The 72089-nt window shown below is 46.7% G+C and overlaps 1 protein-coding gene across 1 annotated transcript; it reads left to right on the forward strand.

Moving 5' to 3' along the window:
• The first annotated feature begins 24099 nt into the window (after nt 1–24099).
• On the forward strand, nt 24100–40110 carry LOC134957243 (vitellogenin-A2-like). The gene is made up of 35 exons (XM_063938956.1): nt 24100–24185; nt 25750–25770; nt 26599–26750; nt 27246–27497; nt 27600–27761; nt 27843–27991; nt 28350–28500; nt 29465–29622; nt 30597–30762; nt 30981–31106; nt 31711–31929; nt 32009–32232; nt 32380–32477; nt 32561–32685; nt 33223–33324; nt 33404–33523; nt 33617–33806; nt 33896–33989; nt 34123–34308; nt 34728–34875; nt 34966–35185; nt 35273–35442; nt 35533–36054; nt 36163–36213; nt 36495–36575; nt 36660–36872; nt 36969–37111; nt 37186–37324; nt 37425–37560; nt 37650–37836; nt 38544–38638; nt 38722–38819; nt 38959–39118; nt 39352–39507; nt 39847–40110. The coding sequence occupies exons 1-35, from the start codon at nt 24146–24148 to the stop codon at nt 39960–39962; spliced, it is 5370 nt and encodes a 1789-aa protein (XP_063795026.1). The 5' UTR covers nt 24100–24145; the 3' UTR covers nt 39963–40110.
• Nucleotides 40111–72089: the final 31979 nt, after the last annotated feature.

Consider the following 72089-nt stretch of genomic DNA (forward strand, 5'->3'; position numbering starts at 1 on the left):
GGAGAACTTCCGTGAGAAGAAACTGCAAGGATGTAAATGGCCATCTTTAGCCCTCTGAGATAACACCGCTCCTACTCCAACGGAGGAGGCATCCACCTCTAAGATGAAAGGAGAGTCGATGTCAGGCTGTTTCAGGACAGGCGCAGAGATGAACCTCTGTTTTAAAAGATGAAAAGCTTGCATGGCTTCTTCAGACCACTTGGACGGGTTAGCACCCTTCTTGGTGAAAGCAGTAATAGGCGCCACAATGGTGGAAAAGTCTCGTATAAAACTTTCGGTAATAATTGGCGAACCCTAAGAACCTCTGGACCCCTTTGAGGGTTAAGGGTACCGGCCAATTCTGGATTGCTTGTAGTTTCTCAGGATCCATCTCTAGTCCGGAACCGGACACAATGTACCCTAGAAACGGAATGGACTTGACTTCAAAGACGCATTTCTCTAATTTGCAATAGAGATGATTGACACGGAGACGGGACAGAACCTCCTTTACCCAAAAACGATGTTCCTCTAAATTGTTGGCAAAAATGAGGATATCATCTAGATAGACCACGACATGACGGTATAGAATGTCTCTGAAGATCTCATTGACGAAATGCTGGAAGACAGCTGGAGCATTGCTCAATCCGAAGGGCATGACGAGGTACTCATAATGTCCGTCACGGGTGTTAAATGCGGTCTTCCACTCGTCACCCTCACGGATCCGGATGAGATTGTATGCACCTCTCAAGTCCAGCTTTGTAAAGATGGTAGCTCCGCTAACTCTGTCAAAGAGCTCAGTAATCAGGGGTAAAGGATAGCGGTTCTTGATGGTAATGTCGTTCAAACCTCTGTAGTCTATGCACGGCCGCAGACCACCATCTTTCTTTTTTACAAAAAAGAAGCCTGCGCCGGCTGGAGAAGAAGAAGGTCGAATGAACCCCTTTGCTAGGTTCTCTTTAATGTATTCCTCCATAGAATGCGTCTCGGGCAGAGACAACGGATAAGTTCGGCCTCGAGGTGGAACCTTCCCTGGAACGAGATCAATCGGGCAGTCCCATTCTCTATGAGGAGGAAGGATATCAGCAGAAGCCTTACTGAACACATCCGTGAAATCTTGATATGGAGGAGGTGGAACATCAGACGACCTGGGGGAGGAAGAACAGACAGGCAACACTTTAAACAAACATGTCTCAGCACAGGAGGGACCCCATGCCAGGATTTGCGTAGTCGTCCAATCAATTGTAGGATTGTGAAGACGGAGCCATGGAAGGCCCAGGACCACAGGATGTGTGGCTCTTGGAATCACTAAAAGTGAAATAAGTTCGGAATGAAGAACTCCCACTCTCAGACGAACTGGTAGAGTCCTTAGAGCAATAACTGTATCAAAAATTTTACTGCCATCCACGGCAGTTAAGGAAAAGGAGGAAGGAAGTCTCTCGGTGGGTAGGGACCACCGTTTAACATAGGCTTCGGTAATAAAGTTCCCAGCTGCTCCGGAATCAAGGAGGGCAATGACGTTCTGATAACGTTGAGCAACTTGAAGCGAGACTGGGAGATTACAATCTTGAGGGGATGGAGAGGAGATCATTACTCCTAGCCGGCCCTCTCCTTGGCGAGCTAGGGTCTGGAGTCCCGGACGTTTGGGACAAGCATTAATGGTGTGAGACGGAGCTGCACAATAAAGACAGAGAGACTCTGAGAGACGTCTTCGGCGCTCAGCAGGAGTTAAACGGGAACGGCCAATTTGCATGGGCTCATCTTTAGTTGGTGACAGTTGGCGAGGAGGAGGAGCAGAAGATTTTGGAGCAGATGATCTTCCACGCTCAGTTGCTCTCTCTCTGAAACGTAAGTCAACTTTTGTACAAAGTGAGATTAGCTCATCTAACTTGGAGGGTAAGTCTCTGGTAGCTAACTCGTCTTTAATACACTCAGATAAACCATGCCAGAATGCAGCATACAGGGCCTCGTCGTTCCATGCCAGTTCGGATGCCAGGATCTGGAACTGTATAAGATATTGTCCTACAGTACGTGATCCCTGGCGTAAACGGAGAATCTCAGACGAAGCTGAAGTTACCCGGCCTGGCTCGTCGAAGATGCGCCTGAATGTTGACACGAATGCAGTGTAAGAAGATAGCAGGGTGTCGGACCTCTCCCATAACGGTGATGCCCAATCAAGGGCTGAGCCACTGAGAAGAGAGATGATGTAGGCAATTTTTGTACGGTCACTGGGAACATTGCCAGGTTGTAGCTCAAACTAAATCTCACACTGGTTGAGAAATCCCCTGCAGAATCTTGGAGAACCGTCAAATTTTGCTGGCGTTGGAAGATGAAGACGTGGAGCAGAAACGGGTAAGGTGGATGGGGTTATAGCTGGAGTCACTGTGGTTGACGCACCGGACGCGTCTGATCCACGGAGAGTTGTCTGAATCCCATCCAGCCGAGTAGAGAGATCCTGGAGACAGCGGATGATGTGGCCCTGTGCAGCCTCCTGATGTTCAAGTCGGGCTGCCAGTTCTTGCATCGGCCTGGCCGCTTGATCCTGGTCTCCGGCTGGATTCATTTGGTCAGTGCTTACTGTCACAACTGAGGGCCTGAGCTGACGGAAGGCAGCCTCAGTTGTAGGGGCTGAGATGTACCGGAACCTGGGAGGTTGTATCAGACCCCTGGACATGTAAGTAACATGAAGAGAAACCGCCCGAAGGCGTGACCACGACAACTTGAGTAAAAGTCAATGATATTTATTTATGACAAACTCCATGCATCACAGTAGCAGTAAAAAGAAACATAAAAATCAGCAGAGAAATAATAATACAGTTCCTGGGTACTACAGGGTGGCAGGGGCCACAGAGCTCTGGTGGTATGAGACAGTTCTTATTATCTGCAAGTTGGAAAGTCCTTACCAGGCTCAACTGTAGCAATGAGGAAAGCCCAGGGTCGTACCAGCTGGTGTTCCAGGGAAAGCTGGACTGCTGTAGATAAAATGCTGCTGTGGGTACTGGTTAGAACCAGACAGGTGTTGGCACGGAGTGGATACTGGCTGGAACCAGTTAAATAATAGATAAAGCTTGAGAGCGATGCAATATAGATGAAATGTAGAATTTGAGAGCAGAGAAATAATAATACCGGTGGAGAGTGGTAAACTGCAGAAAGGACACCGGCCCTTTAAGAGAAGCTGTACACTGCTGGAAGCTGAGCTGGAAGCAGGTGATGTTGTAGCTGGAAACAGGTGAGTCCAGAATGGATCGGAGAGTCAGGCTACACCGCAGATGGAATGCTGGTGCGGGTCTCTATAGCAGAAGTCTGGAGACAGGAGCTGGAACCTGGAAGACATTCACAGGAGAGAGACAAACTGGAACTAGGTTTGACAACCAAAGCACTGACGCCTTCCTTGCTCAGGCACAACCTATTTATACCTGCAGCAAGGAAGGCATTGGCTAGGCAATTATGCAAATTAATAATACAGACAGCAGATTGGTGAATATGATCAGATGACAGAATCCAAGATGGCTGCGCCCATGCAGACACTTGGAGGGAAGTTTGGTTTGTAATCCATGTGGTCTGGAAAACAGTAATGGCGGCGCCGGCCACCGGAGACAGGAGACGCCAGGCTGACAGGTGCACATCCAACCACGCGGACACAGCGGAGGCCGCGGCTGACGTAATCGCCACTCTGAATGCAGAAGCTCAGGAATGGCGGCGGAGGCCGCGGGAGACGCCATGCCAGATGTATAAGGCGTTACTGTGACAGCGTCCAGAGAGACAGGAGAGGATGCGGGAATATGCACATCAGGATAACAGATGGGATCCGGTCCTGGAGCGCTGAGCCAGCCTTAGGAGGCATCTGATGGGTAAGAAATGGCGTCCAGATACCCGGATCGTGACAGCACCTATGTCATACCGCCCAACATGACCTCTCCAGGAGGACACAATGCTCTGCTCCTGCTCTTCCCTCTTACCGTATGATTACCATCACCTGTGCTGTACCCTAATACTGACCCAGTGCTCATACCTATGTCATACCTCCCAACATGACCTCTCCAGGAGGACACAATGGTCTGCTCCTGCACTTCCCTCTTACTGTATGATTACCATCACCTGTGCTGTACCCTAATACTGACCCAGTGCTCATACCTATGTCATACCTCCCAACATCACCCTCTCCAGGAGGGACACAATGCTCTGCTCCTGCTCTTCCCTCTTACTGTATGATTACCATCACCTGTGCTGTACCCTAATACTGACTCAGTGCTCATACCTATGTCATATCTCCCAACATGACCTCTCCAGGAGGACACAATGCTCTGCTCTTCCCTCTTACTGTATGATTACCATCACCTGTGCTGTACCCTAATACTGACCCAGTGCTCATACCTATGTCATATCTCCCAACATGACCTCTCCAGGAGGACACAATGCTCTGCTCTTCCCTCTTACTGTATGATTACCATCACCTGTGCTGTACCCTAATACTGACCCAGTGCTCATACCTATGTCATACCTCCCAACATGACCTCTCCAGGAGGACACAATGGTCTGCTCCTGCACTTCCCTCTTACTGTATGATTACCATCACCTGTGCTGTACCCTAATACTGACCCAGTGCTCATACCTATGTCATACCTCCCAACATCACCCTCTCCAGGAGGGACACAATGCTCTGCTCCTGCTCTTCCCTCTTACTGTATGATTACCATCACCTGTGCTGTACCCTAATACTGACTCAGTGCTCATACCTATGTCATATCTCCCAACATGACCTCTCCAGGAGGACACAATGCTCTGCTCTTCCCTCTTACTGTATGATTACCATCACCTGTGCTGTACCCTAATACTGACCCAGTGCTCATACCTATGTCATATCTCCCAACATGACCTCTCCAGGAGGACACAATGCTCTGCTCTTCCCTCTTACTGTATGATTACCATCACCTGTGCTGTACCCTAATACTGACCCAGTGCTCATACCTATGTCATACCTCCCAACATGACCTCTTCAGGAGGACACAATGCTCTGCTCCTGCACTTCCCTCTTACTGTATGATTACCATCACCTGTGCTGTACCCTAATACTGACCCAGTGCTCATACCTATGTCATACCCCCCAATATCACCCTATCCAGGAGGGACACAAATACTCTGCTTCTGGACTTTCCTCTTAATGTATGATTACCATCACCTGTGCTGTACCCTAATACTGACCCAGTGCTCATACCTATGTCATACCGCCCAACATGACCTCTCCAGGAGGACACAATGGTCTGCTCCTGCACTTCCCTCTTACTGTATGATTACCATCACCTGTGCTGTACCCTAATACTGACCCAGTGCTCATACCTGTGTCATACCTCCCAACATCACCCTCTCCAGGAGGGACACAATGCTCTGCTCCTGCTCTTCCCTCTTACTGTATGATTACCATCACCTGTGCTGTACCCTAATACTGACCCAGTGCTCATACCTATGTCATACCTCCCAACATGACCTCTCCAGGAGGACACAATGCTCTGCTCCTGCTCTTCCCTCTTACTGTATGATTACCATCACCTGTGCTGTACCCTAATACTGACCCAGTGCTCATACCTATGTCATATCTCCCAACATTACCTCTCCAGGAGGACACAATGCTCTGCTCCTGCTCTTCCCTCTTACTGTATGATTACCATCACCTGTGCTGTACCCCATTACTGACCCAGTGCTCATACCTATGTCATACCTCCCAACATGACCTCTCCAGGAGGACACAACGCTCTGCTCCTGCTCTTCCCTCTTACTGTATGATTACTGTGAGGATACCGGGTGACCTGGGTATCCTGGGGTTCAGGGATCACACTGTGGAGCCGGTTATAATGAAAATCAAGGTGATCTTTATTCAGGGAGACCCAGAAATCCAGTGAACAGCAAGCAGGGTTATACTAATAATGTCCACTCAGAGTTCAGCAAAGTCCTTACCAGCTGCTCTATATCTCCTCCAGTCCTGGGCAGTAATGACAGCTGTAGCAGGGCACACAGAGTGGCTGGTCACTGATGACACTGAGAGGGGACAACACCCCAACCTCCAGTGAGTCTAGCTGTGCACCATCACCTCCACACACACACAGTCTCCTTCTCCCAGCCACTTCCTCCCCCCACAATTCCCCCTTGCTGGTTCCTTCTCTCTACTCCTTTCTAATTGGTGGATCATGCTGTCAGTCTTTCCAGAGGGGAAGGAGGAGGGCTTTTCTAAAAGAAACACTCCCCTGCTGTATGCTTCTGGGATACTTCCTGTGTGTGACTTCTGCAGACTGAGGGCTTCAATTTAAGAACTCAGAACTTGGGCCATAGGATTAACTCTATCCTTTTTAACATGAAAGCATGTCCTAGACATCCCTTTCCCTGATCTCCTCATATACCTCCCCCTTCTTAAATCGAGGAGACAGGCATGATGCCAATGTTGGAGTCCTGACTGTTGTCTCGGCCCGAAGGTCTGCGAAGTCTGGCATTTGTTTCCTCACGTCTGGATAACCCGTCAGCATTGTGATGGTCTCGCCCCTTTTTGTGAGAAATAGAAAAGTTGAAACCTTGTAACGCCAAACTCCACCTCAACAACCTCCCATTTTCCCCTGAGGTTCTGTTTAGCCAATTTAACGGGTTATGGTCAGTAATAACAGTGAATTCTTTACCATAGAGATAAGGTTGTAGTTTCGTTAAGGCCCAGACTATGGCTAGACACTCCTTCTCAATAGTGGCATAGGCTATCTCTCGGTCAGCTAGCTTACGAGATAGATACACAATTGGGTGTTCCCTACCATCTTCTCCCACCTGGCACAACACTGCCCCAAGTCCACACCCCGAAGCGTCTGTCTGCACAATAAACTTTTTATTGTAGTCAGGGGCAGCCAACACTGGGGCTCGAGTCAGCGTGTCTTTTAAGATGGTGAAGGCTTGCTCACACTCAACAGTCCATTCGATCTTCCGAGCATATCTCTTTTTGGTCAAGTCCGTTAGGGCCTTGGCCACGGTGCTGTAATGTGGTATACATTTTCTGTAATAGCCAGCAACCCCAAGGAAGGCCCGCACTTGCTTCTGGTTGACAGGTCGGGGCCAGTTGACAATAGCCTCCACCTTTGCCGGTTCTGGTCTAATAGATCCTCCTCCAACCCGATGTCCTAGGTACTGAACCTCAGCCATCCCCATCTGACATTTATCTGGGCGTATGGTGAGCCCGGCCTGTCTGATCCTTTTGAGCACTTCTGCCACATGAGTTAAATGGTCTGCCCAGGTATGGCTGAAGATGGCGATATCATCGAGGTAGGCTTGTGCAAAGTCTTGACATCCCTCCAGTAGGTCATTCACCATTCGCTGGAATGTGGCAGGGGCGTTCTTCATCCCGAAAGGCATGGTAGTACACTCAAAGAGTCCTATGGGTGTGATGAAGGCAGAACGCTCCTGGGCTTCTTTGGTAAGTGGGATTTGCCAGTAACCCTTGCTTAAGTCCAGCGTTGAGACGGACTTGGCCCCTCCAATCCGGTCCAGTAGCTCGTCAATACGGGGCATAGGGTAAGCATCAGTTATGGTTACTTCATTCAATTTGCGATAGTCCACGCAGAACCGTGTAGTCCCATCTTTCTTGGGAACCAACACGACCCCAGCGGCCCATGGGCTTTTAGATGGCACAATGACCCCCAAAGCTAGCATCTCTTTGATCTCAGTCTTCACCTGTCTCATAACATCTGGGGTCATTCGGTAAGCGACTTGTCGGATGGGCTTACTGTTCCCAGTGTCCACATGGTGAGTGGTCAGGTGAGTTCGATTAGGTTGACATGAAAACTGGGCTTGTTCAGCCTCTAAGATCCTCTGCATCTCTTGCTGCTGTGCTGTATTCAATTGTAGTCCCACCTGGACTGATTCCACTCCCTTATTCTCTTTAGCAGCTCCCAAAAGGTCAGGCAATGGATCAGTTTCTGGTGTCTCCATCGGAGGGCAACATACCATCATGGCCGCTACTTGACGATCTCTATAAGCTTTAATTCTATTTATATGGAAGGTGCGTAGGCGCTTCCCTCCCTTATCCAGGGCGATCACATAATTGACCGGTCCGGTACGCCTTACCACTGTATACGGTCCATCCCAGGTGGCTTGCAGTTTGTTTCTACGCACTGGGATAAGCACCATGACCTTTTGCCCTGGATTCAACTCACGGTCTTGAGCGTGGGCATCGTACCATTCCCTTTGTTTCTCTTGTGATTCCCGGAGATGCTCTTGGGTTAACTGTAGCAATCTTCTCATCCGATTCCGCATGTTCTCTACATATTGTAAAATGGGCTGCTGGTGTTCTTGGAAAGTTCCCTCCCAACTCTCTTTGACCAGGTCTAGGGGCCCCCGCACTTTCCGGCCGTACAGAAGTTCAAACGGGGAATATCCGGTAGATGCTTGTGGAACTTCCCGATAAGCAAATAGAAGCTGTTGCAGGGCTCTCTCCCAGTCCCTCCCCTCGGACTGTACGTAAGCTTGTAGGAGTCTTTTCAGCGTTCCATTGAATCTTTCACATAGTCCATTGTCTGAGGATGATAAGGGGTGGTCCGAAGAGGCCGAACCCCCCACTTTTCCCACAGGGTTTGCATTAGTTCACCTTGGAATTGAGGCCCTTGGTCTGTGACGACTTCCTGTGGATATCCGACCCGACTGAATATGTCCGTCAGTGCTTGCGCAACATGTTCCGTGTCAATGGATGACAGGGCCACGGCTTCAGGGTAACGTGTCGTAAAGTCCACCAGTGTTAAGATGTACTTCTTGCCCGTGTGACTGGGAATAGCTAATGGTCCAACTAGGTCTATGGCAACACGGGCAAATGGCTCCCCTATAATAGGTAATGGGTGCAGAAAAGCTTTCTGTTGGGGCTTTCCCAGTCTCTGACAGGTATCACAGGTGTCCCGATACTGCTTAACGTCTCTAGAAATCCGTGGCCAGAAGAAATTCCGCAACAGTCGGGCCAATGTTTTCCGGGTGCCAAAATGGCCAGCTGCAGGGATGTCGTGGGCAAGAGCTAGTAATTGTGCTCTGTATTGTGTAGGTACCACCAACTGTTTAGTAGGCATGACTGCTTCCTGTCCGGGCCGAGGGATGACCACTCGGTACAGTAATTCCTCTTCCCACACTATCTTACTTCCATCAGCTGTTTCCAACCCCAGTTCGGCTGCACTCCTCAATTTGCTCAGGGAGGGGTCAGTCCGTTGGGCCTGTCGGAACTCACTCCGGTCCACCTCCCCCAAGTCTACCTCTAAAGTACTGGACAATGAACTAGAGTCACTCACCATTGTCTGGGTAGGCTGATTCTGGTCCATATCTGTAGCCTGGGTCACCTCTCTTCGTGTTTGGCTTCTGGTTACCACCTGGACGAAGTGTGTCACTAGTCCTTGTCCCAGATCATTCCCGAGGATTACCTTGGCTGGTAGCCCCTTGAGTACTCCGACTTCCACGATTCCTTGGTCAGCTCCCCAGTCCAGATGTATCTTGGCAACAGGGATATCGGCCTGTTGATCCCCGGCAGTGGCAATTCGCACATACTGTCCAGGTATCACCTGGGAGGCAGGAATCAGGTCTGGCTCAATCAACGTAAGTGAGGCCCCAGAGTCTCGTAGGCCCTGTACCTGCTGGTTCTCCACTATCACAGTCTGTAGGTGCCCTCGCATATTCCAGGGAGTCGCCTTCTCCTCCCCCAGAACCAAGTCCACAATATACACCCCACCCATCATCCCATCCATATCTGACTGGACGACCTCCTCACCATACTCCTCCGTGGGGTAACATACCACAGAGACTGGAGCCGGTCTAGCCCCAGGAAATGGCCCTCTTGTGCGTGGACAGTCCCTAAGCACGTGTCCTGGTTGATTGCAGCGATAACACTTCCGAGGTTCTGGGTTAGCCACTCTGAATCTGGGTGGCTGATAAGTGATGTTTTTGATAGGGCCTCCTTTATTACTATCTTTGACTTGCGGTTCTTTATCAGAGAGCTTCTCCACTCGTGGGGTTCTTGTACCGCCTGCTGCACTGAAGATTCTCCATTGCGGACGATTGGCTATATATTCATCAGCCCATTCCGCAGCTTGTTCAGGTGTACTGGGCTTCCTGTCTGCGACCCACTCCCGTACCTCTGGTGCCATCTTAATCATTAGCTGTTCTACCACAATTAAGTTGACAATCTGCTCCACAGTGGAGGCCTGTCTTCCTTCAAGCCATTTCCCACAGGCTTGCCGTAGCCGACTAGCAAACTCTTGGTAGGAATCAGTTCCACCTTTATTCAGTGTCCTGAATTTAAGACGATAAGATTCTGCAGTTATCTGGAACTTAGCAAGCAATGCTTTCTTTATAAAGGCATAGACTCCACATTCCTGTGGGGTTAGGGCCCGATAGGCTTCCAGAGCCCTGCCAGTGAGACTTGGCCCCAAGTACTTTGGCCAGTCAGCTGGCTCTATTCCATGCACCCCCATGAGATTTTCAAAGATCTGGAGGTGAGTGTCAATGTCTGTTTCATTTTCCCGAAATGTGGGAACATCCTTAAATCCCAAGCGTCGCTTCTCTTGTTCAAAACTTCGGGGGGACTCCGGAATTCCACTGCCAGCAGGAATTTGTACTCCTAGTATAGCTTGGATCACTCCAGCTCTCTCCTGTGGGGTCGCACCTTCGCCTAGCGCCCCCAGCAAGCTCTGCAGTATGGCAGGAGTGGCATCGGTCAACTCTGGTAACTTATTGGATGAATTACTACCAATGCCTGTTGGTCCCTCTTCATCATCACTCAGGTGGTCAGGATCCTCTGGGTGCCCCCGATCCCACTCCAACAACCGAAGTACCAGAGTTTCCCTGGTCTCAGTCCCATCATAAGTAATTCCCTTCATCCTGCAAAATCCTTGTAGGTGAGGTTTCCGAGCTGTACGGTAAAACTTCTCCTGCTCTCTCATTGCATTCTCCCCTTGACTGCTGGCCACAACTGCTGGCTGACTCTCCATGCTGATACTTTGTGTATTAGCTCCCTGGAAACTCTCTCCCTGGAAACACTACAGGAACTGTGTGATATCCCACCGCTGCCGCCAAATGTGAGGATACCGGGTGACCTGGGTATCCTGGGGTTCAGGGATCACACTGTGGAGCCGGTTATAATGAAAATCAAGGTGATCTTTATTCAGGGAGACCCAGAAATCCAGTGAACAGCAAGCAGGGTTATACTAATAATGTCCACTCAGAGTTCAGCAAAGTCCTTACCAGCTGCTCTATATCTCCTCCAGTCCTGGGCAGTAATGACAGCTGTAGCAGGGCACACAGAGTGGCTGGTCACTGATGACACTGAGAGGGGACAACACCCCAACCTCCAGTGAGTCTAGCTGTGCACCATCACCTCCACACACACACAGTCTCCTTCTCCCAGCCACTTCCTCCCCCCACAATTCCCCCTTGCTGGTTCCTTCTCTCTCCTCCTTTCTGATTGGTGGATCATGCTGTCAGTCTTTCCAGAGGGGAAGGAGGAGGGCTTTTCTAAAAGAAACACTCCCCTGCTGTATGCTTCTGGGATACTTCCTGTGTGTGACTTCTGCAGACTGAGGGCTTCAATTTAAGAACTCAGAACTTGGGTCATAGGATTAACTCTATCCTTTTTAACATGAAAGCATGTCCTAGACCTCCCTTTCCCTGGTCTCCTCACAATTACCATCACCTGTGCTGTACCCTAATACTGACCCAGTGCTCATACCTATGTCATACCTCCCAACATGACCTCTCCAGGAGGACACAATGCTCTGCTCCTGCTCTCCCCTCTTACTGTATGATTACCATCACCTGTGCTGTACCCTAATACTGACCCAGTGCTCATACCTATGTCATACCTCCCAACATGACCCTCTCCAGGAGGACACAATGCTCTACTCCTGCTCTTCCCTCTTACTGTATGATTACCATCACCTGTGCTGTACCCTAATACTGACCCAGTGCTCATACCTATGTCATACCTCCCAACATGATCTCTCCAGGAGGACACAATGCTCTGCTCCTGCACTTCCCTCTTACTGTATGATTACCATCACCTGTGCTGTATCCTAATACTGACCCAGTGCTCATACCTATGTCATACCTCCCAACATGACCTCTCCAGGAGGACACAATGCTCTGCTCCTGCTCTTCCCTCTTACTGTATGATTACCATCACCTGTGCTGTACCCTAATACTGACCCAGTACTCATACCTATGTCATACCTCCCAACATGACCTCTCCAGGAGGAACACAATGCTCTGCTCCTTCACTTCCCTCTTACTGTATGATTACCATCACATGTGCTGTACCCTAATACTGACCCAGTGCTCATACCTATGTCATACCTCCCAACATCACCCTCTCCCGGAGGGACACAATGCTCTGCTTCTGGTCTTTCCTCTTAATGTATGATTGCCGACACCTGTGGTGAACAGGTTAATGGATAAGAAAGGTGTTTTAGCACAGGTGCCGGCAATCATACAGTAAGAGGGAAGTCCAGGAGCAGAGTAGTCTGTTCCTCCTGGAGAGGGTCATGTTGGGAGGTATGTGTGCGGAGTATGTTCTGACTCGGGCCTGGTCACACAGGTACAAACAGGAAAATAAAAACACATACATAAAAGCTCCTAGCAAGTATTTAGAGCTACAAAAGTTGGAACAATTAAATCTTGCTTAAAAATTGAAAGTCACAGAGATCCAAGGTGTGCTTTGGGGCAGTACGGATGGTGTAATGGTTAGCATTACTGCCTCACAGCACTGAGGTCATGGGTTCGATTCCCACCGTGGCCCTGTGCGGAGTTTGTATATTCTCCCCGTACTTGCGTGGGTTTCCTCTGGGTACTCCGGTTTCCTCCCACAATCCAAAAATATACTGGTAGGTTAATTGGCTCCCCCAAAAAAATAACGCTAGCGTGAATGTGTCTGTGTGTACATGTGATAGGGAATATAGATTGTAAGCTCCACTGGGGTAGGGACTGATGTGAATGGGCAAATATTCTCTGTACAGCGCTGCAGAATATGTGTGCGCTATATAAATAACTGGTAATAGTAAATAAATAAATGTACCAGAGATTGGAACAAATCTTGTAGCCATCAGTGTCCTAGAACATAGAGGACGCAGAGTTAATTTCACTAAAGGAAAGTGCATTGTGAGAAACAGAAAATGGACTGCAATAGCTACAGGCACAAGATGTCATCAGAGTCCTTGATACACAACACTTACGCAAAAAAATGACAAGTGACATACACAGTCACTGGAACTCTGGCATAGAAGATTTGGTCACCTTGGATACAACAACAGTGTTCAAAAGGTAGAGAACGGGTGTTCATAGGAATGTCAATGACTAACACAGAGAAACCCATACGTGAGCGCTACAACACCACTTGAGATAGTACATACAGATGTGTGTGGTGCAATAAAGGTAAAGTCTGTAAGAGGACACAGCTACTTTGTGACATTTATAGATAACTTCACAAGGATGACACATGTACCTCATCAAAGAGAAATCTGAAGTGGAGAAAAAGATTGCAAATTACAAGAGGCTTGTAGAAAATCAAACAGGTCACAGACTCAAGACACTGAGATCTGATAATGGTGGAGAATATCTCAGCAGAGAGGTGGAAGAATTCTTAAGAAAATATGGAATAGAGCATCACTTGACCATTGCCTATACTCCTGAGCAAAACGGTATCAGTAAACGGGCAACTAGTGGAGAGAACAAGATGCATGCTAAAGGACGCAGGCCTAGACAAGCAGTTTTGGCCAGAAGCCGTGTCCACAGCGGTTCATCTCAAGAACTGTTCTCCTACAGTTGCCCTAAAGGAAATAACACCTACTGAAGCGTGGTCAAATAGAAAACCCAGTTTAAAGCATCTCAAAGTTTTTGTAAGTATTGCCTATGTCCCCACCGAGTCCATCCCCAGAGACGTCCAGCATATTTCTAACATACTTCTGATGCCATGTGTCTCCCGGGTGGTCCACCATATTTCCAACATACTTCTGATGCCATGTGTCTCCCGGGTGGTCCACCACATTTCCAATATACTTCTGATGCCATGTGTCTCCCGGGTGGTCCACCATATTTCCAACATACTTCTGATGCCATGTGTCTCCCGTGTGGTCCACCACATTTCCAATATACTTCTGATGCCATGTGTCTCCCATGTGGCCCACCACATTTCCAATATACTTCTGATGCCATGTGTCTCCCGTACGGTCCACCATAATTCCAACATACTTCTGATGCCATGTGTCTCCCGGGCGGTCCACCACATTTCCAATATACTTCTGATGCCATGTATCTCCCATGTGGCCCACCACATTTCCAATATACTTCTGATGCCATGTGTCTCCCGGGCGGTCCACCATATTTCCAATATACTTCTGATGCCATGTGTCTCCCGTGCGGTCCACCATATTTCCAACATACTTCTGATGCCATGTGTCTCCCGTGCAGTCCACCATATTTCCAACATACTTCTGATGCCATGTGTCTCCCGGGCGGTCCACCACATTTCCAACATACTTCTCATGCCATGTGTCTCCCGGGCGGTCCACCACATTTCCAATATACTGTACTTTTGATGCCATGTGTCTCCTGTGCGGTCCACCATATTTCCAACATACTTCTGATGCCATGTGTCTCCCGGGCGTTCCACTATATCTCCAACAAACTTCTGATGCCATGTGTCTCCCGTGTGGTCCACCACATTTCCAACATACTTCTGATGCCATGTGTCTCCCGGGCGGTCCACCACATTTTCAATATACTTTTGATGCCATGTGTCTCCCGTGCGGTCCACCATATTTCCAACATACTTCTGATGCCATGTGTCTCCCGGGCAGTCCACTATATCTCCAACATACTTCTGATGCTATGTGTCTCCCGTCTGGTCCACCACATTTCCAAGATACTTCTGATGCCATGTGTCTCCCAGGCGGTCCACCATATCTCCAACATACTTCTGATGCCATGTGTCTCCACCACATCTCAGAGACAACTGTGACAATGTATATGGACTTTGGACGCGTGTGCAGTGCAACCTAGATGCATGCACAGACTGGGTCCTGCTCAGACTCAGACTCAGGCCCTATAAATGGTGTCTGGAGCTGCATTGTCTGAAGAGGAAGTGAGCGTTCCGGGCAGAAAGATGCAGCAGGACAGAGTATATACAGAGGGAGATACAGGGGTACTAATTACCCAGGCTTGTTGGAGAGGCCTGGGCCAGCTGCTGAGGGTGGTAAATGTCCGCCTTTGCAGTGAGTGCAGCGGCTTTGTGGCACGGTGTATATTATTGAATTTTTTGTCGAGGACTTCAGTAACCAGTCCCCATGGATGGTTCATCGGCCCATAGTGTATATAGGAGAACATAGTTGTTTTAGTGAAGATGAGAAGTGGACGGTGTGGGGAGGATGTTGGTGTCGCTGTGTGGGGAGGATGTTGGTGTCGCTGTGTGCACTAGCTAAAGGAGTACAACAAGTTAGAAGTTGCGGCATGGAGAGTGAAGGATGCCTACTTTACCAATTTACATGTTCCCGAGTCTGGGAGTCTGGCTGAGGGGAACTAATCTATACGAGAGACCTGTAAGAAATGTAAATACAGTATGTGGCCTTTTACAATGTGGCTTCAGTCATGGTAAGTAGCCCCTTTGGGTGCACCGGCCCCGGGCGCCCTGACAGCGCTGAGCGCCTCTCTCATTCACATAAAGCGACTGGAAGCCACAAAACTACTCTGCCCGATTACACTGATCAATGTGATGTGTGACACTTGTATATCTGTGTGCGACTGCCTCTGACTCTGTGTGCGATGCTGCTACAAAGTCTCTCTCTCACGCCAAGTACTATTGTGCGCCATCTGACACTTTGTGTTTACAATTGTAATTGCTCTATGATTAATGTCGCAGTGAGTGGCGCTTCCCTGCATCTATGATGCGAATAAGGTACAAAATGTAAAGAAGAGGGCAGTCCGCTACTCCGGGCATGTCTGTTGCGCCAGGCTTCTTGCGCCATGCGGCGTATAGACACTAGGTGCAGTGTCAGGTAAGCCAGGTCCCGGTACTGCCACGGAGATTGAGGGATTCTGCATCCAGAATGCACAGGAGAGGGATGGGAAGTGGAGACATGCGGATGGGAGTGGACAGGGCAGCCATCAGGGAGGGACTGTGGGGACTGGTGTCCCGGGGCAGAGGCGTAACTAGGGTTTTTGGAGCCCAGGGCAAGATCAATAATGCCCCCCCCCCCCCCCCCCCCCCCCCCCCTCCCCCCCCCCCCCCCCCCCCCCCCCCCCCCCCCCCCACCCCAAAAAAAAATAATAATAATAATTTTTTCTTAATAAAAATAATAAATTAATAAAATGATAATAAAAAAAAAATACAAAGGGAAAGTATGTGCAGACGCCACCGGTGTCACTGCATATAAAGATGTCAGGGTGTGTATGTATGTGTATGTAGGTGCAGTGGTCGAAGTTGAATTTTTGAAGGTGGAATGAAAGAGTGCAGATAGCAATTATGCGCGCGCCGAAGGCGCGCGCGCTCCGGAAAAGGGGCGTGGTCACTCAAAAGGGGCGTGTCCTTCAGTGTAGTAGGACCCCTTATACTATCTAGTACTGGTGCCCCTTTCACATTATAGCACACGGTATCAGCCGAAATTCACATTATAGCACACAGTATGAGCCGAAATTCACATTGCCCCACACGGCATGAGCCGAAATTCACATTATAGCACACAGTATGAGCCGAAATTCACATTACCCCACATGGTATGAGCCAAAATTCACATTATAGCACACGGTATGAGCCAAAATTCCCATTATAGAGTTAGGGGATCCTACCCCCAGAATTAACATGGCCTGTGGGGCACTATGATGAGGGGAGCCCACCCCCTTAATAGACTAATTGCAGAGTTTAGCAGCGGAAGGGCTGCAGCGGTTTCTCACCCCAAGCTGCGGCGCTTCTGCCACCTCCAACACTCCACATCTTCGGCACCACCCGGGATGCAGAGCACCGCACCGGGTATGCACCCTTTTCAGTGTGGCCTGCTGCGCTCCGAAGGGGTTCTTGTTTCATGCTGCAGGATCCCGATGTGCGCCTTCCTCCCCGCTGTTACTGTCATGGTAAGCATTAGTATCGTTTACCGCAGAGGCCATTTTCTGAGGCATATGTGTTAAACCTCAGGAACTGAGATGCCCTTCTCACCATACAGCTGTGTGGCCGAGCCGGGCGGGGGGACAGCCAGCAGCAGCATGCCGGATATCAGCAGCAGAGGGTGCGGGCTGTACATACTTGAGGCAGCTGGATATTCAACAGTGCTGAAAGCCTCCGGAGCCCGCACCCCCGGAGCTGCAGTACACCGGCAAAGGACACCCATCCCCCGAACCCTGCGTAGCCCAAAGCCGGAGATCAGCAGCATGTTGAACGCGGAAGCAGAAGCTGCTTATTGCCGGTCAGCATGCTGCTGATCTCCGGCTTTGGGCTCCGCATGTGCATTACAGCCCCCACCCTCGGCTGCTGATATCCGGCATGCTGCCCCTGCTGCTGGCTTTCCACCCGCCCGGCTCGCCCACCCAGCTGGATGGTGAGTGAGAAGGGCATCTCAGTGCCCGTGGTTTAATACATATCTCTCTTCAGTAAATGGCCATTAGTACATCCCACACACACTGATTACACACACACAGACTGGCCACCCCCAAATCCTACACACACCCACTCAGACTACACACACACACATTCTCAATACTTTCCTCTCCCCCACACACACACTGGACTGCAAAAATTTACACACACTGACACTGTTCCACACACACACAATTAACACACACTCACACTGTCCCACACACACAATTAACACACACGCACACTGTCCCACACACCAGTGGCGTGCGGTGAGGTCAGTGGCGTGCGGTGAGGCACTACAGCCATAATGTCTGCCGAATCCTGTCGATGAACCCTACCGCCACCGAGCCAATGCCCGCCACTGCCTCTGAGCCGATGCCCGCTGCCATCACCAATGGCTTACAAACTCGCCCACCATCAACTGACCCAGCCCTCCGCCACTAATTTGCAACTCAGTCCAAAGTCGCCAATGCCCGCTGCATGCCTGCTCATCATACTTATGATATATTGTACATTTTTATAGAAAAAAATAATAATCAGTGTTTGGGACTGGGAAGGGAGTGGGAGGAGACATGAATGCAATTTTGTTGTCCAGGGTTTCCATTAACTTAATGGAGAAGGGTCTGAATGGGTTAAAAATGTAAAAAAAAACTGCGTGAGGTCCCCCTCCTAAGTATAACCAGCCTCGGGCCTTTGAGCCGGTCCTGGTTGTTTAAATACTGGGAAAAATTGGACAGGGGTTCCCCCGTATTTAGACAACCAGCATCAGGCTCTTAGTCCGGTCCTGGTTCAAAAATACGGGGGACAAAAGATGTAGGGGTCCCCCCGTATTTTTAAAACCAGCACTGGGCTCCACTAGCCAGGGACATAATGCCACAGCCGGAGGACAATTTATGTAGGTCCTGCGGCCGTGGCATTACCCCCCCAACTAGTCACCACTGGCCGGGGTTCCCTGGAGGAGTGGGGACCCCTTAAATCAAGGGGTCACCCCCCCTCCAGGCACCCAAGGGCCAGGGGTGAAGCCCGAGGCTGTCCCCCCCATCCGTGGGCTGTGGATGGGAGGCTGATAGCCATGCAAGTAAAAAAAGAATATTGTTTTTTGTTGTGGAACTACAAGGCCCAGAAAGCCTCCCCCGCTTGCTGGTACTTGGAGAACCTCAAGTACCAACATGCAGGGAAATAACGGGCCCGCCGGTACCTGTAGTTCTACAACAGAAAAAATACCCAAATAAAAACACAACTCACACACCGTGACAGTAAAAATTTATTAAAGCACACTGACACATACTTATCTATATCCCACGCCGGTCACGTCCACTTGTCCAGTAGAATCCAATAGGGGTAGCTGTAAAAATGAGAGGACACATTACTTACCTACATCCCACGCTGGTCACGTCCACTTGTCCAGTAGAATCCAGTAGGGAATCTGTAAAATGAAGAGACAGATTACTTACCTACATCCCACGCCAGTCACGTCCACTTGTCCAGTAGAATCCAATAGGGGTACCTGTAAAAATGAGAGACAGATTACTTACCTATATCCCACGCTGGTCACGTCCACTTGTCCAGTAGAATCCAGTAGGGGAATCTGTAAAATGAGAGACAGATTACTTACCTACATCCCACGCCAGTCACGTCCACTTGTCCAGTAGAATCCAATAGGGGTACCTGTAAAAATGAGAGACAGATTACTTACCTACATCCCACGCCGGTCACGTCCACTTGTCCAGTAGAATCCAATAGCGTTACCTGTAAAAATGAGAGACAGATTACTTACCTACATCCCACGCCGTCACGTCCACTTGTCCAGTAGAATCCAGTAGGGGAATCTGTAAACATGAGAGACAGATTACTTACCTACATCCCACGCCAGTCACGTCCACTTGTCAGTAGAATCCAATAGGGGTACCTGTAAAAATGAGAGACAGATTACTTACCTACATCCCACGCCGGTCACGTCCACTTGTCCAGTAGAATCCAATAGCGTTACCTGTAAAAATGAGAGACAGATTACTTACCTACATCCCACGCCGATCACGTCCACTTGTCCAGTAGAATCCAATAGGGGTACCTGTAAAAACGAGAGACAGATTACTTACCTACATCCCACGCCGGTCACGTCCACTTGTCCAGTAGAATCCAATAGGGGTACCTGTGAAAATGAGAGAGAGATTACTTACCTACATCCCACGCCGGTCACGTCCACTTGTCCAGTAGAATTCAATAGGGGTACCTGTAAAAACGAGAGACAGATTACTTACCTACATCCCACGCCGGTCACGTCCACTTGTCCAGTAGAATCCAATAGGGTACCTGTGAAAATGAGAGAGAGATTACTTACCTACATCCCACGCGATCACGTCCACTTGTCCAGTAGAATCCAATAGAGGTACCTGTAAAAATGAGAGACAGATTACTTACCTACATCCCACGCTGGTCACGTCCACTTGTCCAGTAGAATTCAATAGGGTACCTGTAAAAATGAGAGACAGATTACTTACCTACATCCCACGCTGGTCACGTCCACTTGTCCAGTAGAATCCAGTAGGGGAATCTGTAAAATGAGAGACAGATTACTTACCTACATCCCACGCCGGTCACGTCCACTTGTCCAGTAGAATCCAGTAGGGGAATCTGTAAAAATGAGAGACACATTACTTACCTACATCCCACGCCGGTCACGTCCACTTGTCCAGTAGAATTCAATAGGGGGTACCTGTAAAATGAGAGACAGATTACTTACCTACATCCCACGCCGGTCACGTCCACTTGTCCAGTAGAATTCAATAGAGGTACCTGTAAAAATGAGAGACAGATTACTTACCTACATCCCACGCCGGTCACGTCCACTTGTCCAGTAGAATTCAATAGGGGTACCTGTAAAAATGAGAGAGATTACTTACCTACATCCCACGCCGGTCACGTCCACTTGTCCAGTAGAATCCAATAGGGGTACCTGTAAAAATAAGAGACAGATTACTTACCTACATCCCACGCCGATCACGTCCACTTGTCCAGTAGAATTCAATAGGGGTACCTGTAAAAATTAAAATGATACTTACAAACTGCAATCCACAGGAGGAGAGAGAGAGAGAGAGAGAGAGAGAGAGAGGGGGGGGGGGGGGGGGGAGAGAGACTAACCTGCTGCTGGGGAGACCGGCACACACTGCAGGGCCACGACGGGAGGACGGAGCCGGCGGGAGGAGGGGGAGAGCCGCACACCGCCCGCTCCTGTCAGCGGCAGCGGAGGAGGATGGGGCGCACACTACAGACGCCAATAACCGCCGGGACAATTAACACACACACAATTAACACACACGCACACACACTGTCCCACACACACAAATAACACACACGCACACTGTCCCGCACACAATTAACAAACACGCACTGTCCCACACACACACAACACACTCACACTGTCCCACACACACACACACACAATTAACACACACGCACACTGTCCCACACACACACAATTAACACACACTGTCCCACACACACACAATTGATACACACGCACACTGTCCCACACACACACAATTAACACTCACGCACACTGTCCCACACACACACAATTAACACACACTCAAACTGTCCCACACACACACAATTAACACATTCACACTGTCCCACACACACACAATTAACACACTCACACTGTCCCACACATACACAATGAACACACACGCACACTGTCCCACACACACACAATTAACAAACACGCACTGTCCCACACACACAATTAACACACTCACACTGTCCCACACACACACACAATTAACACACACACACTGTCACACACACACACACACACACAATTAACAAACACGCACTGTCCCACACACACAATTAACACACTCACACTGTCCCACACACACACACAATTAACACACACACACTGTCCCACACACACACAATTAACACACGCACACTGTCCCACACACACAAACAGTCACACACACAATTACACACACTCAAACTGTCCCCACACACACAATTAACACACTCACACTGTCCCACACACAATGTCCCACACACACGCACACTGTCCGACACACACACACACACACACACAAAAATGTCCCGCACCCCCTTCCCGCTCACCTGCACTCACTGCTGTTCAGGGCAGGGGCCGCACGCCCCCCCCCCCCCCCCCCCCCCCCCCGAGGTCGCGCACGCGCATGCGATCGCGTACACACAGTCACTTTGCAGGGGGGGAGTAGGGGGAGGCTCCTGGCTGCCGCTGCCCGTCTATTGTGACAGGCACAGCAGCCGGGGAGACAGGGAAAGCGCCGCGGGTAGCGCCGGCGGAATCCCTGAAGCATGGGGCGAGTGGGCCGTGCAGGTGCCGTGGCGCCCCCCTCTGTTGGGGCTGCCATGGCGCCCAGGGCACGTGGCCCTGCTCGCCCCGTGCTAGATACGCCTCTGGTCCGGGCCCATACAGAGAGGGGGGCCCACCCTGGCTCCTACAGCCAATACCTCTAAAGCTGCACCAGTATGTGAATCAACAAGCCTTATCTGCGCTTCAGCTCTCTGTAAACCGTTCCTGTAGGTCCGCAACACTCCACCTGTTTGTAACGTCACAATGTATAACATCATGTAGGGGCTGAGAAGTGCGGCAGAATTGTTGTTTGTTTTTTGGAGGAAGGGGCCCTGTCTATTTTGTCCCGGCCCCACAATTTCTCATGGCAGTCCTGAGAGTGGAGGGTATACAGAGAGTTTTGGAGATGTGATGTGACCCCGGGAAAACATTTCTGGAAGTGGCCTCATGCTGTACAGGTGTGGACGGAGTTGGGACGAGGTTTGGCAATCAGCAGGGGGTGGGTTAATGCCCAGAAAACGCTGCAGCTGCAGACGGATAATCAGTGGCTGGGAAGCGCATTCCGCATACAGAGGCATAACCCACAAGTACATAGGTTGCCGCAGCTGTACGGAAACGATGCGTCTGACTCAGAATAAGCCCCACAGTGTCATTAACCAACACTTTCCACAAATGTTTGATACTTTGTAAAATAATGCATCAGGCAGAATAATCGAGCTGAGATAAGGGGGTAATTCTGAGTTGATCGCAGCAGGAATTTTGTTAGCAGTTGGGCAAAACCATGTGCACTGCAGGGGAGGCAGATGTAACATGTGCAGAGAGAGTTAGATTTGGGTGGGGTGTGTTCAATCTGCAATCTAAATTGCAGTATAAAAATAAAGCAGCCAGTATTTACCCTGCACAGAAACAAAATAACCCACCCAAATCTAACTCTCTCTGCACATGTTACATCTGCCACACCTGCAGTGCACATGGTTTTGCCCAACTGCTAACAAAATTCCTGCTGCGATCAACTCAGAATTACCCCCAATGTGCAGCCATCACTAGCTGCCACCCGCAGGCCACCCAGCGCTCACCCCAAACCTCAGGCAGGGAGACCAGCTCATACATCCAACAAATTGTATGCAGTTTATACAATAAATGTATAACAACAAGCTACAATCCTATATCATAAAAGGCTAATGCTGCTCCTCGCCTCTATGGGGAATTCATGTGTTTTGCATGCCGGTAGCCACTAAATGGCGCCCAAAGGAGCAATTCAGGTGTTGCTCTCTTGGGCGCGCACAGCCGCCCGCGCTGACATTACTGTTGTTCCGTCATTTTGACGGGCTGGTAATTAGTCTGGATGTAATGATTGTGCGTCGGTCTGGGATTATGTGATGACTGTGCGGAGTTAATGTGACTTGGTAAATGTTCATCCCCAAAGACAGGTCACAGTGACCGGGGCAAAGTTTCATGTAACCTGGACCTTATCTAAATCAACTATTACTATCCTCCAACATAAATACAATATACAGGTTGAGTATCCCATATCCAAATATCCGAAATACGGAATATTCCGAAATACGGACTTTTTTGAGTGAAAGTTAGATAGTGAAACCTTTGTTTTCTGATGCCTCAATGTACACAAACTTTGTTTAATACACAAAGTTATTAAAAATATTGTATTAAATGACCTTCAGGCTGTGTATAAGGTGTATATGAAACATAAATGAATTGTGTGAATATAGACACACTTTGTTTAATGCACAAAGTTATAAAAAATATTGGCTAAAATGACCTTCAGGCTGTGTGTATAAGGTGTATATGAAACATAAATGCATTCTGTGCTTAGATTTAGGTCCCATCATCATGATATCTCATTATGGTATGCAATTATTCCAAAATACGGAAAAATCCGATATCCAAAATACCTCTGGTCCCGAGCATTTTGGATAGGGGAGACTCAACCTGTAATATGGAAACTACGCTACATACATAATGTATTCCTCCCCATATAGAAAGATATAAATATACATGTGACACAAATATATCATTATAGATCAGTATTGTTATTACAGATCCAGCCGGGTGTCCCGTTATTTCGGTGTAAAGTTAATGGTTGATTCAGGAGATTTCTGCCAAACCCGATAAGGACCCAATAATTGTGCCAAAATGATGTGTTCACAATGTGCTGTTTGCCAGAGGATTTGCTATAAATACGTTCCCTGGTCCTCAGTCAGACATTCACCATCACCATGAGGGGAATCATCCTAGTACTGGTGCTCGCACTGGCGGGTGAGACATTATTATACATATTATAATAATCTATCACTTCTTATAATAATCTATCACTTCTTATATTATACTAATCTGTCACTTCTGATATTATAATAATCTATCACTTCTTATAATAATCTATCACTTCTTATATTATACTAATCTATCACTTCTTATAATACTCTATCACTTCTTATAATAATCTATCACTTCTTATATTATACTAATCTATCACTTCTTATAATAATCTATCACTTCTTATAATAATCTATCACTTCTTATATTATACTAATCTATCACTTCTTATATTATAATAATCTATCACTTCTGATATTATACTAATCTATCACTTCTTATAATAATCTATCGCTTTTTATAATAATCTATCACCTCTTATATTATACTAATCTATCACTTCTTATAATAATCTATCACTTCTTATAATAATCTATCACTTCTTATATTATACTAATCTATCACTTCTTAAATTATAATAATCTATCACTTCTGATATTATAATAATCTATCACTTCTGATATTATAATAATCTAGCACTTCTTATATTATAATAATCTGTCACTTCTTATATTATAATAATCTATCACTTCTTATAATAATCTATCACTTCTTATATTATACTAATCTATCACTTCTTATATTATAATAATCTATCACTTCTGATATTATAATAATCTATAACTTCTGATATTATAATAATCTAGCACTTCTTATATTATAATAATCTGTCACTTCTTATATTATGAATAATCTATCACTTCTTATAATAATCTATCACTTCTTATATTATAATAATCTGTCACTTCTTATATTATAATAATCTATCACTTCTTATATTATAATAATCTGTCAATTCTTATATTATGATAATCTATCACTTCTTATATTATAATAATCTGTCACTTCTTATATTATAATATTCTATCACTTCTTATAATAATCTGTCACTTCTTATATTATAATAATCTATCACTTCTTATAATAATCTATCACTTCTTATAATATTCTATCACTTCTTATATTATAAAAATCTATCACTTCTTATATTATAATAATCTATCACTTCTTATATTATAATATTCTATCACTTCTTATAATAATCTATCACTTCTGATATTATAATAATCTAGCACTTCTTATATTATAATAATCTAGCATTTCTTATAATAATCTATCACTTCTTATATTATAATATTCTATCACTTCTTATAATAATCTATCACTTCTGATATTATAATAATCTAGCACTTCTTATATTATAATAATCTAGCACTTCTTATAATAATCTATCACTTCTTATATTATAATAATCTATCACTTCTGATATTATAATAATCTAGCACTTCTTATATTATAATAATCTAGCACTTCTTATAATAATCTAGCACTTCTTATATTATAATAATCTATCACTTCTTATATTATAATAATCTATCACTTCTGATATTATAGGAATTTATCACTATTGCAGTTTTATAGAAACTGAGAATTTTTATTTTACATTTTCCTTGTTCGTTGTATATCTAACATGTTAACATTTTATTTTTTTTATTTTTTTTACCAGGCGCAGAAGAAGGCAATATAGGTAAGCGCTATACGTCACATGTAGGCTGTTTATTACGTATTAATAATTAGTGCATATATGTAATATGTTACCAATTTACTAACGTTCCATCACAGCTTTTTTATAAATAAGAAAATAAAGGATATAATATAATGAAGAGTATTTTATACAGTGCAGAACTACTGTTCTGTGTGAATATCTAATACACGGGCAATATACCACAAATCTACTATAATCAGCAATATTCTTTAATACAATAAAAGACACAGTTTCTGAAATAGCTGGCTACTAGCAGACTTCTGGGCTGTATATATTTAATAATTAGCTATGATGACTATAGCAAATTAATTTAAATAGTTATCACCCAACTATTATAACATTTTCTACACAATATCTCTGTTCTGTAGATACGGGGGAATGGTCTTCCTTTACAGAGAATATTTGGCCACACACATCATTCCCTGCCCCAGTGGAGCTTACAATCTATATTCCCTTCCACATGTACTTACACGCTAGGGTTAATTTTGTTGGGAGCCTACCTGTATATTTTTGGATTGTGGGAAGAAACTCCCTAAAGCGTAGGGAGAATATACAAACTCCACACAGTTAGGGCCATGGTGGGAATCGAACCTATGACCTCAGTGCTATGAGGCAGGAATGTAAATCATTACACCTTCTACACTGACCTAGATACCTGTTCTGTGCTTTCAGGTATACCCTGTCATGTAGAATGCTACTATTGTTCTGTACGCTATCTGCGCTTTGAGCCCCACAACTTTACTATGTTCAGTCAGTGTAGATCTTTAACGCTGTCACCTGCTCATAATTGGTGTCCTCTGTCTTCCATAGATCTTACGTTCAGTCCGAATAAAGTAACACTTTATGACTATGAGGCATTTGTGATGACCGGGTTTCCAGAAAATGAATTTGTCCGTGCTGGAATTAACATAGCCTGCAAGCTGGAGATCAGTCCCTATGCCCAGAGAATGTTCCTTCTGAAGGTAAAAAGAAGAACGTGAATCTCTCTCCACAGAGTGTTATCATACTTTAGCACTAAGGTCCAGATTTATCAAACCTTGAAGAGAGAGAAAGTGGAGAGTGATAAAGTACCGACCAATCAGCTCCTGACATTTTTCAAACACAGCCTGTAACATGGCAGTTAGGAGCTGATTGGCTGGTACTTTATCTCTCCCCACTTTATCTCTTTGGCACTCTTTATTTAAAAGACAGCCTTTTCTCCTTGTCATCCAACTCCCCCCCCCCCCCCCCCCCCCATTCATTTCCATCATCAGAGGTCTACTTGGCCCCTGTCCTGGTGGGCTACGGTACATGTTAATTTTGACCATTTATTTAAAATGGCTTCCATTCCAGATATTCTCCAGTTTAGGCGAGATGAACTTCTTAGTTGAAGAACTGAACAAGAACCCGGCTAGGTTTCTAGCGGCTGGGAAAGTGATATTAGCTGTCTGATCTACCGCAATGTTTGTCTCTTTTAGGTCCAATCTCTCAACATAAAAGAAATCAATGGTGCATGGCCAAAAGACCCTTTCACACGTTCCTCCAAGCTGAGCCAGGCGATCGCCGAGCAGTTTGTGAAGCCCATCAAGTTTGAATATCACAATGGAAGAATCGGCAATATCCTTGCCTCCAATGATGTCTCCGAAACTGTGGTCAACTTGTACAAAGGCATCCTCAGCTTGTTCCACGTCAACATCAAGAAGTCGCAGAATGTTTATGACCTGCAGGAGGTTTGTGATGATTCCATCGCATGGTCTTGACCGTTCTTTAAAACCATTTAGGTTTTCAGGCATGTTGTACACTCATTAATCTATCTAATCCTAACCCCACAGTCCGGCATCGGGGGAGTCTGTCACACCAGGTACGTGATTCAGGAAAGCAAGAAAGGAGAACAGATGGTTCTTGTAAAGTCCATCGATTACAATAACTGCCAAGATAAAGTATCGAAGAACATCGGAATGGCTTTCCTGGAACACTGCTCATCCTGCAAACAGGTAGATTCTAGTTTGTGTGAAAGTTTTACGGATCACAAGAAAACCCTGTGAACAACTCACTACATTTGTTGTATGCTCTAGATGCACCAGAACATACGTGATGCTGCAACCTACACCTACAAGATAAGAAGCCGAGAACACAGCACCGTTATCATGCAGGTGACATCTGAAGAGATCATCCACTACTCTCCATTCCATGAGCGTAACGGTGGTGCCGTCACAGAAGCCAAGTGAGTAATGTCGTTAGAAATTAAAAAAACTCACAGTTTATTTGTTCTACATTCTAATAGTGACCTGTAGACGTCTCCTACTTATTACACTCCTTAATGTCTAAAGCTGGGAAATTCATTTTTCAGCGTAATATAATACATACCTCCAGGCCCGGACTGGCCATCTGGCACTTCTGGCCAAGGGCTTGATGGGCCGGTCCTGCCACACAGTGAGTGGGGGTGGCCAGACAACTAAACTGTCTACTAGAAAGCCGCTATAACACAGCGATGGTTGGGAGCTGTTATGTCCTGGACATTTATATCACAGTCAAAACCTACCATCAGAATAAGAAGACTTCTAACGTTTCTTCTCTTTCAGGCAAATACTTACCTGGACAGGAACCAAGAGCTACCAGCAAAACCCCCCTCAGGTTCAGCTCCAGAGCCGCGGGAACATCCATTACAACTTTGGAGATGAAATATACCAAGTTCCTTTTGTCCTAGTAAAGCCCAAGAGTCTCGAGTCACAGGTACTGCGGTCTGGAAAAAGTTTACATATATATACACAGCTCCCCCATAATCCCCAGGTATACCTACCAAGTGCAAAAACTAGCCACACCTTTTCCCAACCAAACCCCTCCCACTTCCACACAACCACACCCATATTTACTTCAGGACAGCCCACATCCCATCAAGGCTTCCATTCTACCCTAGCGTCATCAGTACAGTTCCACCAAGCTTGAGACTATTGTGCGATAAGATCTGGCTATGGATCTGCTGATATGGTAGATTGCGGAGTTATCAAGATGAAATTACTAATACAGTCATTAAAATGCAGGACCATCCAGTGGTGGGACCAAAAATTGAGTTTATGTTGCCCCCCCCCCCCCCCCCCCCCCCCCCGTGGCATCTGTAGTGTTTTATCTGCTCAGTGTGGTCCTCAGCCAGGTCCGTCTATAGTATGCACAAAACCAAAAAGGGTCATCCAGCCATAGTATACACCACACCAGAAAGGGATGTCCAGCTATAGTATACACCACACCAGAAAATTTTGTCCAACCATGATATACACCCCACCAGAAAGGGTTGTCCAGCCAGGGTATACACCGCACCAGAAAATGTTGTCAGCCATATTATACACCACACCAGAAAGGGATGTCCAGCTATAGTATGCACCACACCAAAAAGTGTTGTCCAGCCATATTATACACCACACCAGAAAGGTATGTCCAGCTATAGTATGCACCACGCCAGAAAGGGATGTCCAGCTATAGTATACACCACGCCAGAAAGTGTTGTCCATCCATATTATACACCACACCAGAAAGGGATGTCCAGCTATAGTATACACCACGCCAGAAAGTGATGTCCAGCTATAGTATACACCACGCCAGAAAGGGATGTCCAGCCAGGGCATACACCACACCAGACAGTATCCTATTACTGCTCTCATGCTGATAATCAGGCAAAAACTCTGTTGTTTGCTCCCATCAGTTGGTGGAGCTTCTGCAGCACCTGGTACAGAACAACCAGGAAAAGATCCACAAGGACGTCTCGCAGAAATTCATGCAGCTGGTTCAGCTCATGCGCCATGCAACCGCTGACGTCCTGCAGACCATTTGGAAGCAGTATGCCACAAAATCCAAATACAGGTTGGTGGTGCCTAACTATTTGCTAAGTATACCCTGATAGTAAATGTATGAAATAGGACTATCTGCATGAAATCTGAGGCTGTCACTACAAAGTATTTTATTGTCACATTGGAGCTTACTTATAAAACAATGATATGTGTAACCTATGACAAACCAAGCAGCTTTCATTAGTATGCCTACACTAGGCTGCTAAAAAACTGACATCTGATTAGTTACTATAGGTCAGAGGTTCTCAAACGTGGTCCTCAAGGCACCTCAAGGGCCCAGGCTTTAGGTATTATCCATATTAGGTCGACTGGGCAAACTCAATGTAAAATAACATCAAATATATAAATGTGAAAAACTTTTTGGCATCCTAGGAAGCCCTGACGGGTGGCTGGGTGGTGTGATTTATGTCCACCTGATTTCCTTAGGGGGAATCTGAGTCCACATAGCGCTTACAGAGAAGAGAGTCAGAGATCTCAGAGGAAGTATCTGCCTTGGTTGGCAGCCATGGCCAAGACTGACCAAACAACCAGCCATGTTCTATCTTCCTGTAGATTGCAGCCACTTGTCTAGTCAAACTCTACTCTAGTCTTGACCACCTGTCATAAAAGGAGCTTTCACTAAAGTTTCCATGGCTTAAGAGCATAAAGTCTTTTCAGTCCTATGCTCTTTTCTTTGCTAGCAGAACCACCGAAACAGGCACTGCCACCCAAACACTGGTGATGCCACCAATAGAGACTAGAGATGGAGGATAAAATATTATGCCAATAAGGGTTAGACCCTAACTTCAGCCAAAGCACCAGACATCTGCTTTCATTGTCTGAATTTCCTTAGACATAAATGCTAGTTGATGATAGGTTGATGGAGGTCCATTATGCTATTCCTAAGGAGTTAATGGAAAATATATAAATATTCCCTTAGATTGTTATTTATTTTGTGCATTTTGGCAGTTACTGTGAATTACTGACTGTGATACCTCTGTGCCCTAGATCTTGGATCCTGCAAGCACTCCCTATGAGCGGCACTTCGGACTGCATGAAGTTCGCCCATCAAATTATTCGTAACACGGAAGTGTCCAGCGTAGAGGCAGTCACATTGCTTTCCCTTCTTTTGCACAACGCCAGAGGCAACCAGCGGACACTGCAGATTGCTCTTGTGAGTGTTTCTAGGGACTTGCTTATTCTGCCCTCATCAATCCCTAAAGTCGTTACTTAAATCAGACTTTACAGCAACTTTACAATCAAAATGACAAATGTACTAGTCTGCGATAAGAAAAGAAATATTTAAAATACACACATACCACAAAAAATGAGACACGCCAACCAATTAGCTGGAATTTTGGTCATCAATGGGCAATTTACTTTTATTTTTAGGAAATATTACAAGATTCCAGAATTCAGAAGAACCCTACACTGAACAAAGTTGTCATCCTCGCATACGGTTCTTTGGTGAAGAAATACTGCTCTCACTTGTCCACTTGTCCTGAGTCAGCTCTGGAGGTGAGTGATCCATTAACATAAAGCTAGTGCCATGTTCGTGTATAGAGGAAACAACATATTCAGAGATATTAAGTAGATAGTATGAAACTGAGTCAGTCACCTGCAGCTATTTTATGAGATTGACCAAAACTCATGAGAAGGCAGCCTATCACTGCACTAGGATCCAGTGACATCACTGAGGTTTACCCTAGCAGGGGCAGCCATTTTGGGAGATCGGCCAATATTCATGAAAAAGCGGCCTACCATTGCACTAGGATCCAGTGACATCACTGAGGTTTTTCCTAGCTAGGGCAGCCATTTTGTGAGATCAGCTAATATTCATGAGAAGGCACCCTACCACTGCACTAGAATCCAGTGACATCAATGAGGTTTAATCACGCTAGGGCAGCTATTTTGTGAGATCTGCCATTATTGGAAGTTTAACCGCATTCCCCAGATGTATCAAGCTCCAAGATGTAAAACGTTCCAGAGCTTGTACCCGATAGGCAAAGCCGTTTACAGATGGCATTGCCTAATAAAAGCTTATGAGCTTTTCTCTGCAGAATTCCTAGAGAGAGATCCGATAGGCTGTTATTATTATGACATACTTTATCTCCTTTTCTAGCCACTCCACGACTTAGCAGCTGAAGCCCTCCAGAAGGTCCATGAAGAGGACATGGCACTAGCATTGAAGGCTCTAGGTAACGCCGGACAGCCTGAAAGCATCAAGAGGATTCAGAAATTTCTAATGGGATTTTCCTCCGCTTCACTTCAACTTCCAGTGAGGATCAGGGTTGATGCCATTATGGCTCTGAGGAACATAGCCAAGGAGGACAGCCGCAAGGTAAAATACGTTACAGATCCTTTTAGGAGCAGACATTTCTTTCTTAGAGAGCTGTAATTGTAAATATTGTGCATTGTAGGTTCAAGATATCTTACTGCAAATCTACCTAAACAACGATGCCCGTACTGAGGAGAGAATGATGGCAGTTCTGGCCTTATTTGAGACCAAACCCAACCTTGCAATGATTACCAACATTGCCAATGTGGCTGTTCGGGAGAGCAAAACCAACCTACAACTGGCCAGCTTTGTCTACTCTCAGATGAAGGCTTTGGCTAAGAGCAGTATACCCCAGCTGGAGCCACTGTAAGTATTGGGCACAGTCAGAACCATACTAGCATGTACAGTTGCCAGAGTGCCATCAATGCAGTTTATGCACTCAACCAGAATCATATGAAATGCCAATATAACGTGGACCTGTCACCATAACTAACAACACTGTGTTTCCTCCAGGGCTGCCGCTTGCAATGTTGCTCTGAAACTGTTCAATCCAAATATTGATAGCCTAGGATATCGCTACAGTAAGGTCATCCGTTTAGACACATACAGATGTAAGTATGCGGGAAGCCATTGGTACCATAAGTGGGACAATATGCACTGTGTCAATGTACTAAACGTTCCTTTCCCATGCAAGACTCTTTGATGGCCGGTGCTGCAGCAAAACTCTACATCATGAACAGTGCAAGCACAATGTTCCCTGTCTTCTTGATGGCTAAAGTGAGAGCGTACGTGGGAGGAGCAGAGGGCGACGCAGTAGAGGTAAATATAACAGATTCATTTAATTAATAACTTAAATAAGGAAACTTTCAGGTCTAGAAAGAGATAACCTCTTAATTATTGCTAACAAAAATAAAAAAATAAAAGGCCAATCTAACAATTTCGTAAAGTTGCCAAACCATAAATGCATGTGAAAACAATTAGCATATATCACTTGTGAATCAGACAATAATAAAAATCTGTTTTTCAATAATCAGTAACAAAATGTAATTTTTGTAACCTTTTCTGTTGTCTTCCAACAAATGCTTTTTCAATTAAACAGTAGCAACACAATAATATAATTAATACATTTAAAAATCACGTACACACATTTTGCACTATATGTAATACAATTTGATTGCATTGGAAATACTCCCTTGCAATATAGTTTTACACACATACAATCTGATTATTACACGGTGACTATTAAACATGAGAAGTAGTACTGTGCATCACACTGTACTGTTTATAATCATTTATCTGAACTCAGCAAAACGTGATATATGAGACTGACAGGAAATACGTCCTTAATCCCGATAGGTCGCTGTAAGAGCAGAAGGAATAGAACAGATTCTCAGGAAGCAAAACATCCAGTTCGCCGATTTACCCATGCATAAGAAGATCAGCCAACTGGTGAAACTGGTGAGATATTTCTCTACTCCCCATTGCAGCCCGGAATCCCCATCTGCCAGTGCGCTTGTAACTGAGTCTCTCTCCGCAGCTAAAGGGATTCAGAGGCCAGCCATCCCAGACCCCATTGTTATCGGGATATGTCAAAGTCTTCGGCCAGGAGCTCTACTTTGATGAAATCAACAAGGAAACAATTCAGACTTTAACTCGGGTAAGTAGATCCCTCCATTTATCATGACCGGTGGCTGTATTTGAGCCTACGCTTGTATTTTTACTTATGTCGGCATTGTTCTGTTCTCTTCAGACATTGAACGAGCCGGCAGAAAGACACATCTCAGTGAAGAATATCATCAACAAACTTTTGAACGGATTAGTCGGCCAATATGCCCGTGCCATCATGGCCGTCGAGGCTCGTCACATCGTGCCAACCACTCTTGGTTTACCCATGGAGTTCAGCTGGTACACCACTGCTGTGGCCAGTTCCCCTGTCAATAGTATGTAGACCTGAATGCAAAGTTGAACTTGTCAAGCCCTGTAATGCGTGTGCGCTGTATTCACCAATTTTATTCGTTCTTTACCGCAGTTGACATAAAAATGACTCCATCCTACTCGCCAGACTTCCATCTCGCTCAGCTCTTAGAGTCTCAGATACAGATCAATGCAGATGTCAGTCCTAGGTGAGAGCAATGTTATCATGGCACATCCGTCCCACGCCTAATAACACTGGTTACAGGACTGATGGGGTAAAGCTAATTGGAAATAAAGGAATACATTAACAGCAATCTCCCGCTGTCTTCATTTTAATTACAGTGCACTGGTTCATGTGATTTCAACCATGGGAATTAACACGCCCTTAATCCAGAGTGGAATTGAGTTTCACGGCAGGACACTTGCAAACATCCCAGCAAAATTCGCGGCCCATATGGATATGAAGAATAACAATATTAAAATTGAATCACAACCCTGCCAGCAAGAGGAGGAACTTCTGCAAATCAGGTATTTTTATTTTCTGCTAACGGAAAGTTGTAGAGTGCGGCTGTCTCGTACAAAGAGGGTGGAGACGGGCATGAAATGAGTTGAAGCAGCAGTCCTGAGAATGCAGCCTATTAATCCACCGGGAACCGGTTACATCACCAAGGCATGAAGCACTTCAGTGATGCAATTGGTGGGCTGCATTCCTCATGCCGTAGTGAGTCATTCGTTCCTTGCGATCTGATTGGCTGAATATTGGTGCAGGCCATAAAAAAGTGGGAAAGAATGGAATAGTATGAATATGGTACCAGTACCTACAAAATACTTTCTGTCAGTTGAAGTATTAAGAGGAAGCGTGTTTGAGAAATAAAGGGACATGTGGTAATTCCAATATGGTGTAGCAAAAAGCTGTGGATTACTTTCTTCTTGTACAATTCCTGTAGAGCACAAACATACGCCGTCTCAAGAAACGTTGAAGATCTGGATGCAGCTAAGAAGACTCTAATTGTACCAAAATCAGTTAGTCAAGACATACTGAGGAAGCGCTTTGAGGCCACTGGGAGGGCTTCCACCGAAGGAGCCAGCATGATGGTAACCAACATAGAATTCAGTAGAACTCAGGGAAGAAGTTACATAAGCCCATATACGCCCATCATCATTTTCTTCTCCTATTATTTGTAGGATGATTCTTCAGAAATTGGGTCCAAGAAATATGTGGGTCTTGCCAACGTCCAACATCAACAATATTCAAAAGCTCAGTTGTTCAACTACTGTTTTAAAATCTCCAAGCTTCCAATCCATCTTTGTCTCCATTACGAATCCCGCAATGCTGGTTCCCGCAGACATTCTTTACTTTATCAAGTGGTGGGAGACCATGAGACCACAATCACAATGAAACCAGGTTGGTGGTTCTAGTCCCTTTATAACAGCTTTGTAGAGGGAGGTGGCGTTTCTCAGTGTCTGACTCCTGGCGTATGTACCCTTACAGCTCATGCCGATGGAGCTATAGAGAAAATACAAGTCGAGATAACCTATGGACCCAAAGCAGCCTCAAAGGTAATTGCTCTGGTTGCTGTAGAGGAGAACGAAGAAGACCAGCTTGAGGAAACTGAGGTCAAGAAGAGGCTTAGGACAATCCTGGGAATAGATGACTTTGCAGTGAGTACTGGGAAAGCGGAATGTGTACTACTGATTTTCCATACCACTTGTGGCTTAATATAACATGTATTCTTTCTTATTCACGAGCAGGCCAGGAACCGAAGTCTGAGCCAGAAGCAGAAGAAACAACAACACAAAAAAGCTAATGATAAAAAGAAATACGGACACAAGGCACTGGTTGCAGATGGTGTAGAAACCACACTGAAGCGTGATTTATCATCATCATCATCCTCGTCGTCTTCCAGCTCTTCCTCATCCTCCTCCTCCTCATCTTCCTCTTCCTCATCTTCAAATGAAAGTAGTCAGTCAAGCAGCAGCAGCAGCAACAGACAGGACCAGAGAAACAAACAGAGAGACGCTCAGAACAAGGGAACTATGGGAAGAGATAGCTCCAGCAGCAGCAGCAGCAGCAGCAGCAGCAGCAGCAGCAGCAGCGACAGCAGCAGCAGCAGCGACAGCAGCAGCAGCGACAGCAGCAGCGACAGCAGCAGCTCTGCTAGAGGCAGCAAGAACAGGCAACAGCAAAAGGATCAAACAAAGCAACACGGCAAGAAGAGCAGCAGCAGCAGCAGCAGCAGCAGCAGCAGCAATGAAGAGTCACCCAGAGACAGGGTAGGTACCTATACACAAATATATATTTATTGCATGACGATGACATATACTGTTATATTTGACATACTTGTATCTATATATCCATGAAACTCTCTTTTTTACTTTCAGAGACAGAGACAATTTTATAACCTTCGCTTCACGCCAGTAAAGGGACAGAGGGTAAGTGTCCATCTATGGGGTGATTCTGTACCGGTGAGGGTAGAGTTGAGCGGAACTGTGGTGGAATTTCACGTGGAGCGACCGGTGTGGCCGACTCTTTCTTTTCTTCATCCTTTCACAGAATGGTGAAGAAATTTGTTACAGTATGTCTCCTAGTGAGAGCCACGTGCATGGTTGTTAAGCCTTCATTGACGGACAGGGCAGCCCCCGCAAGGGGATATCTAACAGGCTGATGCATTAGCACGGATCAGTGCGCTAATCTGACCTATTTTATTTACTAGACTGCCACCAAGCCACAGTCATCCTCTTCATCGTCAAGCTCTTCGTCCAGTAGCAGCAGCGAATCCAGAGCTACTCACAAGGTAGACGATGTGCCAGCAAAGATTGGAGCTAAGCTCTAGTCATTTTCTTGGACCTCATTTAATAAGGTCCTTTTGCTCTTCTAGGGAAGATTCATGGGCGACAACAATCCCCCAACATTCGTCGTGACTGTCCGAGCCATCAGGAATGACAACACACGTCAAGGATACCAGCTCATTGTCTATACCAACTACTTTAACGCCAAGCCCCATATCCAGGCCTACATTGTGGATTTCACCAAGTCAAGCAGATGGAGAGCATGTCTCAACGCTGAGGTTCTGAGCGGTCATAAAGCTGAGGTACGTCAAAGCCTTCTCCTCTGCATCAGCCAATATATGTCTCTGACATGTTCCAGCCCCATAAGACCTAACATCTTATTATTCTCACTAATTTAGGCCAGTCTGAGGTGGGGACAGAATTGCCAGGATTACAAGATCATTGCTAAAGCTGAAACCGGTCACCTGGCCAACCAGCCTGCATGGAAAGTTGCTGTAAACTGGCCAAAAGTCCCATCCAAACTGAAGTCTGCCGCTGCATAGTAAGCTTTCCTCGTCAGTAGATTGCCCTGTAGCGTGATGTGGATGTGTGTTAATGATCCGTCATTTGCTCCAGTGTTTCAGAATTCATCCCAGGAGTGGCGTACTTGGCTGGGTTCTCCGAGAAGTACAAGAAGAATGACCAACATCAAGCCAAACTGATAGTGTCCCTGAGTTCCCCACGCACCGTTGACGTTATTGTCCAGATACCACGGGTAAATTAACTTCTATATTTTGTTAAAGCCTTTATAAAGTAACAAGCAAGTTTCTTTTGCAGAGTTATAATAATGTATTTTTATCACTTCACGGCTACAGCTGACAATGTTCTACAGAGCTCTCAGACTCCCCTTCCCAATCCCAGACCGACGCATGGCGCAAAATGAAATCCAACAGGCACCAACATGGAACGTACTTGCTGAAGCTCCCCAATATCTCTTGGAGTCTTTGCAAGGTTGGACGATGGACTTAGAATATACAAAAGAGAAACAGATTTCTTTAGCGATGCTATATTTCATAAAAATGGCACTTATTTCTTGACAGGCGAATGCAAGGTCACCGCCAGCAAAATTACAACCTTTGACGGCGTGAGTCTAGCTTACGCCATGCCGGAACACTGCTACCACATCCTGGCTCAGGACTGCAGCGACGAGCTGAAATTTATGGTGATGATGAGAAAGTCCAAGCTGAACCCAGAACATAAAGATATTAACATTAAACTTGGCCACTAGTAAGTACAGGATCTGCAAGAGGCTGAAGTGTCCGGCCACCATGACTTGTCGGCAAAGCCTTGCTATGTATCGGTAAACGTGCCGTGGCTAGTCGGCAAAACCTTGCTAACTATCGGTGAATGCTGGGGCTTTAAGTTTAAATTCCATAACCCATAGATCAGATGGAATATTGACAAGGAAAACTTTGATGGATGCTGGGATGTTTAGGGAAACGTTGCATGCGTTTGTAAGCCAGCAGGGATATATTATCCAGAAGACTGGAAAACACAGTATTACAGTTGCTTTTCTAATCATTAGATGCAATCAAGATTCAAACCATTGAAACCACATACTTATTGCAGAGTATAATTTGGAGACTATGCTAGGGCAGGATTAACGTATACTGTGTTTTGTATATTATAAACATTCTATTCTTATAGCAACAATGCCAAATGGGATGTAGCAGAAGTAATGCCCATGAAAATCCTACGTATCCAAAAAATTATAATTTACATTGTTCCCCCGTGTTTCTATTATACTATAATATTCTTTTTTTACATTTGGAATTTCCCCATTTTAGATTCTGCATTTTCCCTCGTTAATTGCAGAAACCTGATACGATGTTCAGACAAACTGACTAATGACCTAATACGACATAAACATTCAGCAAATAACATTACAATACAGCAGCTAACCAGTAAAACGTGTTGTGTTTCTTCTCGCACAGTGACATTTTCATGTCTTATAAGAATCAGTCTCCAGAGATGATAATCAATGGCGTTGCTCTGTTGGAGGATCAGCTTCCATACCGGTCATTTGGTGGTAGGTGCTCCCATCTCTGTACACATATCATCAGGGAACACACAAGGTAGAGAGTAATACACGGGTTGTGCTTTCCTTTGTAGAGCCTGCAGTGGAGATTCACAAGACAGAAAGCGGCATATCCGTCTTAGCGCAGGAATACGGTATCGAGACACTAAGCTACGATGGAGCAACCGTTCAGGTATATTTAATCTTTCACTATATCCCAAGTCTGATGTTATGGAAACATTTCCCTATTTCTTACACCTACAAAGATATCAGATAAGATAGCACCATACAGCAAATTATAATGGAATGTACCCACCAATGTGCGTTGCCAGGTGGTGCCAGCGCTCTGGATGAAGGGCAAGACATGCGGCGTCTGTGGGCACAATGACGATGAGACAATACAAGCGTTCAAGAGGCCAGATGGTTCTCTGGCTAAGGATGAAAGGAGCCATCTCCATGCTTGGATTCTGCCTGCCCAGTCATGTGCTGAAGGTAAGGAGTGTCTACTGTTATATGTCCTTAACTAATCCAGCTGATTAATATAAAGTATTATGTCCATTTCTACATTTGCGACTCAGAGGCCAAGAGGTCTTTAGTCATAGATACCTCTGTCAGGAGATGTTACGTTACTGAGGCCCTATCCCAAAGTTGCGGTAACAATGGCCGAGTGTTGGACACCGGAGATAAGACCTCTCATTCCCTTATTGTCTTTGTATTCCTCCAAGGTTGCAGCGTTCAACATTCTCTGGTAAAAATCGAGAAAGACATTGATGGTGAGAGCGCCAAGTGTTACTCTGTGCACCCCGTTTTACGTTGCGCCAAAGGATGTTCCCCAGTTACAACCACTGAAGTAACAACTGGTTTCCACTGCCTGCCTTCTGGTGAGAACACATCTCATTAATTAAGAGTGAAGGTTCTTGTTCAACATAAATGGAAAAGTTACCTAAAAAACAATTCTTTGTTTTGGCACAACATCGGGAAATATATGCAGCAAAATGAAATAACATTTACCAGTTTAGCATTTCATATTATAGTGGCCATTACATGCCTTTTATACTTATTACGTTATAATATGCCAGTCTCAGTGTATCCTCGTTGCAATGTGGATACATGGCAGCCATTTTAGTATCTGACAGAGAAGCCATTTTGTGTGTACAGAACTTCCTGCTGCTTCCACAGCAATACTCAGAGTACTCATTACTTTGCTCTTCCCCTTCTAGGAGCTTCTCTGGACCTGGCCGAGAAACAAGTCAGCTTAGACAAATCTGAAGACATCTCAGATGTTGTTGAAGCCCACACCGCCTGCTCCTGTGCGAACGCAGCGTGCGCCTCCTGATCTGATCTCCACACATTGCTATTTATCTAGCAGTACCTTAATTCCCTGTACCCCACAGAGACATGATTTTCACTTCAGGGTAACCCCAGAAAGTAATCTATACTTTGTAATGTATTTCATTCCCAATAAAAGTTTGCATTTGAAAATATTTATGTTCTGGTTTTAATTTCCAATCCATTTTGTCAATTGTATCTGTGTATTCATTATTCAGTGTTACTAAACTTACAAAGTATTTGTTTAACAACTCAAAAGGGTAGATTTACTAAAACTAATAAGATAAAATGGATGTGTTGCCCATAGTAACCAATCAGATTCTAGATATTAGAATAATGTCACTGCTCCTGTCACAAGCAGTCCTGTCCTCACTGTCACATCACTCATCTCCTGATATACTCTGTGCTGCTGGGGACCCTGCTCCTCCCACTATATAACTCTCAGTCTGTGGCTTCCTGCTGCCTCCATTCCCCTCCTCACATCATGTCACTGCCCCTGTCACATGCAGCCCTGTCCTCACTGACACATCACTCATCTCCTGATATACTCTGTGCTGCTGGGGACCCTGCTTCTCCCACTATATAACTCTTAGTCTGTGGCTTCCTGCTGCCTCCATTCCCCTCCTCACATCATGTCACTGCCCCTGTCACATGCAGCCATGTCCTCACTGACACATCACTCATCTCCTGATATACTCTGTGCTGCTGGAGACCCTGCTCCTCCCACATCAACTAACTTTCCATATTTTCCATGTATTTATATATATATTGAGGAGATCAAGGTAGGAGCGCCCTCTCCTGGAGAAGAGGGGTACTCCCAAACACACAACAGCCAGAAAACAGTACACCAGTTTAGGGTTTTCCTGCAATCTAGCCATACCTAGTTTATTGTGCAGTACAGCCTCTTACAGGCGCAGGTACTAATTAGCCTGTTCTCAGGGTGAAGACATGAAATGGTTTTCATGGACGGAGCCTGCCCTCTCTCTCCATCCATACCCCCAGGAACCCTTAAACAGCTTTTACTAAAACCCAAACTCTAATCAAGTCTGCAGAAAAAGACATTTTCCTGGGGGTTTAAATCATATCGGCCAGAAACCTGGGACTAACATGTCTTCCATTTATAACTTTATCAGGGCTTTCATCACACTATATATCAGAGCCGGCCCTAACCAATATGATGCCCTAGGCAAGATTTTGGCTAGTGCCTCCTAGAACCACTGCTAGTTCCGCATATGACCCTGCACCCCTTTCCCAGTACCATCACCCCTCACCCATAGCAGTACTTACTTTGGTGTTCCTACCCCCTATATTTTAAATAGGAAAAGTGCACACATTCGGCACACAGCCCAAAAATGGGTGTGTTTTTGCTGGCAAGGGGCATGGCCACACAATAGTACCCCCATCATATATATTCACATTTTATCATGCGATAGTGTCCCTTATTCACGTTACATCACAGAATAGTACCACTTTACCTTATAAACGTTACTCCTCACAGTAGTTGCCCTTATTCAGATTACTGTACATCACACTGAATTGCTCCTTATTCACATTACACCTCCCCATATTGCTCTTTATTCACATTAGACCACACAGTAGTGCCCTTTCTATACTTTACACCACACAGTAATGCCCCTTACACATATGACACACATTATTAATGCTCTTATACACATAATGTTCCTTACACATATGCCGCACATTATTAATGCCCTTATACACATAATGTCCCTTACACATATGCCGCACATTATTAATGCCCTTATACACATAATGTCCCTTACACATATGCTGCACATTAGTAATGCCCTTATACATAATGACATAGTGCCCTTACACATATGCCACACATTAATGCCCTTATATACATAATGTCCCTTAAATATATGCTGCACATTATTAATGCCCTTATACACATAATGTCCCTTACACATATGCATCACATTAATGCCCTTATACACATAATGTCCCTTACACATATGCCGCAAATTATTAATGCCCTTATACAAATAATGTCCCTTACACATATGACACAAATTATTAATGCCCTTATACACATAATGTCCCTTACACATATGCCGCACATTATTAATGCCCTTATACACATAATGTCCCTTACACATATGCTGCACATTAGTAATGCCCTTATATACATAATGACATAGTGCCCTTACACATATGCCGCACATTATTAATGCCCTTATACACATAATGTCCCTTACACATATGCCGCACATTAGTAATGCCCTTATACACATGACACACATAGTACCCTTAGTGAACCTTACACATTTGTTGCACATTATTAATGCATTTATACACGACACGCATAATGCCCCTTATGCTGAACACTACTGCACAACCAACCCACCCATACACACACAGTACTCACACTGTGACCTCTGCCTCTGCTTGGATACAGATGTGTCCTCATACATCTTGCCTCAATACGCCATGTAGCAGGAGATGCCTGGCGTGAGTCAGCTGACAGCTCTGCTAACGTCTGTCGCCTTTGTTTGATCAAAATACATCTTATTTGCATTGCTATGTGGCTAGGATGCACAAGCAGCTTCTGGTGATTAAACTGATATGCAGCATGCCTATATACTGTGTGAGACTGTGGCTGTATCTGCATATTAAATGCTACACACAGAATATAGGCATGCCGCATATAATTTTAATCAGCAGAAGGTACTGGTGCCCCTAGGCATATCAAATGCCCTAGGCAATTGCCTAGTTTACCTATGCCTAGGGCTGACTTTGCAGAGCCGTAACTACCTATGTGCCGATGGTGCGTTGCCCACAGCGCAAATGCGCTGAAGGCGCACCATCTGCATCCCCCGCACGCCCGCTACCGCCAGGCATTAATTACAATACCATGTGTCCTGCCGGTGCTGCGGCCTGTCTCCCGCTGCCTCCTGACTTCCGCACCGCCTCTGCAAGGGACTCAGGCAGTCACTCCGAGTCCCTCCAGCGCTGCAGCCTGTCTTCCGCCTTCGCCACCACCTATGCAAGTGACTCAGGAGCGCTGCCACAGCCGCCAGCTCCTGGGTCTCTGTTTACCACTGCCAATTTGCCGCTGCGGGGAGTTAGTGACCGCTGGTTGCCTGTAGGTGGAGCTGCAGTAGCAGCGTGCTGCTGAGCTCCTCTCAGGCAGATTCCGCATTGAGGGAGCTGGATGAGCCGGTGTATTGGAATCGGTGGAGGGGCAAAGCTGTGAATGGCTGCCTCCGACGCTCCCACGGACTCTGCAGCAGCCAGGTGCCTCTTAAATCCGGGACTCAGTAGAGGAGAGATAGTCTGTATGTGTATGTGAGATATGTGTGTGTCTGTTATGTGTATGTAATGTATATGCTATGCAGGGACGTGCAGTCAGGGGAGGCAGGGGAGGCAGTGCCTCCCCTGTCATTAATGAGTAAAATAATACAAAGAAGATACTTATGACACATAAGTATCTTCTTTATTATTTTACCTATCATTATATATGTTCAAATCACTTTGGGAGGCACCGATCGTGGTGCCTCCCGTAGTGATTAGGAAAAGTATGGGGAGCGGGGGGCGGGCACAGGCGGGCCCTAGCAATGGGCTGGAAAAGCCCATTGAAATAACATGGGAAAGCGGCACCATTAGTGGTGCCGCTTTCCTACAGGGACGTGCTTTCAACCTATGAAAGCACGTCCCTGTGAGTGAGGCCACAGTGATTGGCCAGCGGATCCGTCACTGGATCCGCTGTCAATCACTGTATGGGGCGGCATCGGTACCTGCGGAGGTGCGGCGGCGGAGGTACGGGAAGCGGCGGGCCGGGCGGCGGAGGTACGGGATGCGGAGGTACGGGATGCGGAGAGGCGGGCGGCGGTAGCGGCGGCTGTAGCAGAGTTTTGGCAGCGGAAGCGGTACCCATTTCAAAAATGGCGCCTCAGCGTCATTTTTTAAATTCAAGATGGCCGCCGCGAGCCAATCATGGCTCGCCGCGTCATCGCCCCGCCCCCTCCCGCTGACTTATATAAGTCAGCGCGAGGCAGCGGCTGTCAGTCCGACGGCGGAGGAGGAGCGGAGAAGAGCTCCTGAAGACGCCGTGGAAGTCCTGGATGGGCGGCGGCTATGCAAAAGAGCTTAGCAGCCGCCGCCCACCAGGTGAAGATGCTGGAAGTCCTGGGAAGGCGGCGGCCATGCAAAAGAGCTTAAAGGCCGCCGCCTCCCAGGTGAAGACGTCGTGGAAGTCCTGGATGGGCGGCGGCTATGCAAAAGAGCTTAGCAGCCGCCGCCCACCAGGTGAAGACGCCGGAGGAAGACCCCAGAAGCCCTGGGGAGGTGGCGCCCTCCCAGGTGAAGACGCCGGAAGCCCTGGGAAGGCGGCGGCCATGCAAAAGAGCTTAAAGGCCGCTGCCCCCAGGTGAAGACCCAGTTTAATAAAGAATTTTTTAAAGAATGTGTTGTGTTTTTTTTTTTTATGTTTTCTTTACAGGTGGACTACAGGTGCCAGCGGGCCCTTTATGTCCGGGCATGCTGGCACTTGTGGTTCTCCAAGTGCCAGCATGCTGGGGCAGGCTTGCTGGGACCTGTAGGCCACCTGTAAAGAACAATATTACTATTCTTTGCAGGTGGACTACAGGTGCCAGCGGGCCCTTTATGTTCGGGCATGCTGGCACTTGTGGTTCTCCAAGTGCCAGCATGCTGGGGCAGGCTTGCTGGGATCTGTAGGCCACCTGTAAAGAACAGAACATACAATGAACCCCGCACCCACCGCCACCAGGGGTGCGGGGCATAGCACTGGGCTATCAGCCCAGTGCTGGTTGTTGCTCGGGAGGGGGGACCCCATTTTGATTTTTTGGGGACCCCACTTTCCGAGGAATTCCAGCCCTGGGCTGACTGGTTTGGGGGGTGTTTAATGGCATGGCAGGGGGACCCCACACTGAGTGTCTCCCCTGCTATGGCATTATCCCCCCTGGCTGGTTCTGCCTGGTGCTGGTTTTAGTGGTGTGGGGGGACTGCACTTTTTTTTTTTTTTTTTTTGGGGGGGGGGGGGCGAGTTTAGCTGCAGTGCCTCCCCAGGCCCTGACCTCGCCGCACGTCACTGATGCTATGTATATACAGTATGTATGCTATATGTATGTCTATGTACAGTATATGTACAGATGTATATATACTGAACAGGTGAATCACTGCATGGTACATAAGTATTTTTAAATGCAGGCTGTACTTTCCCAACATCACAGGGTCAACCATTCCCAACTGTCAGGCTAAATATACTGTACAAACCAAAATACCTGTGTACATTTATCCTGATGACGGGTCACAGTTGATTCCAAAATATTGAGAAAGTAAAGTCTGCATTTAAAAATCCTGAAGTGGCATGATATACTGTATATATATATATATATATATATATATATATATATATATATATACACTGCTCAAAAAAATAAAGGGAACACTAAAATAACACATCCTAGATCTGAATGAATGAAATATTCTTATTAAATACTTTGTTCTTTACATAGTTGAATGTGCTGACAACATAATCACAATAACACAATCACAATCTGTAGACTTGAACCAAGATCATTCTAACGTATATAAAAGTGGAGTTGAAATCAGTCAGTCTTTTGAAAGGAGATAGCCTGGCTTCAGGAAGAGTAATAAAAATAATTACCATACAAAATATAGATTAAAGAGAAAGTCATATCAAATGCATGAGATGCCGTAGTAGAGTAGTTAAGGTAGAAGTCTACAGAAGACTCAGGGGCAGATTTATTAAGCTTGGTGAAGTGATAAATTGGGAGGTGATAAAGGACCAGCCAGTCAGCTCCTAACTGACATTTTTCAAACCCAGCCTGTGACATGGCAGTTAGGATCTGATTGGCTGATACTTTATCACCTTCCACTTTATCACTTCACCGAGCTTAATAAATCTGCCCCTCAATCTGTAGTTCAATCCCCTAGTGGGATAGATATATGTGTTGGGTATACCTATCCATAAGTATATATAAACTGGTTCCGTTGTATTTACCTTATTTTTAGAAAAAGATTTTCTGTGTCTATTAAGATACAAGATTAATAATTTGTACTTTTGATGGATAATGAGTCTGGTCGAAATAGACCACATGATGCGTATACACTAAAGGGAATAATGTTTCGCGGACAATCTGGCTAAAAATTAATATATAACAGAGTTAAACTAGTCAAATATATATTATGGCTATGTGTGAGGCCCGGTTAGAATACTGTATGGGATGTTGATTATAGAATGTCTGTCTTAATAATAAAAAGTGTTTGTTTATTAAGTTAGGAACGCTCCGATATGTATGAAATGTTGAATAACGAATGTAACGAAAGAGGAGTTAAGTTACACTATATAGTGAGGAATATTCCAAAAGAAATTGTGAACATCCATTAGGCTAATGGGTAGAGTATTGGTTTACCGTGAGTGAGGTCTAGAGTTCAAAACCTGGGTGAGCCAGAATTATGATACATAAATTACTGTATTTGTAATTTTATTTTATTGTTTGAATCTCGGTATATAAACAATTAGAATTAATTACATCTCTCCTTGATAGATATGTGTGTAAGTATAGTATATGTATGTATTTTTAATATGGTTGATATTAATGATAAGGGTTTTAGGTGCAGCAATCAGGCCAAATTGAGCAGTACAAAGCAGAATGCTAATGATACAATACACCTGTGATTTGACCTGGACCAATAGGAAAAACGATTAATCAGGGTGGTCAGGTATATAAAGTTTTGGGAATAGAAAGTACATCACTCTTTGAAAAAGCACCTGTGTGCGAAACGCGTTAGAAATTGCTGTTCACCCTGCTGAGTGACAACCCAACTTTTGGATCTACCCTGCCGGACTGGGAGCTTACGACAACCAACGAGACTTCATACACCTGCCGCCCAAGCTGATCCGCAATCAGAGGAGACGCGGCCAGCCAGGTGGAGAGTCTGCTCTGCAAGCGTCCGCATACAAGCGGCCCCAGTACGCCGAGGGATAGAGACCATCTAGTACCGCTACTACCACGGAGGACAGACGGGGAAAGGGAGAGTAAACACTTCTGCTGTGCACAGCGAGGATCTCCCCAGCACGTCTATGTTCACGGATACGGCGGTAAGCGGCTTATACCAGTCATTAAACCTTCAGTTTATGGACTATGCCCAGTATATGAACAGGAACTGTGTCTATATGTAGAGGACTGAGTTCCATTATATTTGGAAAAACACCACTTATTGCCGTGGGAATACAAGTTACGTTTTATTCACATTATATCAGTGGAACAAATAACTGTTCTTAACAACAGGTCTGAGTACTGGATGCTTAAACAGAGAAATAGTGTTATAGTTTTAGAATGAGCTCTTAATGAATATGCATGCATATTGAGTTTTTTAATATATTTTCATGTGTGAGATATATAATTTTTGAACCAAAATAAAAACCAGAGAGGTGATTTTAAACGTGTCTTTATTCATATACGCACCTGGGGAGACAGCGCAATCAGTCATTTATTTTTCTTGTGTAGTTCTTTGGTTGATGAGGAGGGAGAGCAAGAGAGCTCCCTACCTTATAATCAATTTTTGCTGTACGAACACAGATACAGCTGGACGGAGGTTGCAGCTTAAAGTATATTATAAATTAAAAATCAAGTATTATGATTAATTAATTAGCGCCTGGATCAGTGTTGTTTTTTTCTAACCAAGAGAAAGACTTGGAAGTCCAGGACTGGAGGTCTGCCCGAAGCTTTGTTAGGAGAGGAGTAAAGTTGGAGTCGAAGAGACGTGAAAGATCCCTGGTAATGGTAGTCCCTAAGTATTTCAATTGAGAGGTGTGCCAGGTGAAGGGGAGTGCCTCTTTAAGACCAGATACCATGGTAGGCGGGGCAGTAAGATTCATGGCCACTGATTTAGAGTAATTAATTTTAAAATTAGAGAGCTCGCCAAAGAGCCTGAACTCGACCATTAGATTAGGTAAGGAAACTATAGGGTTCGTGATTGTAGCCAGTAAATCGTCAGCGAAGAGGGCTAGCTTATAGTCAGTGTCCTGAAGCCTGATCCCAGAAATATTTGTGTTCAGCCTAATTGCCATAGCTAGGGCCTCCATACAGAGAATGAAAATCATGGGGGACAGAGGACAGCCCTGCCTAGTCCCATTATTAATATCGAACGATCCGGATAAGGAACCGTTAATCACGATTCTAGCCGAAGGGGAAGTGTAAAGGGCCAGGACACGATGTAAGCAGGTCGGACCCAGTCCCATGTGCCTCAACACCCCAGCCATAAAATCCCAGTCAATTCTGTCGAACGCTTTTTCAGCGTCAGTGGATAGTAAGATTGCCGGGGAATCTTGTAGGGAGACGTAGTGTATAAGAGCAATGATCTTAGACGTGTTGTCCTTCGCCTCTCGACCAGGGACAAACCCCACTTGGTCACTGTGTATGAGGGAGGGTAGGAGGGACCTGAGCCTATTGGCTAGGAGTTTAGCGAAGAGTTTGACGTCAACATTGAGAAGGGATATAGGCCGGTAGCTGGGGCACAGGGAGGGGTCCTTGCCTTCCTTATGGATGACTGCGATGTGAGCCTCAAGAGACTGCATAGAAAAAGGATTAGTATCAGAGACTGTGTTGCATGCGTCCAAGAGGAGAGGGAACAATTTATCCTTAAAGGCTTCGTAATAATTGATGGTGAAACCGTCAGGGCCCGGACTCTTCCCAGAAGGAGCGGATTTAATAGCATCATCAAGTTCTTGGGAAGTAAAGGGCCTCTCCAACTACTCCCCGGCATCCTCGGAGAATTTAGGGAAGCCGATTTTTGTAAGGTAGGCGTCCACGTCGCGCGACCTATCGCCAGTCGAATCGGAAGTGGGGAGATTGTATAGGGATGTGTAGTACGAACAGAATGTCTCCGCAATTTTGTCCGTGTCGTGGAGAGAATGCCCATGTGCATCTTTTATGGAGGGGATAAACGAGAGCGCCCTCTGATTACGCAAAGCCCGGGCAAGCATTTTGCCCGGCTTGTTACCCCATCGGTAGTACCGATTACGACACTTTACGAAAGGAGATGTCACGAACCGGTCTCTTACCTTTGCGGGTTCTGGGGTTCATCCATTGCCAGTGCGGTTGCTCGCGGTGCTGTGCGCCCGTGTGGGGTCGCGGCGTGATCGGTGGCACAGGTGATGCAGAATCTGGGAACTGTGAGTGCGGGGACCAGATGGCCTAAGGCACTGCGGTGTGTCTGCTGTATAGGAGGTGGCCATGTTGGAGACCAAATAGGTAATACAGAGCACTTGTGAAAACACCTGTGGGCAGGTGTAAGCCAATCCCGTGCTTGTGCTGCCTTTAAGTAGGCTGGGATTATGTTACTCTGGGCCAGTGCTTTGTTGTATCAACGCTGTGCTCTAGCTCTGAGCTCTCTCCGTGCATTCCTGTGTGATTCCCGTGGTCCAGATATCGCCTCCGTTCCCAGAGGTCCGTCTGCAGCCTTCACTGCTGAAAGATCCACCGGCTCTCCGCTGTGCTGTCAGTTAATTGCTCACCTACTGGAAACAGTTGAATTCCCAGAGTCTTGCATGAGGTTACCTTGTCGGCCTACCATTCAAAGTTTGGAGGATTCCATTTCCCTCAGCTGTTCGTTTGTTCAACTCTGCATTTAACCCATTCATCACCTTGTCATCTACTACAGTTTCACAGTGATCTCCGGAACCCGCAAGTAACCCTATTCAGTACTTTATATTTGCTATGTTGTCATAACAAGGATAATTCTTCACAGTCTCTCAGTTAACTCTCAAAACTCCATTGCAAATCCTTACAGTTATTTCTTCATGTCTGCATTATCCAGTTAATCACATTCTGCAGTTCAGCATCAAAGCTTGTTTATATTTGGACAATTCAACATTTATTCATCAGCTTGTTTTATATACAGCACCATGAACATTTATTTTATTTGTCTTTGAGATTTATTCTGCATATTATTTCTGCCATTCCTGCAATACTTCAGTATAATATGATGATTAACAACTTGTCATTTAACTCTTTACTGGAATTGTTAATTTCAATAAATATATGGAATGGAACTTTCTTCGTCCTCCCTGCTTTCTTCATACCCCAGCACCTACACCTGTGGTTGGTCCCGGGTTAACGGATTCACAAAAACACCCGGACCTGACAGTAAGCACTGGCCACATGGATCCGTCAAGTGACCAATTCGCAGGAGGCGGTGCTACGTCAGATATCCTTTCCCGTCTGGAAAACCAGGAGTCTATACAGACACAAATAGTGCAGTTTATGCAAACTATGGCAGACCGTTTAGAGACTCTTCATACGGCTATTAAAATGTCTCAAGTCCAGATTCCAACTCCGGTTGTCCCAGTTACCACTACAGTTTCTCCTGTGACGTTGCCTACGTCCCGCTTGCAGTTACCCTCTCCGAGTAAGTTTGACGGAACTCCAAAACTTTGCAGAGGATTCCTGAATCAATGCGAGATCCAGTTCGAACTGTTGTCCGCCAGTTTCCCATCAGCTCGTGCTAAGGTTGCATATATTATTGCCCTCCTCTCCGGTCAGGCTCTGGAGTGGGCATCACCATTATGGGAAAGAGGTGATCCTATCCTCTCTAATTACAAGGAGTTCGTATCATCCTTCCGGAGAATCTTTGACGAACCAGGCAGAACCACCTCAGCATCTTTGGAGATTCTCCGTCTACGTCAAGGTTTACGTCCTGTCAGTCAATATATTATTCAGTTTCGCACGTTGTCTTCAGAGTTAAATTGGAATGAGGAGGCCCTGATCGCCGCGTTTTGGAATGGACTTTCAGAGAAAATCAAGGATGATTTAACCATCCGGGATGTGCCTACTAAACTGGATGAATTGATTTCTCTCTGTAACAAACTTGACCTACGCTACAGAGAGCGATGTTTAGAGAAATCCAGGACAGAGCGATCCAGTCCACGTTATCATCCTAGGCCTCGACAAGATTCTTCATCACAGTCGCCGGTAACAACAGAAGAACCTATGCAGATTGGGCGCTCTCGCCTCACAGAGGAAGAACGACTTCGTCGTCGACAGGGTAACCTCTGCATGTACTGTGGGTCCTCCGAACATTTGGTTAAATCCTGCAAACTCCGGCCTGGAAAACTCTCGCTCCTAGCTTATTCAAGGGAGGTTAAGCTAGGAGTTACTTTAGAATCATGTTCTGGGAAAGAGCCGACCTTGTCTGTTCAATTAAAAGTTCCAAGTTCTACAGTGAAAGTTTCAGCCCTCCTAGATTCCGGGGCAGCCGAGAACTTCATCTCCTCAGCCTTTGTCATACGGTCTAAAGTTCAAACCATGCCTCTGGAAGCAGCAGTTGCTGTTACAGCAGTGGATGGAAGTCGAATTCCAGATGGTATAATTACTCATCGAACCGTATGTCTCAAGATGAAAGTTGGTGTGCTCCATTCCGAATACCTCTCCTTCTACGTGATTCCCAAAGCCTCTCAAGATGTGATACTTGGTTTACCTTGGCTGCAGAAACATAATCCTCAACTTAATTGGCAAACCATGGAGGTCCTTTCGTGGGGTAAATCTTGTATCAAGGACTGTTTAGCCTCAATTGTACCTCTCCGGTCAATTAGCCTTCCCGATCTACCTCCGGTGTATCAATCCTTTGCGGATGTTTTCAGTAAACAAGCAGCAGACTCTCTACCTCCTCATCGCGAATGGGACTGCCCAATCGTCCTGGTTCCGGGTAAAACACCTCCTAGGGGACGAATTTATCCGCTATCCATCCCAGAGACGCAAGCTATGTCTGATTATATACAGGAAAATCTAACCAAAGGATTTATCAGACCATCTTCTTCACCTGCAGGAGCCGGATTCTTCTTCGTTAAGAAGAAGGACGGTGGGTTACGACCATGCATAGATTACCGTGGACTCAATGAGATCACTGTGAAAAACAAGTACCCATTACCCTTAATTCCAGAATTATTTGACCGGGTAAAGGGAGCTACTGTGTTTACAAAACTGGATCTCCGAGGGGCCTACAATTTAATCCGCATCCGGGCAGGGGACGAGTGGAAGACTGCTTTTAATACCCGGGATGGGCATTACGAATACCTTGTAATGCCTTTTGGTCTTTGTAATGCACCTGCAGTTTTTCAAAGCTATGTGAATGAACTTTTTCGTGATCTTCTCTACAAGTGTCTAGTAGTGTACCTGGATGATATCCTAATATTCTCTAAGGATCTAAAGTCTCACCGTTACCAAGTTAAAGAGGTACTGACACGTCTGAGGAAAAATCAACTTTATTGTAAGTTAGAGAAGTGCACTTTTGAAGTATCTTCCATACCGTTCCTTGGTTACATCATTTCTGGATCAGAGCTATGTATGGATCCCGGTAAGGTACAAGATATCCGAGATTGGTCCACTCCTACAACTCTCAAGGGGATTCAGCGATTTCTTGGCTTTGCTAATTTCTATAGGAGATTCATTAAGAATTATTCTACGTTAGCTGCTCCCATCACAGCCCTAACTGGCAAGGGAGCAAATCCTACGAACTGGTCTTCTGAAGCAATCAAAGCCTTCTCTGATTTAAAGCAAGCCTTTGTGTCAGCCCCCATTCTTCGACAGCCTGATTTGAATCGTCCCTTTCTACTAGAGGTGGATGCATCTACAGAAGCAGTAGGAGCTGTGTTATCCCAAGTCTTTGAAGATAAAAAAGTCCATCCCTGCGGATATTTCTCCCGTAAGTTCCTCCCGGCCGAGCGTAATTATGCAATCGGTGAGCAAGAATTACTTGCCATCAAGTTGGCATTTGAGGAGTGGAGATACCTTCTAGAAGGAGCACAACATTGCATTACAGTATATACTGATCATAAGAATCTTCTATATCTGCAGTCAGCTCAGTGCTTAAATCCACGACAAGCTCGATGGGCGCTATTCTTCACACGATTTAATTTCAAGCTCACCTATCGTCCAGGGTCTCAGAACAAAAAGGCAGATGCCCTTTCTCGGTCCTTTGCTTCTTCTGAATTAAATGATGCTACCACGAATCAAGCCATTGTAAATCCTACGTCCTTTTTAATGACTCGAACCTCTCCAGTTCCTCCGCCTGGCAAGACCTTTGTCGCCACAAATCTTCGAAAACGGCTGCTTACCTGGGCTCACTCCTCTTCCTTCATGGGTCATCCTGGGGTTCTAAAGACTCTCAAGTTTATTCAACAGTCTTATTGGTGGCCACGTCTCAAAGCCGATGTCCAAGAGTTTATTGCAGCATGTCCTAAATGTGCCCAACATAAGAGTCCAAGAAGTTCTCCACCAGGTTTATTACATCCATTATCCATACCCAAACAACCATGGACTCATATCTCAATGGATTTCGTGACCGATCTACCTCCATCAAAAGGGCGAAATACCATTTGGGTGATAGTGGATCGATTTTCGAAAATGGCACATTTCATTCCATTAACTGGGTTACCATCAGCCCCTTTATTAGCCAGATTGTTCATCTCTGAAATCTTCAAGTTGCATGGCCTTCCTCGAGAGATCATCTCTGATCGGGGAACACAGTTTGTGGCCAAGTTTTGGAGGTCGCTTTGTTCATCTTTAAATGTCAAGTTGAACTTTTCTTCTGCATATCATCCTCAGACAGATGGACAAACTGAGAGAGTAAACCAAGACCTTGAAACATTTCTCCGGCTATATATATCGTCCTCACAGGATGACTGGGTTGACTACCTTCCACTGGCAGAATTTGCTCATAATAATCTCTTCCATTCGTCTTCAGAATCTACGCCCTTTTATATTAACTTCGGCTATCATCCTCGTGTGCCAGAGTTCCATCCATTGCCAGCCCTAGAGGTTCCAGCAGCAGATCAAGAGCTTCAACGTCTATCCAGAATCTGGAGTTGTGTGCGTAAGTCGTTGGTCAAAACTTCCGCTCGTTATAAATCTTTTGCAGATAGAAAACGTAAAGCTGTACCGAATTACAAGGTGGGAGACCAAGTTTGGATTTCTACGCGCAATCTCAGGTTCAAAGTTCCTTCTAAGAAATTTGCTCCCAAGTTTATTGGTCCATTTCCCATTGTAAAAGTACTCAACCCTGTGTCATACAAAGTCAAGTTGCCACCGTCTTTGAGAATTCCTAACGCCTTTCATACATCTTTACTGAAGCCTTTGATTCTCAATAAGTTCCGTACTACCCAGTCCAAATCTCCTAAAGTTCACTCTTTGCAGAATGAGGAATTTGAAGTTAAAGAGATTGTGGACTCACGTTCCCGATATGGACGTTTACAGTTTCTGGTCGACTGGAAGGGTTACGGTCCGGAGGAGAGATCCTGGGTTTTCTCTGAAGATGTTCATGCTCCAAGACTGGTACAGAAATACTTCTCCAAAAATCCTGATAAGGTTCAAAGGTGTTCGGAGACCACCCGTAGAAGAGGGGGTACTGTCACGAACCGGTCTCTTACCTTTGCGGGTTCTGGGGTTCATCCGTTGCCAGTGCGGTTGCTTGCGGTGCTGTGCGCCCGTGTGGGGTCGCGGCGTGATCGGTGGCACAGGTGATGCAGAATCTGGGAACTGTGAGTGCGGGGACCAGATGGCCTAAGGCACTGCGGTGTGTCTGCTGTATAGGAGGTGGCCATGTTGGAGACCAAATAGGTAATACAGAGCACTTGTGAAAACACCTGTGGGCAGGTGTAAGCCAATCCCGTGCTTGTGCTGCCTTTAAGTAGGCTGGGATTATGTTACTCTGGGCCAGTGCTTTGTTGTATCAACGCTGTGCTCTAGCTCTGAGCTCTCTCCGTGCATTCCTGTGTGATTCCCGTGGTCCAGATATCGCCTCCATTCCCAGAGGTCCGTCTGCAGCCTTCACTGCTGAAAGATCCACCGGCTCTCCGCTGTGCTGTCAGTTAATTGCTCACCTACTGGAAACAGTTGAATTCCCAGAGTCTTGCATGAGGTTACCTTGTCGGCCTACCATTCAAAGTTTGGAGGATTCCATTTCCCTCAGCTGTTCGTTTGTTCAACTCTGCATTTAACCCATTCATCACCTTGTCATCTACTACAGTTTCACAGTGATCTACGGAACCCGCAAGTAACCCTATTCAGTACTTTATATTTGCTATGTTGTCATAACAAGGATAATTCTTCACAGTCTCTCAGTTAACTCTCAAAACTCCATTGCAAATCCTTACAGTTATTTCTTCATGTCTGCATTATCCAGTTAATCACATTCTGCAGTTCAGCATCAAAGCTTGTTTATATTTGGACAATTCAACATTTATTCATCAGCTTGTTTTATATACAGCACCATGAACATTTCTTTTATTTGTCTTTGAGATTTATTCTGCATATTATTTCTGCCATTCCTGCAATACTTCAGTATGATATGATTATTAACAACTTGTCATTTAACTCTTTACTGGAATTGTTAATTTCAATAAATATATGGAATGGAACTTTCTTCGTCCTCCCTGCTTTCTTCATACCCCAGCACCTACACCTGTGGTTGGTCCCGGGTTAACGGATTCACAAAAACACCCGGACCTGACAGTAGAATTTCACTTTATCCAACAGTAATTTATTCAGGGACGAACGGGCAGTAACCAGATATACATAAGTGTCAGGGGAGAGAGTGGCCTTATGGGTGGTTTCTAGGGATTCAATTTGCCGCAAAAGTCCCTCAATTTGGCCCAAACGTTGTTTCTTTAGGTAGGAGCCTAATTGAATGCACTTTCCCTGGGTTACACATTTATGAGCCTCCCAGATCGTCAAGTCAGAGACATCAGGAGAGACGTTACACTCAATATACGTATCAATGGCATCCTCAAGTTGGGCTCTACAATACGGGTCGTGCAACAGAGACTCGTTAAAGCGCCACAAGCGTCGCTGGACAGGAGATGGTCCGATGACAATGTCTAGTCTAACCGGAGCGTGGTTGGACCATGTTGTCTGGCCGATGGAGGCATCGCAGGCCAGGGGCAAGTGTCTGTGATCAAGAAGAATATAATCCAGTCTAGAGTATGAGCGATGAGGAACTGAATAATATGTGTAATCCCGGTCAGACAGATGGAATATGCGCCAAACGTCGAACAGCTGATGGTGGTGGAGGAGGCGCCCCACCCTCCCGGACAAGCGGTGATGCACTAACGAGGGCCCGGAGGAGGTGTCTAGGGTGTGGTCAAGGGCCCAGTTGAAGTCTCCCCCCACAATCAGGATCCCCTGTTTCAACGCGTCGACCCTGTCCAGAACAGCCTCGAGGAAGGCAGGTTGACCTTGGTTGGGGGCATATATGTTAACAATCATAAAAGTTGTATTAAAAATAGAGCATATAAGTAAGAGGCATCTCCCCTCCTCCAACCTGTGGACCACCACATTGGTGATGGGTAAATGTTTAGCAAAAAGGATGGCCACACCCTTGGACTTAGAATGGGAATAATTACAATAATACGAGGTGGGAAAGAACCGATTCCTGATATGAGGTGCAGAGGGGGAGTGTCGGAAATGGGTCTCCTGCACAAGGACAATATCAGCCCTCTCCGCATGAAATGAACGGAGAGCACCGGCCCTCTTCTCAGGGACGTTTAAACCCCTGGAGTTTATGGAGAGTATCCTAAGTGTAGAAGCCATATGTCGGGGCGGTAGAGGGCTTCAAAGATCTCAGGCTGTGGACCAGGTGAAGAGATGAAGAAAAGGAAGGATAGGACGAAGGAAAGAAAAGAAGAAAGAGGAGTAAGCAAGAGCAAAAAAGAAAAGAAGCGACATACCAGAGTAGGTCGAACAGTAAGATACCGCAGCCGGACAGGAAAGGGACCGTAAGGGTGCCCCTGTCTCGGGAAGACCATAGCGGTAGGGGGTACAGTAGGGGGCCGCAGCCCCGCCATCCTAAAAACAATCATTTCAAGTAAAACATAAGCAATGAAGATACCGGTGTTGGTTGAGCAATGCAGGTACAGTAACATAAAAAGTAACAATAATAGCAATGCTAATAGTAATAACGGCAATAATGGTAAGGGTCCTTTCAGGGTAGAGAAGAAAAAAAAAGGGGGGGGGGTTTCAAGGGGCGTAAATGAGGACCATAACTGTATTAAGTATACACGCTAGAATAGGGTTCAGGCCTAAATGCAAGGTAGTACTCGACAGCTATGATGAGATATAAGTATGAGAGACAGGGTATAAGTATTGTCGAGTCGTCTAAGGGGACTGAGGGGGAGAGAGAAAAGAAAAATAAAGGGGGGGGGGGATACACGATAAATCAATAAATCAATCAATAAATCAAAGGACATGAGGCAAAATCAACATGGAAACTAAGCAAATGAGTATCACAGGGGGGACCAACTACAGATCCGACATAAGAGACTGTCAGAATCAGAACTCAAAAAGGACCAGCAAAGCCCTTCAGCTGGACTCTCATCAGGTGGCATCTACCGGTTGGAGGGGATCCTCGCCTTTGGATTTCCTCTTCGGATTCTGGACCTTGTGCCACCTCTCTCTTCTGGGTGGGATGGCAGAGGCCAGGGTGGGGAGAGTAAAAGCTTGCCAATCCGGGAGGGAAATATCCCCCAGTCCCAAAGCAGAGCAGAATCCAGGTAAATCCACTGGGGATTGGAGAGAGAGGACCCTACCAGCATGGGAGACTTGCAGGGAGAACGGAAAACCCCATCTGTACTTCAGGTCGTGTTTGCGTAGCGTTTCTGTCAAGGGCTTCAGCAACCTCCGCTGTTGGAGCGTACGCCAGGAGAGGTCTTGAAAAATTTGGATTCAGGTACCGTTAAAATCAACTCCTTCCAAATCTCGTACCTTGCGAAGAATCTCCTCTTTCTGTGAGAAATAATGGAGTCTGCAGATGACGTCCCTCGGGCGATCAGAAGCTGGCCCTTTTGGTCTGAGGGCTCTATGAGCCCGGTCAAATTCAATCGAGTCAGAGGAGTCCAGGCCCAGGATTTCACCGAATATTTTGGTTAGAGCGTCAACAAGGCCGGACGGAGGAACCTCCTCAGGGAGGCCCCGGACTCTAATATTATTCCGACGGTCTCTGTTGTCCATGTCATCTAATTTATTCTGCAGCAGTTCCATGTCCGACCCCTGTTGAGCGACTGTGTCCCGAAGCTGGAGTAGTTGGACTTCTACTGTGTCCCTTTCCTCCTCCAATGAGACAACTCTGGTTCCCAGATGTTTAATATCAGATTGCACCGACGAGATCTGGGTTTGGATAGAGTCCTGGAGTCGGCATTCAAGAGCTTGCATGTCTTGTTTGGAAGGAAGGGAACAGACGTGAGTCAAGATTTCCCCAATTTCACCCCACAGTTGGGTCATTTGGGTCCGTAGATCTCCAGTCGTGGGAGAGGAAGCCATCGTGGGCGGAGCAACACGCGTATCAGGCGCAGTAGGAGGGGGGTCAGCAACCGGCGGTAAGGATAAGTAGGATCGGAGATTCGATTGAGACGGGGTACTACGTGTAGACCGGGCGGATTTTCCCTGTTGATTTTTCTTGCCTCTGGCCATCAGAAGAGGGGGAGAGAAAGGACCATTTCACAAGGACAACACCATATTCTTATAAGGATGACGGGGGATACATTCCTCCACTAGTTAGACAACATAGCCGTTGGAGAGCAGCCACACTCACATCCCATCAGCGATCATGGGGCAAGCGCCCGGGAGCATGTAAATGAAGAACAGTCCAGCAATACAGTATACTGCTATCAGAGAATGAGTGTCTCAATGGAGCAGGAGCCCCTGCGTAGTATCCTGCGAGAGTACCCCGGTATTGAGGGGTACAAGCAGCTGAGCAGTGCGGGATTCCCACCAACCCCCCAGAAGCAGGAGCCAGGCGGAGAGAGATGGTCAGCCAGGCAGCAGGGGTGAGGGCAGCGTTGACGTTGGTGGGCCGCCTCAGGGGGCTCATAGGGTCCTCTGACCCAGCAAGGCATCCAGCAGGGGGGGTACCACCGGACAGAGCGGCCGGCAGGAAGGAGAGCCCAGCCGGGTATAGTAGCTGCGGCCGCAAGCGGACCCCCGGGCCCCAGAGGAGCAGAGTTAATCCAGCAGCCGGAAAAGCACTCAAGCCTATTCCACCCCCTTAAACATATATCGCAGGTACCAGCGCCTGCGCTCCGGGGGCCTAGGGCCCAGCCGCGGCCCTGTCAGTGGAGCTCCGGGACCAGTTGTGTAGGGGAGCAGGAGGAGAGCGGGCGCCGGCGGATAGGTCCGTGACCCAGGCTGCAGAGGGGAAGGAGGAGGTAAGGAGGGCGAGACGCGGCAAGCGGCCTGGCGGCTCCGGGAGACAGCAGGTATGGTGATTGCTGCTGGAGCTCCGGTTTCGGAGCAGACTCACCCTCACGCCCGGGTTCAACACTCGGTCATCTGGGGAGGGTGCAGGGGAGCCGGGCAGAGCGGCAGGAGGTTGATGGGGTCCGCTAGGTGCCAAGCCGGGACAGAGCCCCGCTTCTGGACCTCCGGCCCGGGTCGTCCTCAAACTCCAGGCCCCGGCTTCATGCTGGGGGAAGGCCGCAATCCGCAGGAGCGCTGAAAAGCACTCCCCGACTCTGCGGGTCCCCCACAGTGGCAACAGGAACACAGGAGAGGTCTCAGAGGGCAAATTGGAGTATCCAGGGACAGGGTAGGATGGGGAGAAGCACTTCCACTCTCCACAACGGCCAGGCCACGCCCCCTGGTTTGCAGTTTTATATTTTCACTGGTGGATTGCTCTGGATCCTGAACTCTGATCCCCAAGTCCCCAGTATCTCCTGAAAGGTGTCCCCAGTACCTCCTGAAAGGTGGGACTCTCTAGTTTTTTTTATCACAGTCAAAGCTAAGAAATCTTTTTCCAGGAACTGGAGATATCTGCAGTCAAGCAAGCTGCCCTCCCACCGGAAAATGATGAATATTAAGCCCACTCCACTATCCACCCCTCCCCTGCGTATTACACCCTCTACCCCCTGGAAGTCATGTATCGGGCCCCTTCATTCAGCCCAATGCCTGATCTACAGTTTAGTGTTTTCTCTCCCTCCCCATCTTCCACCATCGGTGCAGTAATGGAGGAATTAGCAGAAATTACTGCTCCAGGTCCTACATGCTGAGCGGAAGATAGAACTGTATCCGTTCAGATGCTTCGACAAAAGAAAAAAATGTTAAAAAACTCATGTCGACCTTTTCACGTGTCGACCTTTCAAGTGCCGACCATTTTCATGTGTCGACCATGTGTCCATGTCAACCATGTCAATGTCGACCAATAGTGGTCGACCTAATGACTGTCGACCATAACATGGCGGTGGCAATGGAGATCAGACTGGAAGGGGGGTGCAGACCAGAGTGGAGGACAGACTGAGGCAGAATGGGGGTCATTGGTGACTAATATATGTGTGTATGTATATATATATATATATATATATATGGCTATATCTATTTATACATATATATATATATATATATATATATATCTCACAGTATATCACAAGATATATTTACTAGAATATGGCAGTGCACTCAGAGAGGGAGAAAGGGAGCCTACTTTTATATAGGCATGTACAGAACACAGACACCTCGTTCCTAATCTTCTCCTGGTGCCCCTTCTACTCCTCCTCTGCACTAGTGAAAGAAGGCTCTGCTCTCCCCACAGAGCGCCAGCCAGAATAGGGAATCCGAGGTGAGCGTTGTAGCTGTACCAGCTGTTCTTATCATAACAGCGCCTCGCACGTCCGTCCCTCCCGCAGCAGCAGAAGCTCCTCTCCCAACTTTCACAACCACTGGAGTCGCGCACAAGTGCCATGCCTTCCTGGAGGTGAGCGCTGGAGGGACCGCGTCACAGTCTGCAGCCGGCGGGCTTACTGTACAGGAATGAGTCAGTTTGACTCATTGCTACCATCACATAACTGGAGACAACGGAGGCGAGGTGCCCCCTCTAAAGCAGGAGCCCGGCGGCAGCCGACTCCGTTGCCTCCCAGACTTTTGCCTCTGACGTCAGGAACCCTCCCAGAAAACAGCCTGGCATGCCTGCGTTTCTCCGGACACTCCTAGAAAACGGTGAGTTGCCACCCATAACTGCCTTCTGCCTGTGAATCTTCTTGCAAACGCTGGTGCGATCGCCTTCTTTGTTCATTTTGACACTGCCTGCGCATTGCGACCCATGTGCATGAGCAATACAGACCCGATCGCACAGCTGCTAAAAACTGCAGCATGCGAACGGGTCTGAAAAAGGCCCCATGTGCACTGCAGGTGGGGCAGATGTAACATGTGCAGAGAGAGTTAGATTTGGGTGGGGTGTGTTCAAACTGAAATCTAAATTGCATTGTAAAAATAAAGCAGCAAGGGACCACCTGTTCCATTACAGCCTCAAATTGTCCCTATGGTTGCAGCAGTTGAAGCATTCCTTGGTCAGACAAAAATCTATTCCAGGTCACTCCCGTGTCTCTGGGTCATCTAAGCAGGCTGCTTCCTCCTCACAATCCACTATTCTCTCAGATATTTCATCTGAAGAGGATTATTATTATTATTACTATTATTATTATCCTTTATTTATATGGTGCCACAAGAGTTCTGCAGCGCCCAATTACACAGTACATAAACAAATAATCAAAACAGGAAAACAGCAACTTAAGGGCCCTACACATTTAGCGAGCTGCATGACGGCGGATACGGCTGATGGGTGACCCGACGGCGGGGGGGAGGGAGGGGGGGCAGTTACGGGGGAGTGAAGTTTCTTCACTCCCCCCATCACCCGGCTCCATAGCAGCGCAGGCTAATATGGACGAGATCGTCCATATTGGCCTGCATACATAGGCGACGGGGCACCAGCGATGAACGAGCGCGGGGCCATGCATCGTTCATCACTTGTGCCTCCAAACTCAAAGATATGAACGTTATCTCGTTCATTAATGAACGAGATCGTTCATATCTTTGACTATTATCGCCCAGTGTGTAGAGCCTATTACAGTTGATGACAGTATAGGACAAGTACAGAGTAAATAAACATAGCTACATCAGCAGATGACACTGGAATAAGTATCAGGTGGCAGAAGACTGCTGGAGTTGGTGCAGTTGAAGATTATTAAAGTAAGAGAAAGGATAAGCACATGAGGGAAGAGGGCCCTGCTCGTGAGAGCTTACATTCTAAAGTGGAGGGGTAGACAGACAGGGGTGACACAGATGGGGTACATAGAGAGCGTGGAACAGAGGGTTAGGATGAGATTTGGCTGGGTTTTGGGGAAGAAGTGGGTCTTGAGAGCCCGTTTGAAGTTTTGTAGAGAGGTGGAGAGTCTGAGGTGGAGAGGTAGGGAATTCCAGAGAAAGGGAGCAGCACGTGAAAACTCTTGGAGGTAGGAGTGGGAGGAAGTAATCCGTAGGCAGGAGAGTCGGCGTGCATTAGCAAAGCAAAGAGGATGGGTGGGAGAGTAAAGGGAGATAAGATCAGAGATGTAGATGGGAGAGGAGTGGGTGAGGGCTTTGTAAGTGAGTGCGAGAAGCTTGAAATGGATTCTGAAAGGGAAGGGGAGCCAGTGAAGGTCTAGTAAGAGAGGAGAGGTGGACGTAGTGTGTTTGGTGAGGAAGATGATCCGGGCAGCAGCATTGAGGATAGATTGGAGTGGAGAGAGGTATTTGTCAGGAATGCCAGTCAGGAGGAGATTACAGTAATCCAGTCTGGAGATGACCAGTGAGTGGATAAGAGTCTTAGTAGCGTCAGGGCCGGTGCAAGGTTTCTCGCCACCCTAGGCAAAACTTCTGCCTTCTGCCCCTTCCCCCTACCCACCCTTCAGATGAAAGGCATGCTGCTCTAACCCCCTCCCCCCTACTCTGTTAAATGTCTGCTGTTCTACCCCCCCCCACCAAATCTGCGTGCATGCTGCTGCTCATCCCCCCAGACTGTGTGCATGCCTGCTCCTCATCTCCCCCCTCACCACACAGCTGCTCTCGTCCTCTTTCTTTATCAATGCAGAGAATGCACTGTGCAGCCACCTTACCTGCAGGCTGCAGTGCAGAGTTGGAAACGAGTAGTCTGTGAAAGAGCCTGGAATGAAGAGCAGTGCTGCATGTCACCCCCAGCCAGGACTCCAGGAGCTGTCAAAGTTACTGCCTGTGCCGGTTGGAGGTGGAGCTGGAGGCTGCAATACGGGAGCTTAGCAGTCATGGCTACTGTAAAATACTCATTCTGGGGGATTGCAGTGGCTGTGAAAGGTAGGACTATGTTACCTTTTTTAGGCAGCTGTAGCAGGCTGCCCCCTCAGGTCCCGGCGCCCCTAGGCAGCTGCCTAAAGCTGCCTAGTGGAAGCTCCGGCCCTGAGTAGCGTCCCGGGTGAGAAAGGGTCTGATCCTGGAAATATTTTTTAGATGAAAACGGCAGGTTTGTGAGAGGTGCTGAATGTGTGGTTTAAAGGAGAGGGAGGAGTCAAGGATTACTCCAAAACAGCGCACTTGGGGGCTAGAGGAGATAGTAGTGCCATCAATAGATAATGAGATTGTAGGAGGTGAGGTTATGCGGGAGGGAGGAAAGATGATCAGCTCAGTCTTAGACATGTTGAGTTTAAGAAAGCTCTGGGACATCCAGGAAGAGATAGCAGAGAGACAGTTGAGACAGTTAGAGGTACGAGTGAGGAGAGCAGGGGAAAGGTCCGGAAAGATAGATTTGAGTGTCATCAGCATAGAGATGATATTGGAAATCAGAAGAACTAATGAGCTTACCCAGTGAGGACGTATAGAGAGAGAAGAGTAGAGGACCAAGGACAGAGCCTTGGGGGACACCTACAGTTAGTGGAAGTGAGGGGGAGGTGGAGTCATGAGAGGAGACAGAGAATGAATGGTCAGAAAGGTAGGAGGACAGCCAGGAGAGGGCAGTGCCACGCAGACCAATGGAGTGAAGGATTTGCAGTAGGAGAGGGTGGTCCACAGTGTCAAAAGCAACAGAGAGATCAAGAAGAATAAGTAGAGAGTAGTGTCCCTTAGATTTAGCAGCATGGAGGTCATTGCAGACTTTTACAAGGGCAGTTTCAGTGGAGTGGAGAGGACAAAAGCCAGACTGGAATGGGTCAAGCAGTGAGTGTGAGGAAAGAAAGGCAGTGAGGTGATTATAGACAATATGCTCAAGGAGTTTGGAGGCAAAAGGGAGAAGAGAGATGAGTCGGTAGTTGGAGAGGGTGTTTGGATCAAGGGTAGGTTTTTTAAGAATAGGACAGATGAGTGCATGCTGGAAGGCAGAGGGAACAGTGCCTGATGAGAGGGAGAGTTTGAGAAGATGGGAAAGATGGGAACAGGCAGAAGGAGAGAGGTAGCGGAGTAGGTGGGAGAGTATAGGGTCAAGTAAGGAGGTGATAATGGGAGGGGAACGAATGAGGGCCATGACTTTCTCACCAGATGCATGGGAGAAAGATGTAAGCGTTGGTGGGAGGGATGAGGATGTCACGATCCGGGTATCTGGACGCCATTACTTACCCTTCAGATGCCTCCTAAGGCTGGCTCAGCGTTCCAGGACCGGATCCCGCTGTTCCTGAGTTTCCACATGCAGAATGTCAGAGTGGTGACTTCATCAGCCGCGGCCTCCGCTGTGCCCGCGTGGTTAAATGTGCGCTTGTCAGTCTGGCGTCTCCTGTCTCCTGTGGCCGGCGTCGCCATTACTGTTTTAATTCTCACATGGATTACAAACCAAACTTCCCTCCAAGTGTCTGCATGGGCGCAGCCATCTTGGATTTTGTCATCTGATTATTTCCACCAATCTGCTGTCTGTATTGTTGATTTGCATAATTGCCTAGCCAACCCCTTCCTTGCTGCAGGTATAAGTATGCTGTGCCTGAGCAAGGAAGGCGTCAGTGCTTTGGTTGTCTAACCTAGTTCCAGTTTGTCTCTCTCCTGTGGTTGTCTTCCAGGTTCCAGCTCCTGTCTCCAGACTTCTGCTATAGAGACCCGCACCAGCATTCCATCTGCGGTGTAGCCTGACTCTCCGATCCATTCTGGACTCACCTGTTTCCAGCTACAACAATCACCTGCTTCCAGCCCAGCTTCCAGCAGAGTACAGCTTCTCTTAAAGGGCCGGTGTCCTTTCTGCAGTTTACCACTCTCCACCGGTATTATTATTTCACCGCTCTCAAACAATCACCTGCTTCCAGCCCAGCTTCCAGCAGTGTATAGCTTCTCTTAAAGGGCCGGTGTCCTTTTCTGCAGTTTACCACTCTCCACCGGTATTATTATTTCACCGCTCTCAAACTCCAAACTTCATTATTATTTCATCGCTCTCAAGTTCGTTTATTATTTAACTGGTTCCAGCCAGTATCCACTCCGTACCAACAACAGTCTGGTTCCAGCCAGTATCCACAGCAGCCGTTTTACCTTCAGCAGCCCAGCCTTTCCTGGAACATCAGCTGGTACGATCCTGGGTTCTCTCCATTGCTACAGTCAGGCCTGGTAAGGACTTTCCAACTAGAAGATTATAAGAACTGTCTCACACTACCAGTGCCTGTGGCCCTTGCCACCCTGTAGTACCCAGGAATTGTATTTATCCTCTGTTGACTTTTATGTTTCCTTTTACTGCTGCTGTGTTACGGAGTTTGTCATAATAAACATCATTGACTTTTATCCTGGTTGTCGTGGTCACGCCTTCGGGCAGTTATTCTACATGTTACTTACATGTCTAGGGGTCTGATACAACCTCCCAGGTTCCGTTACATCTCAGCCCCTACAACTGAGGCTGCCTCCCGTCAGCTCAGGCCCTCAGTTGTGACAGTAAGCACTGACCCAGTAAGCACTGACCTAATGAATCCAGCCGGAGACCAGGATCAAGCGGCCAGGCCGATGCAAGAACTGGCAGCCCGACTTGAACATCAGGAGGCTGCACAGGGCCACATCATCCGCTGTCTCCAGGATCTCTCTACACGGCTGGATGGGATTCAAACGACCCTCCGTGGACCTGGCACGTCCGGTGCGTCCACTACAGTAACACCAGCTGTAACCCCACCCACCTTACCCATTTCCAGTCCACATCTTCATCTTCCAACGCCAGCAAAATTTGATGGATCTCCAAGGTTCTGCAGGGGATTTCTCAATCAATGTGAAATCCACTTTGAGCTTCTACCTGGCAATTTCTTCAGTGACCGTACCAAAATTGCCTATATCATCTCCCTTCTCAGTGGCTCAGCCCTTGACTGGGCATCACCTTTATGGGAGAAGTCTGATCCCCTGCTATCCTCCTATACTGACTTTGTAGCTACATTCAGGCGCATCTTCGACGAGCCAGGCCGGATAACATCTGCTTCATCTGAGATTCTCCGTTTACGCCAGGGAACACGTACTGTGGGACAGTATCTTATACAGTTTAAAATCCTGGCATCCGAACTGGCATGGAACGACGAGGCCCTGTATGCTGCATTCTGGCATGGCTTATCAGAACGCATCAAGGATGAGTTAGCTACCAGAGACTTGCCCTCTAAGTTGGATGAGCTAATTTCTCTTTGCACGAAGGTTGATCTACGTTTCAGAGAGAGAGCAACCGAGCGAGGAAGATCATCTACTCCTAAATCTTCTGCTCCTCCTCCTCGTCAACCATCTCCATCCAAGGATGAGCCTATGCAAATTAGTCGTTCCCGTCTATCTCCCGCTGAGCGCCGAAGACGTCTCTCTGAGTCTCTCTGTCTCTACTGTGCAGCTCCGTCGCACATTATCAATGCCTGTCCCAAACGTCCGGGAAACTCCAGATCCTAGCTCGCCAAGGAGAGGGCCGGCTAGGAGTAATGATCTCCTCTGCATCTCCTCATGACTGTAACCTCCCAGTGTCGCTCCAAATTGCTCAACGTTACAGGAACATCATTGCCCTCCTTGATTCCAGAGCAGCTGGGAATTTCATAACCGAAGCTTATGTTAAACGGTGGTCCCTACCCACCGAGAGACTGTCCTCGTCCATCTCTTTGACTGCCGTGGATGGCAGCAAGATTTTTGACGCAGTCATTTCCTTAAGGACTCTTCCAGTTCGTCTGAGAGTGGGAGTTCTTCATTCTGAGTATATTTCTTTTTTAGTGATTCCAAGAGCCACACATCCAGTGGTTTTAGGCCTTCCATGGCTCCGTCTCCACAACCCATCAATTGACTGGACGACTACGCAAATACTGGCATGGGGTCCCTCCTGTGCTGAGACTTGTTTAGCCAAAGTTCTTCCTGTTTGTTCTTCCTTCCCCAGGTCATCTGATGTTCCGCCTCCTCCATATCAAGACTTCTCGGACGTGTTCAGTAAAGCCTCTGCTGATATCCTTCCTCCTCATAGAGAATGGGACTGCCCAATCGACCTCATTCCAGGGAAGGTTCCACCGCGAGGCCGAACTTATCCGTTGTCTCTGCCTGAGACACACTCCATGGAAGAGTACATCAAAGAGAACCTGGCGAAGGGTTTCATCCGACCATCTTCTTCTCCAGCCGGCGCAGGCTTCTTCTTCGTTAAGAAGAAAGACGGTGGTCTGCGTCCGTGCATCGACTACAGAGGTCTGAACGACATTACCGTCAAGAACCGATACCCTTTACCCCTGATTACCGAGCTCTTTGATAGAGTTAGTGGTGCAACTATTTTCACAAAGCTGGACTTGAGGGGTGCCTACAATCTCATCCGAATCCGTGAGGGTGACGAGTGGAAGACCGCCTTTAACACCCGTGACGGACATTATGAGTACCTCGTCATGCCCTTCGGATTGAGCAACGCTCCAGCAGTCTTCCAGCACTTCGTGAATGAGATTTTCAGGGACATCTTGTACCGCCATGTCGTGGTTTATCTAGACGACATCCTCATCTTTGCTAATAATCTCGAAGATCATCGTTTCTGGGTAAAAGAGGTTCTTTCCCGTCTCCGTGTCAATCACCTCTATTGTAAATTGGAGAAGTGTGTGTTTGAAGTTAAAACCATTCCGTTTCTAGGTTACATTGTGTCCGGTTCCGGACTAGAGATGGATCCTGAGAAACTCCAAGCAATCCAGAATTGGCCTATACCCTTAAGCCTCAAAGGGGTCCAGAGGTTCTTAGGGTTCGTCAATTATTATCGAAAATTTATACGAGACTTTTCCACCATCGTGGCGCCTATCACTGCATTAACCAAGAAAGGTGCTAATCCGTCCAAGTGGTCCGAGGAAGCTACACAGGCCTTTCACCTTCTGAAACAACGGTTCATCTCTGCACCAGTTCTGAAACAGCCCGACACCGACTCTCCTTTTATCTTAGAGGTAGATGCCTCCTCCGTTGGAGTAGGAGCAGTGTTATCCCAGAGGGCCAAAGATGGACATCTACATCCTTGCAGTTTCTTCTCCCGGAAGTTCTCCCCAGCTGAGCGCAACTATGCCATTGGCGATCAGGAGTTGCTAGCCATCAAGCTCGCTCTGGAGGAGTGGAGATACCTGTTGGAGGGAGCTTCCCACTCAATCACCATACTTACCGACCACAAAAATCTTTTATATCTCAAAGGCGCACAATGTCTGAATCCTCGTCAGGCCAGATGGGCACTTTTCTTCTCTAGGTTTGACTTTAAACTCCAGTTCTGTCCGGTTTCTCAGAATCGTAAGGCCGATGCCCTTTCCCGCTCATGGGAGCAAGAAAATGAGTCCGAGTCTGCAGACAAGCATCCTATTATTAATCCGTTGGCATTCTCCACGGTAGGGATGGACTCTACGCCTCCACCAGGGAAAAGTTTTGTTAAGCCAGTTCTAAGGAAGAAGCTCATGCATTGGGCCCATGCTTCCCGTTTTGCTGGACATACAGGCATTCAGAAAACCCTTGAATTTATTTCTAGGTCCTACTGGTGGCCAACTCTGAAGAAGGACGTTATGGAATTTATTGCCTCCTGCCCAAAGTGTGCCCAACACAAAGTCTCCCGCCAGTCGCCTGCGGGGCAACTGGTTCCATTATCTGTTCCCCGTCGACCTTGGACCCATTTGTCGATGGACTTTGTTTCCGATCTACCTATCTGCAACAAGTTTAATACCATCTGGGTGGTAGTTGACCGGTTCACCAAGATGGCACATTTCATCCCTCTCACCGGTCTTCCGTCAGCTTCCAAGTTGGCTCAAGTGTTTATACAAGAGATCTTCCGACTTCACGGTCTTCCTGAAGAGATCATCTCGGATCGTGGAGTACAATTTGTAGCCAAATTTTGGCGAAGTTTGTGTCAAGCCCTCCAAGTCAAGTTAAAGTTTTCCACGGCTTACCATCCTCAGACCAATGGTCAAACCGAGAGGGTGAATCAGGACTTGGAGGCCTTCCTCCGTATATATGTGTCTTCCTCTCAAGATGACTGGGTTCAACTCCTTCCTTGGGCCGAGTTCAGCCACAACAATCAATACCATTCCTCATCTTCTTCTACACCATTCTTCATTAATTATGGATTCCACCCTAAAGTCCCAGAATTCCAACCGCTTCCCGCAACTTCTGTTCCAGCAGTGGATGTCACCTTGCGTCAGTTTTCAAATAACTGGAGGAACGTCCGTGCAGCCCTGCTTAAAGCCTCATTCAGGTATAAGAAGTTTGCCGATAGGAAGCGTAGAGCGGTTCCTGCTCTCAAGGTGGGTGATCGTGTGTGGCTGTCCACGAAGAATTTGAGGTTGAGAGTTCCCAGCATGAAATTTGCACCTCGCTACATCGGACCCTTCAAGATTGAACAAGTCATCAATCCTGTTGCCTACAGGTTACAGTTACCATCCTTCTTGAAAATACCCAGGACATTTCATGTTTCTTTGTTGAAACCGCTGATCCTGAATCGGTTTCATTCCGCACTTCCTCCAGCTCCCAAAGTTCAGACTCAACGGGGAGTCGAGTACGAGGTGGCCAAGATTTTGGACTCACGTTTCCGTTACGGTCAGTTACAATACCTCATTGACTGGAAGGGCTATGGTCCTGAAGAACGCTCTTGGACCAATGCCTCAGACGTCCATGCTCCTGCCTTGGTCCGAAATTTCCACGCAAAGTTTCCTTTAAAGCCTAAGAAGTGTCCTGGGGCCACTCCTAAAGGGGGGGTGCTGTCACGATCCGGGTATCTGGACGCCATTACTTACCCTTCAGATGCCTCCTAAGGCTGGCTCAGCGTTCCAGGACCGGATCCCGCTGTTCCTGAGTTTCCACATGCAGAATGTCAGAGTGGTGATTTCATCAGCCACGGCCTCCGCTGTGCCCGCGTGGTTAAATGTGCGCTTGTCAGTCTGGCGTCTCCTGTCTCCTGTGGCCGGCGTCGCCATTACTGTTTTAATTCTCACATGGATTACAAACCAAACTTCCCTCCAAGTGTCTGCATGGGCGCAGCCATCTTGGATTTTGTCATCTGATTATTTCCACCAATCTGCTGTCTGTATTGTTGATTTGCATAATTGCCTAGCCAACCCCTTCCTTGCTGCAGGTATAAGTATGCTGTGCCTGAGCAAGGAAGGCGTCAGTGCTTTGGTTGTCTAACCTAGTTCCAGTTTGTCTCTCTCCTGTGGTTGTCTTCCAGGTTCCAGCTCCTGTCTCCAGACTTCTGCTATAGAGACCCGCACCAGCATTCCATCTGCGGTGTAGCCTGACTCTCCGATCCATTCTGGACTCACCTGTTTCCAGCTACAACAATCACCTGCTTCCAGCCCAGCTTCCAGCAGAGTACAGCTTCTCTTAAAGGGCCGGTGTCCTTTCTGCAGTTTACCACTCTCCACCGGTATTATTATTTCACCGCTCTCAAACAATCACCTGCTTCCAGCCCAGCTTCCAGCAGTGTATAGCTTCTCTTAAAGGGCCGGTGTCCTTTTCTGCAGTTTACCACTCTCCACCGGTATTATTATTTCACCGCTCTCAAACTCCAAACTTCATTATTATTTCATCGCTCTCAAGTTCGTTTATTATTTAACTGGTTCCAGCCAGTATCCACTCCGTACCAACAACAGTCTGGTTCCAGCCAGTATCCACAGCAGCCGTTTTACCTTCAGCAGCCCAGCCTTTCCTGGAACATCAGCTGGTACGATCCTGGGTTCTCTCCATTGCTACAGTCAGGCCTGGTAAGGACTTTCCAACTAGAAGATTATAAGAACTGTCTCACACTACCAGTGCCTGTGGCCCTTGCCACCCTGTAGTACCCAGGAATTGTATTTATCCTCTGTTGACTTTTATGTTTCCTTTTACTGCTGCTGTGTTACGGAGTTTGTCATAATAAACATCATTGACTTTTATCCTGGTTGTCGTGGTCACGCCTTCGGGCAGTTATTCTACATGTTACTTACATGTCTAGGGGTCTGATACAACCTCCCAGGTTCCGTTACATCTCAGCCCCTACAACTGAGGCTGCCTCCCGTCAGCTCAGGCCCTCAGTTGTGACAGAGGAGGGGTGGTAAGTTATGGTAGGAGGCTGGTTGCTGATGGTCTGGTGTGATGTGATGTCCTGACGTATGGAGTCAATTTTGGACGTGAACTAAGTGGCAAAGTCAAGAGCAGAGAGTGAAGAGGGGAGACGAGGTGGAGGTGGACAGAGGAGTGAGTTGAGAGTGGCAAAGAGGCGCCGGGGGTTGGAAGACTGGGAGGAGATGAGGTTCTTGAAGTATGACTGTTTAGCAAGTGAAAGGGCAGCACTGAAGGATGAGAGCATAAGTTTGAAATGGAGGAAGTCTGCCTTAGAGCGTGATCTCCTCCAGTGTCGCTCAGCAGTACGTGAGCATTTCTTGCAGATATCTGGTGCATTTGGTGTGCCAAGTTTGAGAGGAGGGGGAGCATACTGTCCTGTCAGACACTGAATCTAGTGTTTCTGACGAGGATTCTCCAGTGCAAATTGATGTACCTGCTCTAGTGGTTGCTGTTAAGCAGATGCTACATATCACTGATGATGAGGCACGCACTACTGTAGCTAAGAAAACTGATATGTTTAAACGGCAGAAGGTGGTTAAAAACCTATACCCCATTCTGACCATCTGGTGGACATCAGGCAGAAACGCTGGTCTAATCCAGGGAAGAAATTTCCCCCTGTCTAAACGGGCCTTAGCTCGCTATCCTCTCCCTGCAGAGTTATGTAACGTGGGAAAATTCACCGCCGGTGGATTCTCATGTCACCCGCCTAGTGGTGTCATCCACTCTGTCTGTTACCACTGTCACTTCCCTGAAGGAACTGACAGATAAGCGTGTGGAGGGATGCCTGAAATCTATTTACTCCCTTACAGGTGCTGTACATAGACCTACTATTGCTGACTCCTGGGCTACGAAATTTATTG

Source organism: Pseudophryne corroboree, chromosome 9 (genome assembly GCF_028390025.1).
Source record: "Pseudophryne corroboree isolate aPseCor3 chromosome 9, aPseCor3.hap2, whole genome shotgun sequence".
Classification (NCBI taxonomy): Eukaryota; Metazoa; Chordata; class Amphibia; order Anura; family Myobatrachidae; genus Pseudophryne; species Pseudophryne corroboree.

Coding starts and splice junctions, on each gene's coding strand:
- LOC134957243 (XM_063938956.1), top strand. CDS start 24,146: ATGAGGGGAATCATCCTAGTACTGGTGCTCGCACTGGCGG. Junction 32,686..33,222: donor CAGAGGGCGACGCAGTAGAG/GTAAATATAACA, acceptor TAATCCCGATAG/GTCGCTGTAAGAGCAGAAGG. Junction 38,639..38,721: donor TCCATACCGGTCATTTGGTG/GTAGGTGCTCCC, acceptor TTTCCTTTGTAG/AGCCTGCAGTGGAGATTCAC.